General features: G+C 38.6%; 3 non-coding genes across 3 annotated transcripts; all 3 read right to left on the bottom strand.

Moving 5' to 3' along the window:
• Positions 1-5940: 5940 nt before the first annotated feature.
• LOC112724928 (small nucleolar RNA R71) lies at positions 5941-6044 on the bottom strand. The gene has a single exon (XR_003164067.1). It is a non-coding gene; the product is annotated as a small nucleolar RNA R71 (small nucleolar RNA).
• An 8216-nt stretch (positions 6045-14260) lies between these two features.
• LOC112725595 (small nucleolar RNA R71) lies at positions 14261-14364 on the bottom strand. Its single transcript, XR_003164693.1, has one exon. It is a non-coding gene; the product is annotated as a small nucleolar RNA R71 (small nucleolar RNA).
• Positions 14365-57862: 43498 nt separating this feature from the next.
• LOC112725751 (small nucleolar RNA R71) lies at positions 57863-57966 on the bottom strand. Its single transcript, XR_003164837.1, has one exon. It is a non-coding gene; the product is annotated as a small nucleolar RNA R71 (small nucleolar RNA).
• Between the last annotated feature and the right edge of the window lie 14123 nt (positions 57967-72089).

Genomic DNA, 72089 nt, shown 5'->3' with positions numbered 1-72089 from the left:
AGCAGGGCTCCTCCCCTCAACCTAGGAGGTTTAGAAACTCATACTGAAAGGAAATACAATGTAAAATGTGTATGATGTGTGTTTCGAATGGAGAATGCTTGATAAAACGTGTAAAAAGTCTTTAAATACTAAACATATGATTAGTAAGGGTAAAATAGTATATCTAGTGCTAAAATCCACTTCTGGGGCCTACTTGGTGAGTGTTTGGGTTGAGCTTTGATGAGATCCACGTGCTATGAGGCTCTTAGGGCATTGAACGCTGGCTAGGGGGTCCTCTTTGGGCGTTTGGACGCTGGTCTCTGCTCTGTGGGCGCTGGACACATGGAAGGGGGCAGGTAGCTGGCATTGGACACAAGTTTTGGGCCTTCAAATCCGAAACAAAGTATAAACTATTATATATTGATGGAAAGCTCTGAAAGTCAGCTTTCCATAGCTATTAAGAACGCTCCATTTGGACTTCTGTAGCTCTAGAAAAGCGCTTCCGAATGCAAGGAGGTCAGATCCGGACAGCATCTGTAGTGCTTTCTCTGTCTCTGAATCAGACTTTCGCTCCAGCTCCTCAATTTCAGCCAGAAATTACCTGAAATTCCACAAAAACACAAAAACTCATAGTAGAATCCAAAAATTTAATTTTAACACTAAAACCTATAAAAACTTAATAAAAACTAAACAAAACATACTAAAAACTATATGAAAATGATGCCAAAAAGCGTATAAAAATATCCGCTCATCACAATACCAAATTTAAACTGTTGCTTGTCCCCAAGAAAATGAAACACAGTAGGATAAAAAAGAAAATTTAGATACAATAAATTTCAAAGTTTCCAATGAAGCTCAGTTATAATTTGATGAGCGGGACTTAGTAGCTTTTTGCTTCTAAATAGTTTTGGCATCTCACTATCCATTAAAATTCAGAATGGTTGGCATCTTTAGGAACTTAGAATCCAGATGATATTATTGACTCTCCTAGTTCAATTCTTTTTTATTCTTGAATACAGCTTTCAGAGTCTTGGCCGTGACCCTAAGCACTTTGTTTTCCAGTATTACCACTTTGCTTTCAGAGTCTATGCCACAGACACTTTAACTGGGTGAACCATTTCAGATTGTGACTCAGCTTTGCTAGAGTCCCCAGATGGAGGTGTCCAGAGTTCTTAAGCATACTCTTTTTGCTTTGGACCACGACTTTAACCACTCAGTCTCAAGCTTTTCACTTGACACCTTCATGCCACAAGCACATGGTTAGGGACTGCTTGGTTGAGCTGCTTAGGCCAGGATTTTATTCCTTTAGGCCCTCCTATCCATTAATGCTCAAAGCCTTGGATCCTTTTACCCTTGCGTTTTGGTTTAAAGGGTTACTGGCTTTTTGCTCTTGCCTTTTGGTTTAAAAAGCTACTAGCTTTTTCTGCTTGCTTTTTCTTTTTTTTTTTTCCTTTTTTCTCATTTTTTGCCACTTTTTTTTTCGCATGCAAGCTTTTTCTTTTTCTTTTTGCTACTTTTTCTTGCATCAAGAATCATTTTTATTGATTTTTCAGATCACCAATAACAGTTTTCCTTTTTCCTTATTCTTTCAAGAGCCAACATTCTAAAATTCCAACTTCAAATATGCACTGTTTAATCATACATTCAGAAAAGAAAAGCAATGCCACCACATCAATATAATTAAACTATTCTTATTTTAAACTTGAAATTCATGCATCTCTCAATTCTTTTCAAATAAATTTTTTTTAGCAAGGTGAGAGATATATGGAATATTTTACAACTTTAAGACATCAATGCAAATGATCATGCAACTAGAACAGGAAAACAAACAAAACATAACAGAAAATAGAAAAGGAAAGGAAGTAAAGGAGAACGAGTCCACCTTTAATAGTGGCGGCTAGTGCTCCTCTTTGACGATCCAATGTGATGCTTGATCTCTTCAATATCATTCCTTCGCCTTTGTTGCTCTTCCCTTATAGCCCTTTGGTCTTCCCATATGGCTCTTTGATCTTCTCTTATTTCATTGAGAGTGATGGAGTGCTCATGATGCTCCACCCTCAATTCCTCCATGTTAGTGCTCAGTTCTCAAAGAGAAGTTTGCCATTGACCCAAGTAGCTTTGGGGAGGAAAATACATCCCTTGAGGCATCTCAGGGATCTCATAATGAGGCGGCTACATGTGCTCTTGTGCATGGTCTTTGGTTTGCTCTATCCTCTTCTTAATGAGGGGCTTATCCTCCCTAATGAAGATATCTCCTTCTATGACAATTCCAGCTGAATTGCATAGATGACAGATGAGGTGTAGGAATGCCAACCTTGCATTGGTGTGATGCTTCTCAGCTACCTTGTACAGTTCTTGAGGAATCACCTCATGTACTTCCACCTCACTACTAATCATGATGCAATGGATCACGATGGCTCTATCAACAGTCACTTCTGACCGATTACTAGTCGGGATGATGGATCTTTGGATGAATTCCAACTATCCTCTAGCTATGGGCTTTAGGTCAACCCTTCTTAGTTGAATGGACTTGCCTTGGGAATCCCTTTTCCACTGTGCTCCTTCCACACAGATGTTTGAGAGCATTTGATCCAATCTCTGATCAAAGTTGACTCTCCTAGTGTAAGGATGAGGATCTCCTTGCATTAGAGGCAAGTTGAATGCCAATCTCACACTTTCAGGGTTGAAATCTAAGATATACTCTCGTACTTAATTCACGCCTACTTCTTTCAGGGTTGTACTATTTTTTCATTCAATTCACGACTACTTCTTCTCCAAGATATACTCTCGTACTTAATTCAGTTAAGTCAGAATGAAGGGGTGACCCGTGACAATCACCCAATCTTTGTTACTCGCTTAGCCAAGGTCGCGTGCCTGACAACCACAAAGCGATCTACATGATGTTCAACGTAGTCATTAGATGACAGCTGGAGTATATTCTCTTGGGTTTCTAATCTAAGATTAGAACCTTCGTGGCATAGGCTAGAATCATTGGCAGCCATTCCTGGGATTCGGAAAGTCTAAACCTTGTCTGTGGTATTCCAGTAGGATCTGGGAAGGAATGACTGTGACGAGCTTCAAACCTGCGAATGTAGGGGAAAACTGATAGTGTGCAAAAGGACAATGGTCCTATTCCGATGCTAGCGGGAACCGACAGATGATTAGCCCTGCGGTGACAGCGCAGATGGATTTGTTTTCATCCGAGAGGATCATACAGCTTGCCATGGAAGGAGTTAATGCATGGTTGGAAGAAGGCAATAGGAAAGCAGAGGTTCTGAAGCAATAAAGCATCTCCAGACGCTTATCTGAAATTCCCACCAATGAATTACATAAGTATCTCTATCCTATTTTATATTTTATTTATATTTTAATTATCAAAACCTCATAACCATTTGAATCTGCCTGACTAAGATTGACAAGGATGACCATAGCTTGCTTCAAGCCGACAATCTCTGTGGGATCGACCCTTACTCACATAAGGTTTATTACCTGGACGACCCAGTGCACTTGCTGGTTAGTTGTGCGGAGTTGTGAAGAATAATTGAGATTACAATCGTGCGTACTAAGATGTTGGCGCAGTTGAGATCATAATTTCGTGCACCAAGTTTTTGGCACCGTTGCTGGGGATTGTTCGAGTTTGGACAACTGACGGTTCATCTTGTTGCTCAGATTAGGTACTTTTATTTTATGTTTAAGCTTTTTTTTTATTTTTAATTATTTTCGAAAAAAATTTCAAAAAAAAATTTAATAATAATAAAAATATATGTTCTTCAGAATTCTTAAGAATGAATTCTAGAGTTTCATGAGATATGTTGAATCCTGGCTGGCTGTTAAGCCATGTCTAATCTTTTGGACCGAGGTTTCACTTATCCTTAGAAGAGCTTCTTTGTCTTTCTCATCAATTTAGCTGTTGTATGTAATGTCCTGCTGAAGCTTGGCAAGCCATGTCTAATCTTTTTAAACTGAAGCTTTAGACTAACATTGCATGATTCCTGGAATTCCTATTAAAAATTTTGAATTTATTTTTTTCCAATTAATTTTCAAAAAATTACAAAGAAAAAAATAAAATCATAAAATCAAAAATATTTTGTGTTTCTTGTTTGAGTCTAGTGTCAAATTTTAAGTTTGGTGTCAATTGCATGTGTCATTTATGATCTTCAGGTTGTTCTTGATGATTTTCTTTGTTTGATATTTAAATTTGTCTTGTTGGTGTCTTTTCTTGTTTTTCATATGCATTTTTTAATTATTGGTGTCTATAGAATGAAAGTTTTTAAGTTTGGTGTCTTGCATATCTTTCTTTTTTTAAAAATTTTCAAAAATATGTTCTTGATGTTCATCTTGATCTTCAAAGTGTTTTGGTGTTCATCTTGACATTCAAAGTGTTCTTGCATGCATTATTAGTTTTGATCTTAATTTCTTGTGTTTTGCATCATTTTTATGTTTTTCTCTTTCTTCATTAAAATTAAAAAATAAAAAAAAATATTTCCCTTATTTCACTCATAAATTTTGAAATTTGAATTGATTTAATCATAAAGTTTTAAAATTTAGTTGTTTCTTATTAATCAAGTCAAATTTTCAATTTAAAAATTCTATCTTTTCAATTCTTTTTCAAAAATCAAATCTTTTTCAATTTCCTTCTTAATATTTTCGAAAATTTTAAAGTTCGATTTTCAAAATCTTTTTCTTATTTTTATTTCATATTTTCAAAATTAATGCTAACAATTAATATTTTGATTGAAAAATTTTAAGTTGTTACTTGCCTATTAAGAAAGGATCAATCTTTAAATTCTAGAATCATATCTTTTAGTTTCTTGTTAGTCAAGTAATCAACTTTAATTTTCAAAATCAAGTCTTTTTAATTTCCTTTTCAAATCTTTTTCAAAATAAAATTCAAATCATATCCTTTCAAAATCATTTCTAAATTCTTATCTTTTCAAAATTGTTTTTCAAATCTTTTTCAATTAACCACTTAACTTTTTGTTTGATTTTAAAAGTTTACTATTTCAATCATATCTTTTTCAAAACTACCTAACTACTTTTCTCTCTCCAATTTTCGAAAATCACTAACCACTTTTTCAAAAATCTTTTTAATTAAGTAATTTATTTAATTTTCAAATTTTATTTTATTTCTCTTTTTAATTTTCGATACTAACCAATAATTAAAATAAAAACAAAAATATTTTCCTTTTATTTTAATTTGAAATTCGAATTCTCTCTCTCTCTCTCATCTCTTTCTATTTATTTATTTATTTACTAACACTTCTCTTCTTCTTATAATTCGAACCCATTCTCCCTCTCTGTGTTCGAATTCTTCATCTTCTCTCTTATTCATTCTACTCTTCTATTCTTCTACTCACAGAAAGGAATCTCTATACTGTGACATAGAGGATTCCTATTCTTTTCTGTTCTCTTCTTTTTCATATGAGCAGGAGCAAGGATAAGAACATTCTTGTTGAGGCTGATCCGAAACTTGAAAGGACTCTAAAGAGGAAGCTAAGAGAAGCTAAAGCACAACACTCTGGAGAGGACCTGACAGAATTTTTCGAAAGAGAAGAAGAGATGGCCGAACCCAACAACAATGGTGGAGATGCAAGGAAGATGCTTGGTGACTTTATTGCACCCTCTTCTGACTTCTGTGGAAGGAGCATCTCAATTCCTACAATTGGAGAAAACAACTTTGAGCTTAAGCCTCAATTAATTTCTCTAATGCAGCAGAATTGCAAGTTTCATGGACTTCCATTGGAAGATCCTCATCAGTTTTTAGTTGAATTCTTGCAAATCTGTGACACTGTTAAGACCAATGGGGTTAATCCTGAGGTCTACAGACTTATGCTTTTTCCCTTTGCTGTAAGAGACAGAGCTAGGACATGGTTGGACTCACAACCTAAAGATAGCCTGAACTCTTGGGAAAAGTTAGTCAATACTTTCTTGGCCAAATTCTTTCCACCTAAAAAATTGAGCATGCTTAGAGTGTAAGTCCAAACCTTCAGACAGAAGGAAGGTGAATCCCTCTATGAAGCTTGGGAAAGATACAAGTAATTGATCAGAAGGTGTCCTTTTGGCATGCTTTCAGAATGGAGCATCATATGCATATTCTCTGATGGTCTGTCTGAATTGTCCAAGATGTCATTGGACAACTCTGCTGGTGGATCTCTTCATCTGAAGAAGCCCAAGAACTCATTGAAATGGTTGTAAATAACCAATTCATGTATACTTCTGAAAGAAATCCTGTGAATAATGTGACAACTCAGAAGAAAGGAGTTCTTGAGATTGATACTTTGAATGCAATATTGGCTCAGAATAAAATATTGACTCAGCAAGTCAATATGATTTCTCAGAAGAAACAGGTTTGGCAATAGTAAACCCTTTCTATCATCTTCTCAGCAACAGACAGAGAATTCTAAGCAGAGCCACTCTGACTTAGCAACTATAGTCTTTAATCTATCTAAGACCTTTCATGACTGAAGCAAGGTCCTCCATTAGAAATTTGGAGTCACAAGTGGGTCAGCTCAGTAAAAAAGTTAATAAACTCCCCCTAGTACTCTCCCAAGCAATATAGAAGAGAATCCAAAAAGAGAGTGCAAGGCCATCAACATACCCCACACGGCTGAACCTATAGAGGAGGGAGAGGCAGTGAATTCCATTGAGGAAGACCTCAATGGACGTCCACTGGCCACTCAGGAGATCCCTAATGAGGAACCAAAGGAATCTAAGGCTCATACAGAGACCATAGAGATTCCACTGAACTTACTATCGCCATTTATGAGCTCTGATGAGTATTCTTCCTCTGAAGAAGATGAAGATATTATTGAAGAGCAAGTTGCTCAATATCTAGGAGCAATCATGAAGCTGAATGCCAAGTTATTTGGTAATAAGACTTGGGAGGATGAACCTCAATTGCTCATCAAAGAACTAAATGATCTGGTTCAACTGAAATTACCTCAGAAGAAACAGGATCCTGGAAAGTTCTTAATACCTTGTACCATAGGCACCATGACCTTTAAGAAGGCTCTGTGTGACCTGGGGTCAGGTATAAACCTCATGCCCCTCTTTGTAATGGAGAAACTAGGGATCTTTGAGGTGCAAGCTGCAAGAATCTCACTAGAGATGGCAGACAATTCAAGGAAACAGGCTTATGGACTTGTAGAGGATGTCTTAGTGAAGGTTGAAGGCCTATACATCCCTGCTGATTTCATAATCCTAGATACTGGGAAGGAAGAGGATAAATCCATCATCTTTGGAAGACCCTTCCTAGCAACAGCAAGAGCTGTGATTGATGTGGACAGAGGAGAGTTAGTCCTTCAATTGAATGAGGACTACCTTGTGTTTAAGGCTCAAGAATCCTCTTCTATAACCATGGAGAGGAAGCATGAAAAGCTTCTCTCAATACAGAGTCAAACAGAGCCCTCACACTCAACTTCTAAGTTTGGTGTTGGGAGGCCAACATGAAGCTCTGAGTATCTGTGAAGCTCTCTAAGAGCTTCACTATCAAGCTACTGACATTAAAGAAGTGCTTGTTGGGAGGCAACACAATGTTATTTAGTTATATTTATTTATTTTCCATTGCTATTTTAAGTTTTCTTTAGGTTGATGATCATGTGAAGTCACAAAAACAAATAAAAATCAAAAACAGAATGAAAAACAGCATTAAAAATAGCACACCCTGGAGGACAGGCTTACTGGCGTTTAAACGCCAGTAAGGATAGCAGAATGGGCATTTAACGCCCAGCCTGGCAGCATTCTGGGCGTTAAACGCCAAAATAGGTAGCACTCTGGGAGTTTAACGCCAAAAAGGGCTGTCTGGCACAGGATGGCATTAAACGCCAAAAATGGGCATCTGGCTGGTGTTTAACGCCAGAAATTGGCAGCAGAGTGGCGTTTAACGCCAGAAGAGGTAGCAGGACTGGCGTTTAACGCCAGGAAAGGTAGCAGAGCTGGTGTTAAACCCCAAATTTGGCATAGAATGGGCGTTTGAATGCCAGATTGGTGCAGGGACTCAAATTCCTTGACACCTCAGGATCTGTGGACCCCATAGGATCCCCACCTACCCCACTTCTTCTTCTCTCCTCTTCACACCTTTCCATAACACTCTTTCCCAAACACTATTGACCAATCACCTTAATACCTCTTCCCCGAATACCCTTCACCTATCAAATCCTACCCTTTTCCCTATAACCTCTTCACCACTCACATCCATCCATCATTAAACCCCACCTACCTCACCATTCAAATTCAAACTATTTCCCTCCCAAACCCACCCACACATGGCCGAATACCCTCTCTCTCTTACCCTATAAATACCCCTCCTCACTACCTTCATTTTCACACAACATACACACTTCTCTCCGTCTTGGCCAAAACACATACCCCCCTCCATCTCCTCTATTTCTTCTTCTTCTACTCCTTTCTTTCTCCTTTTGCTCGAGGACGAGCAAATCTTCTAAATTTGGTTTGGGAAAGTTAAAGCTTTTTGTTTTTCCATAACCACTAATGGCACCTAAGGCCGGAGAAACCTCTAGAAAGAGGAAAGGGAAGGCAATCGCTTCCACCTCCAAGTCATGGGAGATGGAGAGATTCATCTCGAAAGTCCATCAAGACCACTTCTATGAAGTTATGGCCAAGAAAAAGGTGATCCCCGAGGTCCCCTTCAAGCTCAAAAAGAGTGAATATCCGGAGATCCGACATGAAGTTCGAAGAAGAGGTTGGGAAATCCTCACGAACCCCATTCAACAAGTCAGGATCTTAATGGTTCACGAGTTTTATGCCAATGCAGGGATCACTAAGAACCATAACCAAAGTGTGAACCCGAACCCAAAGAATTGGCTTACAATGGTTCGGGGGAAATACTTGGATTTCAGTCCGGAAAATGTGAGGTTAGCATTCAACTTGCCAATAATGCAAGGAGAACCTCACCCTTTGACTAGAAGGGTCAACTTTGATCAAAGGTTGGACCAAGTCCTTAGGGACATTTGTGTGGAAAGCACTCAATGGAAGAGAGATTCAAGAGGCAAGCCGGTTCAACTAAGAAGGCTTGACCTTAAACCCGTGGCTAGGGGATGGTTGGAGTTCATCCAACGCTCAATCATTCCTACTAGCAACCGGTCTGAAGTTACTATAGACCGGGTTATCACGATCCATAGTATCATGAATGGAGAGAAAGTAGAAGTTCATGAGATCATATCCCTAGAACTCTACAAGGTGGCGGACAAGTCCTCTACTTTGGCAAGGTTAGCCTTCCCTTATCTCATTTGTCACCTCTGCAATTCAGCTGGAATTGTCATAGAGGAAATCGCAGTGACGCGCTCGCGTGCCTGACGCGAACGCATGGATTGTAAGTTGCACACATGACATGAATGCGTGGACGACGTGCACGCGTGGCAAGGCAAACGCTGGATGACGCGAACGCGTGGATGACGTGATCGCGTGACGTGCACGATCTGCAAAATCTGCAAAATTCGCTGGGGGCGATTTTGGGCCCTGTTTTGACCCAGTTTTCGGCCCAGAAAAGCAGACTAGAGCCAGGGAACATGCAGAGACCTGAGGACAACATTCATTCCGCATAATTTTAGTTTTAGATCTGATTTTACTCCTCCTCTAGGTTTTCTCTCTACACATTCATAGTTCTTAGGATTTTGATTTTATTGCTTTCTGGACTGGATGTTGAGAAGAGTTATTACCTCCGTCAAGACTTTGTCATTCTAGTTTGTTTTCCTTACTTGTCACTTACTCTTTTATATCCTTAATTTCTTCAGAGTTACTATTGGATTATTTTTAGAATTTATTAATGCAAGAACTATTTTTATTTTAATTGATTCTTTTGATTATTATTTATCATGTATTTCTTTACTTCCCTTTCTTATTTTGCGAAGTTTATATTCATAATGAGCGAGTAGTTCCATAACTTGATTGGGAGTTGATTGAAAGGAGGACCTTGAGCTGGATGCCCAAGAGTAAAATTATAGTTGGTTTTAGCATTGGGTCATCCTCTAATCACTGACACTAGTCCTTCCCAAGGGAGAGGATTAGAACTTGTGAATAGAAACTGACTTCCAACTTGCTTAACTTTCCTTTATCTGGTAAAGGATAACTAAACAGGCAAGCTTCAATTATCACTTTTATCTTGGGAGAACTCCATCAAGGATAGGTGATGAGCGGATAATTTATTTAGCGGATAATTGCGTTGGAAAATAGACATCCAGGGCGTTCCAGCAATATATAATAGTCCATACTTTGTCTGAGTTTAGATGACGCAAAAGGGCGTTGAATGCCAGTTCTACGCTGCAGTCTGGAGTTAAACGCCAGAAACACGTCACGAACCATAGTTGAACGCCAAAAACACGTTACAACTTGGCGTTCAACTCCAAAAGAAGCCTCTGCACGTGTAAACTTCAAGCTCAGCCCAAGCACACACCAAGTGGGCCCCGGAAGTGGATTTATGCATCAATTACTTACTTCTGTAAACCCTAGTAGCTAGTTTAGTATAAATAGAACTTTTTACTATTGTATTTACATCATCTTATGATTTTTAGTTCAACTTTGGATCATATTGATCACGTTGGGGGCTGGCCATTCGGCCATGCCTGAACCTTCATCACTTATGTATTTTCAACGGTAGAGTTTCTGCACTCCATAGATTAAGGTGTGGAGCTCTGCTGTTCCTCAAGATTTAATGCAAAGTACTACTGTTTTTCTATTCAATTCAACTTATTCCGCTTCTAAGATATTCATTCGCACCCAAGAACATGATGAATGTGATGGTTATGTGACGCTCATCATCATTCTCACTTATGAACGCGTGCCTGACAAACACTTCCGTTCTACATGCAAACAAGCTAGAATGAGTATCTTTTAGATATCTAATACAAAGGACCGAGTCTGAGATATTAGAATCTTCGTGGTATAAGTTAGAACCCATGGATGGCCATTCTTGAGATCCAGAAAGTCTAAACCTTGTCTGTGGTATTCCGAGTAGGATCTGGGAAGGGATGGCTGTGACGAACTTCAAACTCGCGAGTGCTGATGCCAAGGCATCATAGGCTAGTTTCACTAGCATTTTTCTGTTAGTTTTAGTTGTTTTATGCATTTTCTTGAGCTTAAAGTAACCAAAAATGGTTAAATGAAGAACAAAGCAATGAACCATCCAAACAATATGATTTTGATGCAAATTCCATGAGTTTTAGTTATATTACTTAAATGCTATGAATGAAAGATTTCTCATGAAATTTTGCAAGACTTTGATGCAATTGTTTGGATGATTTCAGGGAAGAAGAGGCTAAGCAAGGAAGCAACAAAATCAATAAAGGAAGCTTGAATATCACATGTGGAGTTTAAGTTCCAGTTTAAGCCTAAACTGGAGCTTAAATGCCAAAATCATGAAGGATAAGAAATGCTGGAATTGAAGTTTAACCTCCAGTTTGACCTTAAACTGGAGGTTAAACGCCAGAATGAAAAGCCTCACTAAAGAAGCATTCCACGTTTAACCTCCAGTTTGACCTCAAACTGGAGGTTAAACGCCAGAATGATAATGTCACTCAGGGGGGAGTTCCACGTTTAACCTCCAGTTTGACCTCAAACTGGAGGTTAAACGCCAGAAGGAGGAAGAGTACCAGGGAGCCATTCCACGTTTAAGCTCCAGTTTGACCTCAAACTGGAGCTTAAACGTGTTCGACAGCTTTTCTCCTCCAGGGTTGCTCTCTCCATTTCCACGTTTAACCTCCAGTTTGACCTCAAACTGGAGGTTAAACGTGTTCGACACCTCCAGGGCTACCATTCTAAGCTTCCACGTTTAACCTCCAGTTTGACCTCAAACTGGAGGTTAAACGTGTTCGACCTCCAGTATGCCTCCACCCTTTTCCACGTTTAACCTCCAGTTTAACCTTAAACTGGAGGTTAAACGTGTTCGACCTCCAGGGCTGCCCTTCCTATTTCCACGTTTAAGCTTCAGTTTAACCTTAAACTGAAGCTTAAACGTGTTCGACTACATGACTCTCCAGGGCTGCCTTCTTCCATTTCCACGTTTAAGCTTCAGTTTAACCTTAAACTGAAGCTTAAACGTGCTTCTACAAAAGGCCTCACTGGAAGTGTCTGGCGTTTAAGCTGCAGTTTAAGCTTAAACTACAACTTAAACGCCACTCTTGGAAAAGGTTTCTGGGCCAAAAATATTGTGATTTAAGTTAGTCTTTGAGCACAAATATTAACGTAAACTTACTTTGGTATGAAACCCAATTGAATATCATGGTTTATGGGATTGGGCCTGAAGGATTGATGAGTTTGAAATCTCAATTTATTGAGTCATGTGTCATTATTTGATTATCACTAAGTTGGCTCAATAAATGTTACAGGATTTGGATCAACAACCTCATCAAGATTATGGATCATAAACCCAAGGCAAAAGGAAAGCAAGGAGAGGCCTCAAAGCCCAAGAAGCACAACTGAAGCTCAATATAGAAAGTGTATAAATAGGATAGAAGTTAAGTTAGAAGGAACTTTTACCTTCACTTTTAGAGTTTTCCTTTTCTTTGTAATTGAATTCAGAGCTATGATTCACTAAACCCCCTTTCATTGGGTTAGGGAGCTCTATTGTAATTCAATGAATCAATAATAGTTTACCTTCTTCTTCAATCTTTTCTCTTGAATTTTGTTAGAAAGCTTCTCGATCTAATTCCATTGAGTAGTTGTCTTGGGAAAGAAACTACCCATACTTGGAATCCTTCGGAGCCTTGGGAAAGGAATGGAGGATTCATGCTAGAGAAGCTTTCTCACAGTGAATTGGATTGGGGTTTGGATGGATATTGTGACATGTAATCCTACCAAATTGTGGTTCATGAAATTGTGTGGTATAATCAGTGATCAAGCATCATCTCTTCTTATGAACATTTAAACCAAGGGATTGGGAATTTGTTTGTTTTTAGAGAGAATTGGTGAGCCAAGGGATTGGTATCCAATCATATAAGATTGCCAAGCAAAATTCAATGAACGCATTGGTTGAGGAAGAGATAAACATGTTTTGATTCGGAGATCTCAATATCTCCTATAACCCAATGAATTCCCCATTTCTGATTTCCATTTTCTCTTTACATTCTGCAACTCAATTCATGCAACACCCCCATTCCCTTTTAATTTCAGCAATTTAGTTTCTGCTCTTTAATTCATTGCAATTTAAGATTCCGCCATTTCAATTTCTTGTCATTTACTTTTACCGCCAATTTTACATTCCGCAATTCTCATCTCAATCTTGATTCCGCTCAACTAGAACACACTTCTAATCTGAATTGCTCACTCAACCAATCCTTGTGGGATTCGACCTCACTCTATTGTGAGTTTTTACTTGACGATAACCGGTGCACTTGCCGGAAGGAATTTTGCCGATCGTGCAATTTCCTAAATCGTAGCATAACTAGTTTATGTGCATCAAGTTTATGGCGCCGTTGCCGGGGATTGGTTTTCGATTGACAATTCTCAAATTGGAAGCTAACTAGATTGAGCAATTTTCTCTTGCTTTGTTAATTCTGTTCAAGATACTTGTTGAATTTTAATTTTTGCACTCGGTTACATGCTTTCCTTCTTTATGCCTTTAAATTCATGCAACTAACTCACTGACGCACTAACTGTTTGAATTAATTCCTCAATTGATCTAACCATACTCTTCCATTAACCAAGAGTACTTCACTTGTTTGTGTTTGAGCTGTGTTCTTGTATGACAGGTAGGAGAGGAGAGACATCAACTCCTCCATATACCGAACCAGAGAGGACCCTTCATAGACTTAGAAGGGAAGCAAGAGGGAAGAGAGTAGTGGGAGAAGAGGAATCTGAAGGAGAATCTGAGGACAATTTTGAGGAAGCTTTAGATCTCAACATGGATAGAGAAGTTCACAACCATGAGAGAGCTGATGGAAACGATGCCATTCCTGAGTGGAGGGTTCTTAGTTCATACATAAACCCAACCTCTGGGAATTGTGGTAGTAGCATCCAGAAACCACCCATTCAGGCCAACAATTTTGAGCTCAAGCCACAGATAATATCACTTGTGGAGAATCATTGTTCCTTTGGAGGAAGTGCTAATGAAGACCCAAACCAACATCTCACAAAATTCCTGAGAATTTGTGACACTGTGAAGTCCAATGGAGTCCAGGAAGATGCCTATAAACTGCTTTTGTTCCCATTTTCACTTAGGGACAAAGCAGCTAAGTGGCTGGAATCATTCCCAAGGGGGAGTCTAACAACATGGGATGAGGTGGAAAGCAAGTTTCTGGCACGTTTCTACCCTCCACAAAAGGTCAATAGGCTTCGATCTGAGGTTCAGACTTTTAGACAACAAGATGGTGAAACTCTCTACGAGGCATGGGAGAGATTCAAGGACTTGACAAGGAAATGCCCACCAAACATGTTCCATGATTGGGTGCAATTGCACATCTTTTATGATGGGCTCTCTTATGAATCAAGGAAGGCTGTAGACCATTCATCAGGAGGTTCATTGAACAGGAAAAAGACTGTGGAAGAAGCCATTGAAGTGATCGAGACAGTGGCTGAGAATGAGTACTACTATGCATCAGAGAGGCACAACACTAAGGGAGTCATGGAGCTGAACCATGTTGATACAATTCTAGCCCAAAACAAGGTGTTTGCCAAGCAACTAGCAGAGCTTACCAGGCAATTAGAAACAAAGCAAGTGGCTGCAATACACACACAAGATCAAGAGGAAGTAAGCATTGAAGGAGGTGATTGGGATGAGGCTAACTATGTGGGAAACCAACAAAGGCAATCATATGATCCACATTCCAACACTTACAACCCAGGCTGGAGAAACCACCCAAACTTTGGGTGGGGAAACCAACAAACCCAACCACAAAACCACAAACCTTACAACCACAACCAACATAACAATTCCACATACCAAAACTCCAACCAAAGATCATACCAAGCCACACAAAACACTTACCCCCAACCATCATATCATGGCCAAAATAATCAACATACCCAACCTAATCCGAACCAACAATTTCAAGATCAATTAAACCGGATAGAAGGAATGATGGCAACCATGAGCCAAGACATAATTGAATTGAAAGCTTTTAAGGAAGAAGTAAATTCTAACTTGCAAAACCAAGGAGCTGCCATCCAGAAGCTAGAAAATCAAATTTTGTATTTGACTAAGCAAGCCCCTGGGACAAGCGGTTCGCATGCTGCCAAGGCTATTGCAAGGGAAGAATGTAAGGCCATAACCCTCAGAAGTGGAAAGAATCTAAAGGAGATCTCAAGGGAAACCACAGAGGATGAAGCAAAGGAAAATGTGAAAGACAAAGAACAAGGACAATCTTTTACACCGTCTGCAACAAAAGAAAAAGAAAAAGAGGTCCTGAAGCCTTACACACCTAAAGCACCTTATCCTCAACGTTTGATGAAAAGTGAAAAGGATGGCCAATTCTCCAGGTTCTTGGAGATTTTCAAGAAGCTTCAAATCAACATTCCCTTTGCTGAGGCAATAGAGCAAATGCCACTCTATGCAAAATTCTTAAAAGAATTAATGACCAAGAAGAGAAGCTGGAGAAATGAGGAAACTGTGTTGTTAACTGAAGAATGCAGTGCCATCATTCAGCACAAATTGCCTCAGAAATTGAAGGACCCAGGCAGTTTCCAAATCCCCTGCATCATAGGAGAAGTCATGGTGGAGAAGGCCTTGTGTGACTTAGGGGCCAGCATCAATTTGATGTCGCTAACAATGATGAGAAGAATGAAGATTGAGGAAGCCAAACCAACAAGAATGGCCCTCCAATTGGCAGATCGAACTTTTAAATTCCCTCATGGGATAGTTGAGGACTTGTTGGTGAAAGTGGGAGAATTTATATTTCCTGCTGATTTTGTGGTGTTAGATATGGAGGAAGAAGCCAAAGCTTCAATAATTCTGGGAAGACCCTTCCTAGCCACTGCTGGAGCCATCATAGATGTACAAAAGGGTGAACTCACTCTTAGACTACATGATGAGAAATTGGTGTTTAATGTATTCAAGGCAATGAGCTATCCATCAGAATCACTAAGGGAATGCATGAGGGTTGATGTAGTGGACATTGCAGTACAAGAAACTTTTGAGGAAACAATAAAGGAATTGGCAGAGGAGGAGTTCACCAAGGATATTGAAGTTAGTGATATCAAGGGTGCTGACACAACCATGCTAAGCATGCCAGAGAGAGTGAAAGAAGAAAAGGAAGCACCAAAACCTGAGCTCAAAGCCTTGCCCCCTAATCTCAAGTATGCATACTTGGGTAGTGATGAGAGTCACCCTGTTATCATTAGCTCTGCCCTGAGCCAAGAACAGGAAGAAGAATTGATCAAGGTGCTGCAAACTCATCAAGATGCCATTGGATGGACCCTAGCTGATTTGAAGGGGATAAGTTCATCCATATGCATGCATAAAATCTTGTTAGAAGAGGATGCTAGACCCTCCATTCAAGCTCAGAGGAGATTGAATCCCGTCATGAAAGAAGTGGTACAAAAGGAAGTCAGGAAGTTATGGCAGGCAGGGGTAATCTACCCCATTTCTGATAGCCCATGGGTTAGTCCCATCCATGTAGTTCCTAAGAAAGGTGGCATAACTGTGGTACCAAATGAGAAGAACGAACTCATACCCACAAGAACCGTCACTGGGTGGAGGATGTGCATAGACTACAGGAAGCTCAATGAAGCCACCAGAAAGGATCATTTCCCACTCCCATTCATGGATCAGATGCTTGAAAGGCTTGCCGGACATGCTTACTATTGCTTCTTGGATGGATATTCAGGATACAACCAAATAGTAGTTGATCCGAGTGATCAAGAGAAAACATCATTTGTTTGTCCATATGGAGTTTTTGCTTATAGACGCATGCCCTTTGGATTGTGCAATGCACCTGCCACTTTCCAAAGATGCATGCTGTCCATCTTTTCAGACATGATTGAAAAATTTATTGAGGTCTTCATGGACGATTTTTCTGTGTTTGGGGATTCTTTTCCCAGCTGCCTACACCACCTTGCCTTGGTGCTTAAGAGGTGCCAAGAGACTAACCTAGTATTAAACTGGGAAAAGTGTCATTTCATGGTCACAGAAGGAATAGTCCTTGGCCACAAAATCTCTAATAGAGGCATGGAGGTGGACAGAGCTAAGGTGGAAATCATTGAAAAACTACCTCCACCAAGTAATGTCAAGGCAGTTAGAAGTTTTTTGGGACACGCTGGTTTTTACAGAAGGTTTATTAGAGACTTTTCTAAAATAGCCAAACCTTTGAGTAACTTGCTTGTCTCTGATACACCCTTTGTATTTGATAAAAATTGCATGCTAGCCTATGAACTTTTGAAGCAAAAACTTTCCTCTGCACCTATCATTGCCCCACCTGATTGGAACTTACCTTTTGAACTGATGTGTGATGCATCAGACCTTGCTATTGGGGCAGTGTTAGGACAAAGGAAAGACAATTTGGTACATGTGATTTATTATGCCAGTAAAGTCTTGAATGCTAACCAAAGGAATTACACAACCACTGAAAAAGAACTCTTGGCAATAGTCTTTGCATTTGACAAATTTAGATCTTATCTCATTGGATCTAAAGTCATTGTCTTCACTGATCATTCAGCTTTAAAATATTTACTTGCTAAACAAGAATCTAAACCAAGACTTATTAGATGGGTTCTTTTGTTGCAGGAATTTGACATTGAAATCAAAGACAAGAAGGGTGTAGAGAACAAGGTGGCAGATCATTTATCAAGGATACCATGTGAAGAAGGAAGCACACAAAGCACACATATAAATGAGTGCTTTCCTGATGAACAACTCATGGTAATTCACAAAGCACCCTGGTTTGCAGACATAGCAAACTTCAAGGCCACTGGGAGTTTACCTTTGGAATTTAACAAACATCAAAGGAAGAAATTGGTAAATGATGCCAAATACTTCATCTGGGACGAACCATACTTGTTCAAAAAATGTTCCGATGGCATACTCAGAAGATGCATATCCGAGGAAGAAGGAAGGGAAGTTTTATGGGACTGCCATGGCTCCACTTATGGAGGGCACTTTGCAGGAGAAAGAACAGCAGCTAAGGTGTTGCAGTGTGGTTTTTATTGGCCCACTATCTTCAAAGATGCAAAAGAATTAGTGAAGCACTGCCATGAATACCAGAAAGCTGGGAACCTGCCAAGAAGAAATGAAATGCCACAACAATTCATTCTGGAACTTGAATTGTTTGTTGTATGGGGGATAGATTTCATGGGACCATTTCCCTCCTCATACTCAAATAATTACATTCTTGTGGCAGTAGACTATGTCTCCAAATGGGTTGAAGCAATAGCAACTCCAACCAATGATAATAAGGTAGTCATGAACTTCCTCAGAAAACACATTTTTTGCCGTTTTGGGGTTCCAAGAGCAATCATCAGTGATGGAGGAAGCCACTTCTGCAACAAACCATTAGAGGCATTGCTTCTAAAATATGGAGTCAAACACAGGGTAGCCACACCATACCATCCACAGACAAGTGGGCAAGCCGAAATATCTAACAGAGAACTCAAAAGGATCCTGGAAAAGACTGTGGGAACTTCAAGGAAGGACTGGTCGATTAAGCTAGATGATGCTCTTTGGGCATATAGGACAGCTTTCAAAACACCAATTGGAATGTCTCCTTACCAACTAGTATATGGAAAAGCTTGCCATCTGCCACTGGAGTTGGAGCACAAGGCATACTGGGCCTTGAAACTTCTGAACTTGGACAACAAAGCTGCTGGAGAAAGAAGGATGTTGCAAATTCAAGAGTTGGAAGAATTCAGAGCAGAAGCTTATGAGAATGCCAAAATTTACAAAGAAAGAGCAAAGAAGAAGCATGACAGCAACATAGCCCCAAGGAAATTTGAAGAAGGGCAAAAAGTATTGCTCTACAATTCTAGGCTGAAGCTATTTCCAGGGAAGCTAAAATCAAGGTGGTCTGGACCATTCCTTGTCACCAAGGTCTCCAATTATGGACAAGTAGAAATCATGGAAGAAAAGTCACAACGAACCTTCATTGTTAACGGTCAAAGACTCAAACATTACTTGGGAGATGTGGAGGAGAAGGACAAAGTTAAATATCACCTCAACTGAGGAAGCTGACCGTCAAGCTAATGACGTTAAAGAAGCGCTTGTTGGGAGGCAACCCAACCTGAGGTAATACCTTGTTGCTGTTTCTTTTATTTGTTTCAATAAAAAGGGTGAAGTAGTTTCTGTGCATTGCAAAGAATTAAGTTTGGTGTTTCACACCAAACAATGAATTCATGGATCAATAATTCAAAGGGGAATGTGTGACTCTAAGTTTGGTGTTCCACCATAAAGATCAACTGAACACAACAACCTTTGAATTATATGAAAGGAACAACTATTCTAAGCAGTCACAGAAATGCTTAAAACCCTTAGTAGCAACATCATTCCAAGAGAACTCAAGGATTCAAAGAACAGAGAAGTAAGTGGGAGACTAAGTTTGGTGTTCACACACCAACCTAAGACTCCGATACTTACCCACACATAGTTGAGCTAACCACTCAAGTGCTTGAGAAGCAAGCAACTTCATCACTCTTTGCAGGAAAGGAAACAAGAATCTTAAAGCATGAAGCAACATTTAGGAGAAGAAGGAGAAATCAAATTGTTTCCTGACAACAAAGAGAAAACAAGGAATTTCACAAGGTGGTATTATTCCTTGATAATTCTTTAAAAAGGGCAAACAAAAGCATGCGTGTTCTGGTTTAAACTGTAAATGTTGAATCTTTCTGGAATGTAGAGTTTTTCTAGTATGTGTGTTTGTTATTTGCTTTGAATAAAGTGAATGCCTAGATGTTTGGATATAACTTCACCTTCTTAAACGAGTGCTTTCCATGCTTGTTCTGTTTCCAAAAATAAAAGAAAAGTTTGAACAAAAGTAACTTGGCTAAATTAGTGACAAATCAAGTAGAATTAAGTGGTGGTATGCATGCTTGATTGTTTAGTCAGATCACTGGAATTAGAGTGTAGAATTATCATTCTTTGTGTAGAAATTGAAAACTGTCTATGGATCTTGATGAATAAATGTCTTTGGCCATGAAAAAGAAAGAAAAAGAAGAAGAAAAAGCCTCTGAAAAAGGGCAACCAAAAAGCAAGAAAATTGAGAAAATAAGCTAGGCACCAATGGTTTGATCTTCTAAGACAAATGCCTGTGGTGTTTATGTATTAAGGATATGCTTGGATGAATAGGTTCTGAGGAGTGTTTCAACACTTGGTAACTTGGGTTAACTAACCCGGGATTATCAACCAAAAGTCCATTATCAAGAGCAACCTAAATACAAAACATTTAGTCACACAAAGAGGTGCTGGGCACCAATGTCTCAAGAAGAAATGTGAACTAAAATGCCTAAAGTGGATATGTGTAGTGCACTGATAAGAAAAAGAAAATGCCAAAGGCTTGTGCAACACATGACACTAAGCAAACAAGGAGCAAAAGAAGCTCTAAGAAAAGAAAAGAAAAACAAAGAAGAGAAAAGTGCCAAAGACATAAAAATAACAAGAGGCCATAGCAGTGTTTGATGGATGCAATGAAAAAGTGATAATCTTACCTGATAAGTATGAAAAAGTGATGCTGCAACTTTCTGCATAAAACCCTTCTGAGGAACTTCAAATGCTTGCTAATATAGCCAATGTAATTGCTTTTTGTTTCATACTTTCTTCTCAAATAACTCAGGACTTGCTTAGGGACAAGCAAGTATTAAGTTTGGTGTTGTGATGCCAAGGCATCATAGGCTAGTTTCACTAGCATTTTTCTGTTAGTTTTAGTTGTTTTATGCATTTTCTTGAGCTTAAAGTAACCAAAAATGGTTAAATGAAGAACAAAGCAATGAACCATCCAAACAATATGATTTTGATGCAAATTCCATGAGTTTTAGTTATATTACTTAAATGCTATGAATGAAAGATTTCTCATGAAATTTTGCAAGACTTTGATGCAATTGTTTGGATGATTTCAGGGAAGAAGAGGCTAAGCAAGGAAGCAACAAAATCAATAAAGGAAGCTTGAATATCACATGTGGAGTTTAAGTTCCAGTTTAAGCCTAAACTGGAGCTTAAACGCCAAAATCATGAAGGATAAGAAATGCTGGAATTGAAGTTTAACCTCCAGTTTGACCTTAAACTGGAGGTTAAACGCCAGAATGAAAAGCCTCACTAAAGAAGCATTCCACGTTTAACCTCCAGTTTGACCTCAAACTGGAGGTTAAACGCCAGAATGATAATGTCACTCAGGGGGGAGTTCCACGTTTAACCTCCAGTTTGACCTCAAACTGGAGGTTAAACGCCAGAAGGAGGAAGAGTACCAGGGAGCCATTCCACGTTTAAGCTCCAGTTTGACCTCAAACTGGAGCTTAAACGTGTTCGACAGCTTTTCTCCTCCAGGGTTGCTCTCTCCATTTCCACGTTTAACCTCCAGTTTGACCTCAAACTGGAGGTTAAACGTGTTCGACACCTCCAGGGCTACCATTCTAAGCTTCCACGTTTAACCTCCAGTTTGACCTCAAACTGGAGGTTAAACGTGTTCGACCTCCAGTATGCCTCCACCCTTTTCCACGTTTAACCTCCAGTTTAACCTTAAACTGGAGGTTAAACGTGTTCGACCTCCAGGGCTGCCCTTCCTATTTCCACGTTTAAGCTTCAGTTTAACCTTAAACTGAAGCTTAAACGTGTTCGACTACATGACTCTCCAGGGCTGCCTTCTTCCATTTCCACGTTTAAGCTTCAGTTTAACCATAAACTGAAGCTTAAACGTGCTTCTACAAAAGGCCTCACTGGAAGTGTCTGGCGTTTAAGCTGCAGTTTAAGCTTAAACTACAACTTAAACGCCACTCTTGGAAAAGGTTTCTGGGCCAAAAATATTGTGATTTAAGTTAGTCTTTGAGCACAAATATTAACGTAAACTTACTTTGGTATGAAACCCAATTGAATATCATGGTTTATGGGATTGGGCCTGAAGGATTGATGAGTTTGAAATCTCAATTTATTGAGTCATGTGTCATTATTTGATTATCACTAAGTTGGCTCAATAAATGTTACAGGATTTGGATCAACAACCTCATCAAGATTATGGATCATAAACCCAAGGCAAAAGGAAAGCAAGGAGAGGCCTCAAAGCCCAAGAAGCACAACTGAAGCTCAATATAGAAAGTGTATAAATAGGATAGAAGTTAAGTTAGAAGGAACTTTTACCTTCACTTTTAGAGTTTTCCTTTTCTTTGTAATTGAATTCAGAGCTATGATTCACTAAACCCCCTTTCATTGGGTTAGGGAGCTCTATTGTAATTCAATGAATCAATAATAGTTTACCTTCTTCTTCAATCTTTTCTCTTGAATTTTGTTAGAAAGCTTCTCGATCTAATTCCATTGAGTAGTTGTCTTGGGAAAGAAACTACCCATACTTGGAATCCTTCGGAGCCTTGGGAAAGGAATGGAGGATTCATGCTAGAGAAGCTTTCTCACAGTGAATTGGATTGGGGTTTGGATGGATATTGTGACATGTAATCCTACCAAATTGTGGTTCATGAAATTGTGTGGTATAATCAGTGATCAAGCATCATCTCTTCTTATGAACATTTAAACCAAGGGATTGGGAATTTGTTTGTTTTTAGAGAGAATTGGTGAGCCAAGGGATTGGTATCCAATCATATAAGATTGCCAAGCAAAATTCAATGAACGCATTGGTTGAGGAAGAGATAAACATGTTTTGATTCGGAGATCTCAATATCTCCTATAACCCAATGAATTCCCCATTTCTGATTTCCATTTTCTCTTTACATTCTGCAACTCAATTCATGCAACACCCCCATTCCCTTTTAATTTCAGCAATTTAGTTTCTGCTCTTTAATTCATTGCAATTTAAGATTCCGCCATTTCAATTTCTTGTCATTTACTTTTACCGCCAATTTTACATTCCGCAATTCTCATCTCAATCTTGATTCCGCTCAACTAGAACACACTTCTAATCTGAATTGCTCACTCAACCAATCCTTGTGGGATTCGACCTCACTCTATTGTGAGTTTTTACTTGACGATAACCGGTGCACTTGCCGGAAGGAATTTTGCCGATCGTGCAATTTCCTAAATCGTAGCATAACTAGTTTATGTGCATCAAGTGCTGGGTGTAGTGACAGACGCAAAAGGAGGGTGAATCCTATTCCAGTATGATCGAGAACCTCCAGATGATTAGTCGTGCCATGACAGAGTATTTGGACCTTTTTCACAGAGAGGATGGGATGTAGCCATTGACAATGGTGATGCCTTACAGAAAGCTTGCCATGGAAAGGAGTAGGACTGGTTGGATGAAGACAGTAGGAAAGCAGAGGATCAGAGGAACGAAAGCATCTCTATACGCTTATCTGAAATTCTCACCAATAAATTACATAAGTATTTCTATCTTTATTTTCTGTTCATTTATTATTATTATTTGAAAACTCCATAACCATTTGATATCTGCCTGACTGAGATTTACAAGATGACCATAGCTTGCTGCATACCAACAATCTCCATGGGATCGACCCTTACTCACGTAAGGTTTATTACTTGGATGACCCAGTGCACTTGTTGGTTAGTTGTACGAAGTTGTGAAATAGATATAAGATCATGAACGTGCGTATTGAGTTTTTAGCGCCGTTACCAAGGAATGGAATGATCACGATTTCGCACACAAATAAGGCTTCCAACTAATCTACTCCCGGTCAAGGCTTTTATTTAAATTACATAAATTCTCTGATTTAATTTCCTGTTTATCAACTCAACCCATTTTAGAAAACATCTGATTAATAAAATAGCACATCTTTCTGCAACTCGTTGGGAGACGACCTAGGATTCATACTCCCAGTATTTTAATTCTAATTTTGTGACAACCCTTCTAAATTGATAAGCAGATTTTTGGTTGGTTATGAATTATACTTGCAGCGGATCTCTTATAACAATTTCTTAACTCGTCAATTTCCGCCACGTCACTTAGCACCCAAATGGAATAATGATGATCAACTTGAAGACGGGTGTCAAAACAAAGTGTGGGATCCTGGATCTCACAAGGAGAATCAATTTTGGGAGCTCATGGTTTGTGAAGAACTCCATCTAAGCTTGGTAACATTAATTTTGATGAATGGAGCTTATTGGAAATCCAAGCATTGGTGGATGTTCAAGGATAGCTTCAAGCACAAGCCACCTTAATGAGGAGCTCCCGATAAGTCCAACTTAAGGACAATAAATAAAAGTGCTAGGTGGGAGACACCCTACCATGGTAACATCTTTTCATTTTTCTCTTTTGTAAATATTGGTAGAATTAGTTTAATTCCATGTTTTGATTGATTTGTTGAGTTTACTTGGTAGTTTGGTATGTTAAATAAGGCATTATTGTGTTTTGGTAGCTGTTTGGAGGTTTGGAATGCTTGGTTTGGTGCAAAAACATGAAAAATTTTGAAAAACAGAGCACCAACCTACGCATACGTGTGCCTCACGCATACGCATAACCCAAGTTTTTTCGACCATCCACGCGCACGCGTCACCCACGTGTACGCCTGGATCCAAAAAAATCCCACCTCCATACAAATTCCAAAGAGTTGCGCCCATACAACGCTAACTTTGTGCGCGAGGCACAAGCCTTCCCACGCGTATGCATGACTCACGCGTACGCGTCGCTCTCTGAATAAGACAACCCACGCGTACGCGTGACACACGCATACACGTCGAGTCCATTTCACCTCACCACGCGCACGCGTCACCCGACACGTACGCGTGGATGCATTTTCTCATCACTCTTGTTTTCTTCTCTTCTTTCCATTTCTTTCCTTCTGCTCTCTTCTATTCTCTTCTTCCCTTCTCTTACCCATCATCCAACACTACCAAACACCATTTATAACCATTCCTTTTAGTTAATTAGTTGTTTAGTTAGTTAAATTTTCATTTAAGTTTTTGTTTTTCATGATAAGTGTTGGATTATTAATTTTGTTTATATTACTAACTGAATGCTATTGTAGCATAATCATTGTTGTTATTCGTTGTTGGATTCATTGTTGAGGTTACAAATTGTTACTTGGTTTGAATTTTTCATGCTTAACTTTGTGAACACCAAGTGAATGACATTGCCTTAGAGCTTTTAATTCTTTTTGAATTGCATGATTTGGCCACCATGTGATTCGAACTCTTGTCTTTGATTGGGTAATTTCTTGATGGAAGTTGTGCATTATATGTTTTTGGCTTGAATGCTTCATGCTTCTTTATTGCTTGTTTGGTTGTTTTGACCCACAAGTTTAGAGCACCTCAAGCACACTAGGATGAGTGAAGTGCATGTTCCTTTTTGTGTAACTGTGACATAGTTCTTTTTATGCTAGTGTGTATTCTAGACCGCATCATCTTAGAACTCACGCACCTGTTTCATTAATGTTGCACATTGGGTCACTCACTTCATTCTAGTGATTATCACCTCATTCCAACAATGTATGCTTCCTTGCTTTTGCATCTACTTTTCTTACTATCCTGCCTTCTATTTTCAAGATGAGTCATTATAAGCTTAAAAGGAAGCAGGACAAAGAATACGCAGCAACCAGTTGACCTACCAGCTGAAGATAGCAACCCGTGTAGTCGTCATACCCTTTGCTCATCTTTGAATGCACCGAGGACGGTGCAAACTTTTAAGTGTGGGGAGGTCGTCTGACCAGTCGGTGTTTTTGGGTGACAAATTTCTAATCCCAATACTTTCGCATTTCATTTTTTAGGTCTTTTAGGATTTTTTGTTGTACTTGATTATTTTTGCATATAATAATAAGCTTAGTCAAAATAATGAAATTTTTCAAGAAATTTATCTATAGGGCATACCAATTGATTTAAGTGAAAATTTTTCATTGAACTTGCTTGAACTATATATTGTGGATCATGTTTTTTGAACTAAGAACACTAACAAGTGAGTTTTGAGGCTAATTGTGTGGTTACATCTTATAACCACTTATTTTTCTTCTTGTGTGCATTATTCACTTTCTATGATTGTGATCTTTGATTTGTTTGATTCTTTATGTCCATTATTTTGTGTAGACATGCATTTATATGATTGAGGCCATTGTTTCATTAGCCCACTTACCCAAATAGCCTTACATTTCATCAACCATTGTTAGCCAACTTTGAGCCTACAATTAACCTGCCTGTTCTTAATATAGGCACATTACAAGCCTTGAAGTGATTAGGTGGGACGTTTAAGCTTATCAAAGATAGGCACATTACAAACTCACTTTTTTCATAGCTTATCAAAGTAATATAGGCACATTACAAGCCTTGAAGTGATTAGGTGGGACGTTTAAGCTTATCAAAGATTCAAATTTCAAACTCACTTGACCATATGAATCCTACTTTGACCCTAGCCCCATTACAACCTATGAAAAAGACCTCATGATATTTATATGCATGAATGAAATAATTGTTGATTGTTAGATGAAAAACAAATCTTGGAAAGCATGATTAGGGGAAAATTGAGTGAATAAACCCCATACACTTGAGTGATTAGAGTTGATACACATCCGGTGAGGGTTCGATTGCTCAATTACATGTTTTCACCATGATCATCGCTTTTCTTGCAAGTTTATAAAATCTTTCAATAACTAAATTCAATTGTGGATTTGGCTTGGTTGTTAATACCCTTAGCCCTTATGCTTATATTGGTTTTCTTGGGAATTGATTTATTTTGACCAAGCGATTGCATTCATTTTGATAGTTGCATATAGATAGATTGCATTTAGTTAGTTTACATTTTAATAAATGATGATAACCTTTGTCTCTTTCTTGGTTTAAGCATGAGGACATGCTTGGTTTAAGTGTGGGGAGATTTGATGCACCACTATTTCGTGGTGCATTCTATGCTGAATTTAGGGGATTTTATCGCCCTTTTTCCACATTTATTCCATGAAATGGCATGGTTTCATGTATTTCTCCTAATTAGTGCTTAAATGTGAAAACATGCATTTTAGGCCCTTAATTTGTTAATTTTAATTCACCTTTGATTCCAATAGATGCCTTGATGTGTGTGTTAGTGATTTCAGGTTGAAAAGGCTAGGAATGGATCAAAGGAATGAAGAGAAAAGCATGCAAAGTGGAGAAATAATGGGAAATCAAGGATTTGGGATGCATTCATCGACGCCCACGCGCAGCAGACGCGCGCGCGAAAAATTGTAGTCGCATGGCGACGCGTACGCGTACATGATGCGTATGCGTGGAAAGCAAATTTTCCAAGCGACGCGTACGCATCAATGCTCGCACGTGACTTCATTAAAGTGAAAACGCTGGGGGCAATTTCTGGGCTTTCTAGGCCCAAATTCAACTCATTTCTGAGCCTATTACATGCAAAAATCAAGAGGAGTCAAGGGGGGAGAACACATAGTTTAGTTTACATCATGCTTTAGTTAGTTTCTAGAGAGAGAATCTCTCTCTTCTCTCTAGAATTAGGTTAGATGTAGATTAGGATTTCTTAGATCTAGGTTTAATTCATGCTTTGAATTACTTTTCTTCTTCAAATTCTTGTTCTTCTACCCTTGATTTCTTAGTTTTGCATTTTAATTCTTGTAATTGTTTACTTTGTTGTTGATGCACTCTTGTTTCTTCTATTTTCCTTTGTATGCAATTGAGGTTTGATTTCTCTTATTGTTGATTTGAATTGTTGTTGTTAATTTCCTTGCATTTAGTAGTTGTAGATTTAAATTCCATGCAATTTTATCTTGCTTTCATTTTGTTCCTTCAAAGTGTTTGATAACATGCTTCGAAGGATGTTAGAGTAGATTCTTCTCCTCTTGGCTTTGGTTGAGTAACTAGAGACTCTTGAGTTATCAAACTCTTTTGTTGATTGATAATTGGAAGTTGCTAATTGACTTGAATGACACTAACTCTAGTCTTTCCTTAGGATTTGACTAGGACTTGTGAACTCAAGTTGATTTATCTACTTGACTTTCCTTCATAGCTAGAGGTTGACTAAGTGGGAGCAATGGACAATTCTCATCACAATTAATGATGATAACGAGGATAGGACTTCTGATTCTCATGCCTTGCCAAGAGCTTTCTTAGTTGTTAGTTTACTTCTTTTGCAATTCATCTTTCATGTCTCTTATCAAAATCCCAAAATATACATCCCATAACCAATAATAAGAACACTTCCCTGCAATTCCTTTGAGAGACGACTCGAGGTTTAAATACTTCGGTTATTTTTATTGGGGTTTGTACTTGTGACAAATAATTTTTTGCATGAGAGGATTATTTGTTGGTTTAGAAGCTATACTTGCAACGAGATTTCATTTGTGAAATTCTATACCATCAAAAATCCTTTCATCATTGAGCTAAGCTTCCCATGCCTATTAGTTGCATGCTTTTAACCCTCTTGTATTTAATTGTTATGATATGCCTTCATAATATTAATTAATGTCTTCCATGCATGTTGTAGCTACCATGTATAAGACATTCTTTTTCCTTGGTATTCATTATCACTTAAACTTTCTCCCTTCCGATTGTTAGCTATCTATACTTGACATTAATTCTCTTTCTCCCTTCTTTAGGATGGCCACTAAAAAAGGAAAGGAGAAGGCTTCTGAAAAGCCACCGGCAAGGAAAGGAACCAAGAGAGCACCGGCTAAGGCGCCACCATCTACAAGCGTCAAGCCACAAACAAAGCGGGTGAAGAGGATCATCAAAGTTGATGAAGCAGAAAAAGCCTTTCCCGCACGGGACTCCACATGGTTCACTAACCGTTACTATGAGCAGATGTTCTCCATCCTAGCAGAGAAGAACTACAATAATGAGGCCCGGTTAATAAATCACATTATTGATTATTTGATTTCAAATTTTCGTTATTGGTATATCTATATGAATCATCAACAACTTGATTTCCTTGCTTGAATATGAGTTGTTTGTTGCTTCAAATTGTGAAATTCTTGTTTCTTCGAAACAATCATCATGCCACTTACTCTGACTTTCTTTTTACTAACTCACTGATTTTTGCTTCCTAACCTCTTTTTCAATTTAAAACCACTTTTAACTTTCTAACAACCCCCTCTGCTTTTTGACTAACTCCTTATTTTTACTTTTTTAACTCAAGGCATGCTTATGGTTTTTCCTAATTAACATGAATTCGATTTATATTACATTTTGGATTGAACTTTCTCATCTCAGCTTTTTAAACTCCAAAACACTCCAAAATGCATAATTATTCAACTCATTTCATTATTCTACTGCTCCTTTGCCACTTTGTGCTTATCTTGTTATTTGCCTACTTGTTTGCTGCTTTTATTATATCCTAGATTTCTATTTTTTAGGATGTCTGACCCTCAAAGAAAGGGAAAAGAAAAGGCAACAACTGGCAAACGGAAAAGAGGTGAATCCTCTATGTCTCTCCTGGAGCTTATGCATGATGACTCCTGGCGGGAAAAGCATTTTACCCCGCAGGAGAAGGCTGACCAGCTCCTCCTTGCCACTGATCCAATTAAATTTGCAAACCGATACTGTGAGTTGAAGTATCCAGTGTTTGCTACCTCCAGAAATCTGTACCTGGAGAGGACTTTGAAAATTCCAGAAGAACTACAGTAGTACACCTCCGATTAGATCAAACAAAGAGGTTGGTTCTTCTTGGAGAGAAATTTGACTGAGGTCAATGCTTCCTAGCTAAGAGAGTTTTACTGTAATTATTTCAAGACTTCCCTGGATGCAGTGCACCTCAGAGGGAAACAGATACTGTTCACTGAAGAGGTGATTGAGGATATTCTGCGCCTTCAGCCTAAGTCAGATCAGCCTGACGGTTACCAAAAGGCTGAAGAGGACATGCGCTTTCTGAGATTTGACTGGGACGCTGTCAAGGAGAGGATAGCCCTTGACCCTACTATCCCACGGGTCATGGGTAAGAACACCACCATGCCTAAAGGAATCAAGCGGATATACTTGAATGATGAGGCTCGGCTCTGGCACCAGATCCTGAGTAACTTTATTATGTCGAGCACTCATGAGACGGAGCTACCTACTGCTATGAGTGCCCTCGTCTGGGGTGTGATGGAGGGTAAGGACCTGTATCTGCCATGTTTCATCCGGCACTATATGGCCAGGGTCCGTGTCAGAGGCACCCTCCCTTTCCCTTACTTGGTAACCCAGCTAGGTCGTCGAGCTGACGTGCTTTGGAAAGATGCTGATGAGAAGCCACCTGCTGCGGACTGCAAGAGGATCATTCCTTACAGCAGGAACTTTCTGGCTTTAGGCTATAGACCTGCATTCTTTACTGCTTCCGATGAGACAGCCACACCTTCAGCTGCCCCCTCTTCTTCCACTGCTGCACCTGCCCCACCGACTGCACCTCCAGCTGCTCTTGAGCCTATTTACCATTTAGTGCAGCGACTCTTCACCCACTTAGATCGTATGGAGCGTCGCAACAAGCGATGCTTTGAGCTCGTCAAGTTAATGATCCGTTCCGGCGGTGACATCCCCTCCGAGCCTGACACCCCTTCTGATACATCTGAGGTGGAGGAGGACGATCACAAGGAGGAGACACCCACCCAGGCTGCACAGATAGGACCAGAGCAGGCTGCACCACAGCAGGAGGAGCCACACCAGATTCAGGCCGCAGATCCAGAGATTCTTATCCAGTCAAAGCCTCCTCTCCAGCAGACAGATCCACCTACCCTCATCTAGTCTGCAGATCCTCAGGCCACTACCGAGACTCCAGCAGCCCATCCTTCCAGTGATGACACTCCTTCACACCCAGCTTGAGTGAGCATCGAGGACGATGCTTTACTTTTAGTGTGGGGAGGTCGCCATCTCTGGCGCATTTTTTGGTGAACCACTATAGACTCTTTTATTTTATTTTGGTTATTTTTCTGTATTTTTATTTTTATCTTTCAGTACTTATACATTGTTCTTTTTATGTGTTTTTACTTTATTTTTTGCATTTTGCACTTTATTTCATATTTTAGCCATTTAGTTTAGTTTGCAATTCTAAACTTATTAGTTATAGAATATGTGGATTAATTAGTATAGTTTACCCCTTTTAGCATATGATAGTTTGGTTTAAATTGAAAATACAAAGGAAGTAAACTAGAGACTTTAACAGAATAAAAAAATCCACACACCTTGTATATAGAACATAACATGTTAGTTAGTTAACAACATTTCATCAAGGAGGAACACTAAAACTTTAAAGCCACCCAAGAAATTTTACATTGAGAATAATGGGAACTCTTAAATTTTACTTGCATGACATATATAACTGATATATGATTTTTGAGCTAGAGAACACACAGCCTGTGAGTTTTGAGCTTAATTGTATGGTTACATTCAAACCATAATTTTTATTCCTCTGTGTTTCGCCCTTCTTTTTATTCTGATGTTCTTTGCTTTGTTTTAATCTATATGTCCAATTATAGAGTATAGATGCATACTAAGAGATGATTGAGGCCATTACTTGTTTAAGCTCACTTATCCCAAATAAGCCTACCTTTTACATCACCCTTGTTAGCCCCCTTGAGCTTTTTAATCTCCTCTTGTTCTATAAACCACATTACTAGCCTTAAGCAGAAAAACAAAATAAAAATCCCAAGTTGAATCCTTGGTTAGCTTAAGATAGAAATTGTGTATTGTTTAAGTGTGCGAAACTTTATGGGAACATGGATGATAGAAACAAAGGTGGAAAGTTAAAAAAGAATAAAAATACTCAAAATAAAAATTTTGGGAAGCATGATCATGTGAAATCAATTGAATTACCATGTGCATTAAAAAAAAATTTTAAAAGGGATACAAAAATTCCCCAATTGCAAAATAAAAAGAATCAATGCACATGGGATAAAATTTAAGTTAATGAGCTTGCAGTACAAAGTGAGAAAAATCTGGGCAAATAGATTGAGAAGCTTTGAATTACAAAATATGTATGTTAGGTGAGATCTTAGACTAATCAAGGATTCACTTATTAGCTCACTTAGCCTTATACATATACCCTTACATTTACCTTGGCCCCATTACAACCTTGAAAAAGACCTCATGATTTTTGTATGTCTGTATTCTATAATTGTTGATTGATTAGATGAAGAACAAAGCTATAGAAAGCAAGGATAAAAAGAAGAATAGAGTGATTAACCCAATAAACACTGAGTGACTAGAGAGTAAACACAAAATCCAGTGAGGGTTCAATAGCTCATCATCATATATCTCTGCTTAAATTATTAATTGTCTTGCAAGTTTGAAAAAAAAAATTTTTTTACCCATCTCAATTGTAAAAGTGCTTTAACATTATCCAGGGTTTGGATATGCATATATAATTCCTTGAGAATGTGAATTAATTTAACTGCATGTAAGTTTTATATACAAGTGAATAAAAATCAGAATTGCATGATTCATTTAGGTAGTTGCATTTAGAATAGATTGCATTGCATGAGATTCCACCACCTTAACCTTACCTTATTCTTTATCTTGGACTTAGCATGAGGACATGCTATTGTTTAAGTGTGGGGAGGCTGATAAACCCATATTTTATGATATGTATTGTGCTCAATTTAGGTGATTTATTCAATCCTTCGCTTACTTATTCTTGTAAATTGCATGGTTTTACTTTCCCTTCCTTATTATGTGATATATGTGAAATACATGTTTCATATGCTTTAAAATTATTTATTTTAATTACCCTTTATTACCATTCAATGCCGTGATTTGTGTGTTGAGAAGTTTTAGATCTTCTAAGGCAGGAATGACTTAAAGGATGGAAAAGAAACATACAAAAATGGAAGGAAAGCACAAAATGGAGTTTTTGAAGAAACTGGCAGCGACGCGAACGCATGGACGATGCGGCCGCATGCCTAGTGCGAAAAGACAGCGACGCAAATGCGTGACTGACGCGGACGTGCGCCTTAAGCAAAACACAGATGACGCGGACGCATGACCGAAGCGAACGCGTGATAAGGAAAACACCAGATGACGCGACCGCGTGACCCACGCGGACGTGTGACAGACGCCACGCACCAAAAATTAGAGAAAATGCCCCCAGCGATTTCTGAAGTCCTTTTTGGCCCAGATCCAAGTCCAGAAGGCACAGATTGGAGGTTATAAAGTGGGGGAATGTATCCATTCAGAGAGAGCTCCAATTATTCACTTTTCATAGTTTAGATGTAGTTTTTAGAGGGAGAGGTTCTCTCCTCTCTCTTAGGTTTTAGGATTAGGATTTCTGATTATTTCAATTTAGTATTCCAACTCCTTATCAGGTTCAACATTCCTTTACTTTATATTTCCCTTTTGCTTTCAGATATTTTAATGCTTTCCTTTAATTACTTTTGTTGCCCAATTGGCTTATGAACCATTCATGTTTAGATTTGATTTTCTATTTAATATAATTTGAGGTATTTCAAAATTATGATTGCTTTCCTTTATTTACATTAATAATTTGCAATTTCTTCCTTTTGGCTTTGGTTGATTAATTGGCAACTCTTGAGTTATCAAACTCATCGTGACTGATGATTGTTATTTTTGCCAATTGAATTAAACTCCAATAACTCTAGTCCTTTCTTAGGAATTGACTAGGACCTGAGGATCAAACTAATTGGTTCACTTGACCTTCCTTTGCTTTAGCAAGGGCTAACTAAGTGGGATTAAATTTCAATTCTCATCACCATTGATAAGGATAACTAGGATAGGACTTCCAAATTCTCATACCTTGCCAAGAGTTTATTTTATAGTTATTTATTTATTTTATTTGTTATTTAAATTATTTGTTCCTTACCTTCAAAACCCCAATTTAGAAAGCTCATAACCAATAATAAGAACATACCTCCCTATAGTTCCTTGAGAATACGACCCGAGGTTCAAATACTTCGGTTATCAATTTTAAAGGGGTTTGTTACTTGTGACAACCAAAACATTTGTAAGAAAGGTTGATTGCTTGGTTTAGAAACTATACTTGTAGCGAGAATTTATTCTGAATTCTAAACCGTTAACCTTCCTCTCTTTAGTCGCTATTCTGAAACTTTTTTGTAGTGTTAGAGTTTTGACAAGAGTTCTGATTAAGATTTGTGCCTGCCTCCTTTCATAGGATTTAAACCTACAACCTATAGACTACATAAAGGTGACTTTTTATTAGGTTCCTATACTTTTTTTCTTTTCAATTGGATTTCGATACCTTATTTTTTTTTTAATTTAGTCCCTGTTAACGTTAAACGTAAAAAAATGTTAGTGAATTGTGAAATTACTTGTATACCCTTAGGAACCCAATTAAAAAGAAAAAAATATAGGGACCTAATTGAAAATTCGATGAAACTATAAATATTCAATGAAAGATATTCCTATAATCCCTATTCAGTAATTCTACAACATGAAAGATATTCCTATAATCTCTTTTATTTTGTCACTATCATTCTTTTGCCTATTTATATACAAATTTTACCAAAAATTTCTTTTCTTTTTTTTTTTTAACTTTCAAAATATCTTATCTTAAGAACATACAGAAAGAAAAAAGGAATGAATAAAATAAAATAGAAATAGTAATAATAAGTATATATTAAATTTAGTTTCCATTATTCAAGTATTCATTATGATCATGTAACATTTTACGTCTATGTGGATTCATGGAATATAGTTTGTGACTTTATTATATCATAGTACACCATAGAAAATCACAAGGCTATATAATTCGTGTTATTGAAAATTGAAATCTAATAACGTAGTTTCAATGTAATAGAGATAATCTAGAAATAAATTCTTATGCAATACAGATAATCTAGAAATCAGTTCTTGTATTGCAGCCTCCCACTCTCTGAACTAGCATAGGAATCAACAATAACATTGATAATGGCTGATTTTCGAGCTGAGAAGGATTCTGAAAGAGGAGACTTGAGTCCATCAGGTGTCCCAATAAGATATCCCTTTCCACTAAAAGCTTTAATCAAAGCATGGTAGCCTAGTTTCTGAACAAAAGAAGTCAGAGTAGGATCATCTTTATGAGGTCCATTCATCTCTTCGGGTTTTTTCGGTCACGTCCATATACACCTCCATTGCATATGGCATATAGTAACAAGAATCATTAATAGAGTAATAACTAAAATTATTTACAAAAATTGATAGTAAGAACCATATATATACACATCGATTAACAAAATCTGCTACAATAAAGATGCAGCAAGTTGCAGAGAAAATTGATTATACAATAGCAATATCACAAGACAAATAACGACTTAATTATTATATCAAAGTTTATTTATTTGTATATCATTAGGCTCTTCCAAAGTTAATAAATAGAAAAAAAGTGGTGAAAATGGTTGTCCCTGCTTTTCGAGTATAGTACTCAAAGAAGGATCTAATTCAGTTAGGCACATATATAAGGTCAAGCTTCATTTCAGTCAATAATTATGATATGCTAATTAATTAGTTAATTAGAACAATGTACAGTTTATACATATAGCTGATAGAAGCAATGTGAACCTGGAAGTCCTCAAGAAAAATATCATCCATGAAATTAATGCACTTTCTTACTTTAAATAGTTGATGCAATTATGGTTAGAATGAGAAGCTGACAATGACAAATTATGGTTTGAAAGTTGAACCAACTTGTTTCCAAAATTTTGAATAAAAACTTTTATATATAGTGCAGAGATCTCAACTTAAGAGGAAAGAACTCAACTAACCAAATGATTATATGCGCACTTGTGCAAGTGAATGGATGACTAGTGTTATTGCTACTCTTATATACACGATAGCTGTTTGGGACAATGGTGTGCAACAATGCTGTGATTTACAAACTTAGTAAAAAAGACACCCTTAAGCTATGACACCTTGGGCAGTTGGACATGAAGCTAAAGGGAAATCCCATATGACAGATGCATTATAGAATACATGATTAGTGGGGCAAAGATAAATGCAAACAGCATAGCAATTTAAGCAACTACAACTATTCTAGGAATGAATTGATGGAAACTAAATGCAATGTACATTGAAAGTTATATGTAACCACCCAATTCCCAATATGTCATGATCATACTGGAAATCAAGTGTCACCAATTTGCTCACCTAAAATATTAGCTATTTATTATTAAGCCTGTAATCGTATTAGCGCACTATCGAATTTTTGGAGAAAACTTTTATTTTATAAAAAGATTTGCGAGGACAGCTAATTAAACATACACAAGGCCAACATTATATGTATATAACATATAGCATAGATCATACATACATATAAAGGTACTGTCATATATATATATATATATATATATATATATATATATATATATCGTAAGTTAGCATACAACCCTTCGTATCCTGCTACTATGTACAAATCAACACTCCTGGCCCTGGTCCATATAAGAAATCCCTAAGCTGGTGCCCGAAACTAGCCTAGTCAACTATGTACACCCTATTCTCTCAGTGAATCTAATCAAAAGTGAGAGACTAACACAAAATCTAGGCTAACACAAAATATCAAAAGGCTCAAACTCAGCTCCCAGGCATTAGCTATCATCGTCAGAGGAAGTCACAATCACGTTAGAACACTCCTTAGGATCCTCGTCCTCATCATTAGAAATCTTGATAATTTCTGGAGGGGCACTGGCACTCGTGCTATTGGTTGACCAACACTCATCGATCTGTTAATAGAGGCAGAGAGTGGCTCCTCAGAAGATGGCTCGGATGAAGATACTGAGATCTGCTCTACTGGAATATCCTCCTCTGGTACAGGCTCTGGAATATGCTCCTCTATGGGCTCATGCGCAGGGTCCACCTGATCAACAGGCTGATCAGGATGCTGATGAGGCTCTGGCCCGTCATGGAATAGGTGAAATGGAGCATCCGGGTGAAGCCACTACAACAGAAACTCGTAGGGCATATCAGGGTTAAACTGTGGAGTGTTAATCAGATGACTGAAGGGGTGATCATGTAGAATGTACATACGAGTCTTAATCTCTGCACCTACTACATAAAACCAATGCTGTACAATATCCTCATATATATAGGGAGGGTCCATCTTGTAAACAAGACTCTGGTCTCCATCTGAAGGGGAGGAAGAAAAGGGGTAAGAACTGGGGGTTTCTTAGCAGGGTCAGGGGTAGTTAGTCAAGTCAGGATTATTGGTGCATGGAATTGTGATCACACTTTTCACAACTCCGGTACAACTAACCAGCAAGTGCATTGGGTCGTCCAAGTAATAAAACCTTGCGTGAGTAAGGGTCGATCCCACGGAGATTGCCGGCTTGAAGCAAGCTATGGTCATCCTATAAATATTAGTCAGGCGGATTCAATTGGTTATGAGTTTTGATAATTGAAAGATAAATAAAACGTAAATTAAAATAAAGATACTTATGTAATTCATTGGTGGAAATTTCAGATAAGCATTTGGAGATTCTTTGTTGCTTCTGAACCTCTGCTTTCCTATTGTCTTTATTAAATCATGCGTGCTCCCTTCCATGGCAAGCTGTATGTTGGTGGATCACCATTGTCAATGGCTACCATCCGTCCTCTCAGTAAAAATTGTCCAAGCACGGCTTCTGTACGGCTAATCATATGTCATATCTCTCGTCTCGGGTGAAGAATACAAGGAACAGCTCCCGCACGGCTAATCATCTGTCGGTTCTGACTTGTGTCAGAATAGGATCTCTCTATCCTTTTCCACACTGTCACTGCGCCCAACATTCGTGAGTTTGAAGCTCGTTTGTTCTAGCCTTTACCACGAAGGTTATGATTTCTGTGAGTTCGACTGCAAGTCAAAGTCACGAACCAAAGGCCTAAGAGATTATACTCCAGCTGTCGTCCAATGACTACATTGAACATCATGTAGACCGCTTGATAAACCACTATTTTATGGTTTATATTGTGTTTAATTGTGCGATTTTATCAAATCTTTACCCACTTATTCATATGATTAGCATGCATTTATAATTCCTTCCTAAAAATACTTCATGGTTGAAAACTTGCTTCCTAGAGACTTTTAATTATGTATTTTAATTCTACTCTATTCAATTCGATGCCATGATCTGTGTGTTAAGTGTTTCAGGCTTTATAGGGCATGAATGACTTGGAGATTGGAAAGGAGGCTTGCAAAAATGGAAGGAACACAAGAAATTGAGGAGATGACCAGCGAAAAGTGGCGGACGCATAACTCACGCGACCGCGTGACATAGAGAAAATTGCAGTGACGCGGACGCATGGCTCACGCGACCGCGCGGATTGGAAACTGCACAAGTGACGCGAAGGCGTGGACGACGCGCACGCGTGGCAAGGCAAAACGCCGGATGACGCGAACGCGTGAATGACGTGATCGCGTGACATCCGCAATCTGCAGAATCTGTAGAATTCGCTGGGGGCGATTTTGGGCCCTGGTTTGACCCAGTATTTGGCCCAGAAAAGCAGATTAGAGCCAGGGAACATGTAGAGACCAGAACACAACATTTATTCCGCATAATTTTAGTTTTAGATCTGATTTTACTCCTCTTTAGGTTTTCTCTCTACACGTTTATAGTTCTTAGGATTTTTGGACTGGGATATTGAGAAGAGTTATTACCTCCGTCAAGACTTCGTCATTCTAGTTTGTTTTCTTACTTGTTACTTACTCTTCCATGTCCTTTATTTACTCAGAATTATTATTGGATTAATTTTAGAATTTATTAATACAGGAACTATTCCTATTTTTAATTGATCCTTTTGATTATTATTATTCATGTCTTTCAATATTTCCCTTTCTTATTTCGTGGATTTTATAATCATAATGAGCGAGTAGTTCCATAACTTGATTGGGAGTTGATTGACAGGAAGACCTTGAGTTGGATGTTCAAGAGTAAAATTATAGTTGGGTTTCGCGTTGGGTCGCCCTCTAATCACTGACACTAGTCCTTCCCAAGGGAGAGGATTAGAACCTGTGAATAGAAACTGATTTCCAACTTGCTTAACTTTCTTTTATCTGGTAAAGGATAACTGAGCAGGCAACCTTTAATTATCACTTTTATCTTGAGAGAACTCCATCAAGGATAGGGCTTCCAACTAATCTACTCCCGGTCAAGATTTTTATTTAAATTACATAAATTCCCTGATTTAATTTCCTGTTTACCAACTCAACCATTTTTAGAAAACATCTGATTAATAAAATAGCACATCTTCCTGCAACTCGTTGGGAGACGACCTGGGATTCATACTCCCAGTATTTTAATTCTAATTTTGTGACAACCCTTCTAAATTGATAAGTGGATTTTTGGTTGGTTAAGAACTGTACTTGCAACGTATCTCTTATAACAATTTCTTAACTCGCAAATTTCCGCCACGTCAATTTTTGGCGCTGTTGCCGGGGAGTTAAAATAGAGTGCTAAGTTATTGATTGCAATTTATTTATTTGCATTTTATTTTATTTTGCTACTATGAGCTGCGTGTTTCTTTCGTTAAATGACGCGTTTACTTCTTGATCCAAGCTTGCCAGTATTTGTTCCTGAGATTGAAAGAACTATTTCACGTATAAGGCAACCTCGGCGTCGATTAGTCCTCTCCGAGGGGGAATTTAAAACGTCACTTGAGAAAGAAACAAGCTCCCTTTCTACTGATTCGGTTGATTTACGTGCAGGTGACATGGCAGAACCTAGGAGAGTTACTATCCAGGAGGCTGGAGCCACTGATTTCACACTGCAACCATTTCAAGTGCATCACCCAATGGTGGCTACAGATTTTGAAATAAAGATTGCACTGCTCAACTTGATGCCTAAGTTTCATGGCTTACCTGCTCAAGAGCCTATCAAGCACCTGAGGGATTTCCAAGCAGCCTATTCTACTATCAGGCGCGATGGTGCAGATGAAACTTCTATTTTGTTAAAAGCCTTCCCATTCTCTCTTGAGGGAAAGGTGAGAGAGTGGTACTACACTCAACCCGCAGCAACTGTTTCTGACTGGGATACGCTTAGAAGAGAATTTTTGAAAAAAATATTTCTAGCTGAAGTTACTGACAAACTGAGGAAAGACATTTCCATGATTGTTTAGGACGAGTCTGAGACTCTCTACGAATACTGGGAGTGCTTCAACAACCTTCTGGAAGCATGCCCCCACCATATGATTGACAAGATAGTGTTGCTCGGCTACGTCACACAGGGCATGAGGCCCCAAGATAAGACCACATTGGAAAGGTCTATGAAAAGTACAAGACCACTGATGAGGCATGGCAATTGATCAGCGACTTAGCTGAATCTACTAGGAATCACAGGCAGAAACAAAGCCGGTCAAAAGCTGTTGCAGAAGTATCCTCTAGCAGAGAGACTGCTGCTCTAACTCAGAGTATCTGTGAAATGACCAACTTACTAAAGCAGATGCAGTTGAGTCAACAACAAGCTCAGCAAGCTCAGCCTTCTCCAACACAGCAAAGCCAACAGTTGGTTCCACAGAGAGTGTGCGGGATCTGTGCTGATTATAGCTATTATACTGATGAATGTCCGCAGCACCAGCAGGAAGACAACACTATAGCAACCACTCATAACTTTTATGACCGCCCCAATCAAGGATACAATCTAGGTAGCAGCTACAACCATGGATGGCAGGATAATTCAAACCAAGGTTGAAGAGATAATTCTAACCAGGGCTGGAGGGACAACAATAACAGAGGAGGTAGAGACAATCTGGGAAATCAGAGGTGGAATAATAATAATAACAGGCAGCAGAACCAGCCTTACAGAGCACCTCACCTGAGGCAATTCCAAGGACCACAACACAATCAACAGCAGACCTCTCAGATCACTTATCCCTCTTCATCTTCTAATGATGAGTTACTACAATCTATTGATCGGAGACAGCAGGCTATGCAAAACAACCTTACTTCTACTCTAAATGGTTTGAACTCTACCTTACAAGCTCTCGTATCACAGATTGGATCACTAAATAATTCCAACAACCAGCCTATGAGCTCCAGCGAAATTCCCTCTCAACCATTGCCCAATCCAAAGGGTGGCATCAATGCCATCACCCTAAGGTCCAGAACCACACTGGAAGAGAGGAATCGGGAGGAGCCAATCCCATCAGAACATGCCTCAGCTGAAGAGGTAGTGGAAGTAGAGGATGCTGAAGAGGAAGAGGACATACAATACATGGTTGAAGAAGAAGAAGCTCAACCACAGAAGGAAGCACCAAAGGAGGCAGACCCTGTAGGAAACGCCCTCCCTATTCCATTTTCACAAATTGCAAGGAAGCCCAGGAAGCAGATGGAACTTGATCTTAAAATAGTAGAAATATTCAAAAATGTTGAGGTAACTGTTCCCTTTTTTGATGTTATTCAGCAGGTACCTAAATATGCAAAGTTTCTAAAAGATTTATGTATACATAAAGACAAAATTAATGAATTAGAAACTATTCCTTTAGGTAGTTCTATATCTGCTTTAATGGGAGGTATACCTGAAAAATGTAATGAACCAGGCCCATGTATGGTTAATTGTACTATTAGTGGTGTGATATTTTCTGACTGCATGTGTGATCTAGGAGCATGTGTTAGTATAATGCCTTTGTCTATATATGATACTTTGAGGCTCCCTCCCTTAAAAAAGTCGACAGCTCGTTTTATGTTAGCAGATAAAAGCATAATTACAGTGGTTGGAATTGCTGAAGACGTATTAATGAGAATTAAGGGGCTCACATTTTCCATTGACTTCTATATCCTGTAAATGCCCCCTAATGACTCAGGAAAGCCATCATCAATCCTGCTTGGAAGACCATTCCTGAAGACTTCAAAGTTCAAGCTGGACGCATTTTCCGGAACTTATTCTTTTGAGATAGATGGCAGAATATTGAAATTCAGTTTAAATAGAGCTATGGAGCACCCTCTGGATGACCTTTCTATCTCCTAGTGTGACATCATAGATGAAACCGTGGCTGAAGTTCACCAGGAGGAGTTAGAAGAAAAATACACAGGACAAAGTCCAAGTATGGGGACACTCTTGGAGGACAATGAGGGCACTTTTCCATTATCACCAACCCCAGATAATCCAGAGACTGACCATGAGCAGAAATTATAATTAAAGCCCCTCCCTCCACACCTCAAGTATGCTTACTTTGAGGACAAGTAGAAGTTTCCAGTTATCATTGCAAGGGAACTCACTTCCCAACAAGAAGAACAGCTACTCAGTGTGCTGAGGAAACACAAAAGAGCAATTGGATGGAGCTTGGCAGACATAGAAAGCATCAACCCTCAAGTTTGTGAGCACAGAATATTTTTAGAAGAGGGAGCTAAGCCTGTTCGTCAACCCCAGAGAACACTGAATCCCATTATCTTGGAGGTTGTCAAAAAGGAAGTGACCAGACTACTTGAGGCATATATCATCTACCCCATCTCAGACAGTGAATGGGTCAGCCCAGTACAAGTGGTACGCATGAAGTCTGGAGTCACTACAGTGAAGAATGAGCATGGAGAGCTCATAGCAACCAGAGTACAGAACGCCTGGAGAGTCTGCATTGATTACAGGCGCCTCAACCAGGCCACTCGTAAGGATCACTACCCCCTTCCATTTATTGATCAAATGTTGGATCGCCTATCAGGTAAATCACATTATTGCTTTTTAGATGGTTACACAGGCTATTTCCAGATTCATATAGCTCCTGAAGATTAGGAAAAGACTACTTTTACATGTCCTTTTGGGACTTATGCTTATAAGAGAATGCCCTTTGGCTTGTGCAATGCACCAGCTACTTTCCAAAGGTGCATGATGGGTCTTTTCTCTGGCCTTATTGAGGACTGTATGGACGTTTTTATGGATGATTTTAGCGTTTATGGTGATTCCTTTAGCCTTTGCTTAGATAGTTTATCTAGAGTATTAGATAGATGTGTCAGTACAAACCTTATATTGAATTTTGAAAAATGTCACTTTATGGTAAAACAAGGGATTGTACTAGGACATGTTGTGTCTAATACTGGCATTTCTATAGATCCAGCAAAGGTGGATGTTATTTCTAGTTTACCTTACCCCTCCTCTGTGAGGGAAGTTCGTTCGTTCCTTGGCCATGCAGGTTTTTACCGGAGATTCATTAAGGACTTCAGTAAGGTAGCACTTCCCTTATCCAGATTACTGCAGAAAGATATTGAGTTCGAGTTTAGTGAGGACTACAAACAAGTGTTTGATAAGCTGAAGACTGCCCTGACTCAAGCTCCAATTGTGAGAGCACTTGACTGGAGCCAGCCATTTGAAATCATATGCGATACTTCCAACCATGCAGTAGGAGCAGCGCTAGCTCAGCGTGAAGGTAAGGATCCTTTTGTAATTGCTTATGCATCTAAGACTTTAGACACAGCTCAGTCTAATTACACTACTACTGAGAAAGAGCTTCTTGCTATTGTTTTTACTCAAGATAAATTCCGAGCTTATTTACTTGGTACTAAAGTAGTAGTGTACTCAGACCATGCAGCTCTAAAGTATTTATTAGCTAAAAAGCAGTCCAAACCAAGGCTTATACGTTGGATACTGCTACTACAAGAATTTGATTTAGAAATTAAGGATAGGAGTGGTAACCAAAATCTAGTGGCAGACCATTTGAGTAGCTTTGAGCATATTAAGGATACCGCCACTCCTATAAATGATAATTTCCTGTTTGATGACTTACAAGCAGTATCTGAAGTAATCCCTTGGTATGCACCTGTAGCTAATTATCTAGTTAGCCGCACCTTTCCTCAAAACTTTACTAAGAATCAAAGAGACAAGCTGAAAAGCGAGTCCAAATATTATATATGGGATGACCCATATTTATGGAGATGTGGCACTGACTAGGTAATTAGGCACTGTGTGCCTCAATCAGAATTCCAGTCTATTTTAGAGGCCTGTCACTCATCTGAGAGTGGAGGAAATTTTGGCCCTCAAAGAACAGCTAGAAAAATTTTAGATTGTGGATTCTGGTGGCCTACCCTTTTTAAAGACGCCGCTGAATTTTGTAAATCTTGTTCCCCATTCCAAAGGTTTGGTAATATTTCCAAGAGGGATGAGATGCCTCAAGAGACTATGCTTTTCTATGAAATTTTTTATGTTTGGGGCATTGACTTCATGGGTCCATTTCCAAATTCTAATGGTTATTTTTATATACTGTTAGCTGTAGATTACATTTCTAAATGGGTGGAAGCAATTCCTACCCGCACTGATGATGCTAACACTGTTGTTTCCTTTGTGAGAAACCACATTATTTGTCACTTTGGATCACCATGAGCAATCGTGAGCGATCAAGGCACCCATTTTTGTAACAGGAGACTAACAGGATTACTGAAGAAGCGTGTGATAGTTCATAAAGTGGCAACAACCTACCATCCCCAGACTAATGGGCAAGCCGAGGTGTCCAATAGAGAGATAAAAAGTATATTGCAGAAGATAGTCAAACCTAATAGAAGAGACTAGAGCACCAGGCTACAAGATGCACTCTGGCCATACAGAACTGCATACAAGACACCCATTGGGATGAGTTCCTTCCGCTTAGTTTATGGAAAGGCCTGTCACCTCCCAGTAGAGGTAGAGCACAAAGCCTTTTGGGCAGTGAAGGAGTGCAATATGGAATTTGAGAAGGCCGAAACTGAGAGAAAGTTGCAACTGCAGGAATTAGAGAGCCTACGCCTAGAAGCTTATGAGAACTCAAGACTGTACAAGGAAAAGATGAAGGCTGTGTATGAGAAGCACATCAAGAGAAGAGAGTTCCAAACTGGGGACTTTATCCTCCTTTACAACTCTAGACTGAGACTCATGCCAGGCAAGTTAAGATCAAGATGGGAAGGTCCATATAGAGTGGAGAATGTTGATCCATGCGGAGTTTTCCACCTGAGTCATCCTTCAAGCTCTGAATTCATCAAAGTTAATGGACATCGCCTGAAGCTATATCATGGGGAGAAGGCGAAACCCAGGGAGCTAAAGATCTTCCTCTTGGAGGATCCACCCACAACAGAAGACTGAGCTAGTGGAGCGTCCAACTTAAGGACGTTAAAGCAAAGTGCTGGGTGGGAGACAACCCACCATGGTATGATCGTTCCTTTCTTTATTCTTAGTTTTCTTTTTCAATAACTCTTCTCTTTATTAGCACATTTAGTTTGCATCTGCATTTGCATATTTTTATATAGAAAAAAAAGAAGGCGAGCACGCGACGCGACAGCGCCACCGACGCGTCCGCGTCGCAGGTGGCTTAGAAAGAATAAGAAATCGAACAGAAAGTCACGCGAGAGTGTGGCTGGAGGTGTGCCTTTGGCATAAATCACCCCATACAACCGCGTCGCTGACGCGCCTGCGTCATATGGGAATCATGCCTCCCACGTGTCTGCATCACTCACGCGGACGCGTGACCTGAAAATCGACGTAAGAAAGGGTGCACGACCGAAAGTTGTGCTATAGTGGTGCTGGACTGGTGCTGAACGCACAAGCCTTACCATGCGGACACATGGCTCACGCGTCCGCGTCATCTCCCAATATTGGCCACCGACGCGATCGCGTCAATCACGCGACCGTGTCACCCTAGAATTTGGCAATAATGCATTTTGAACAGAAAGTTGTGCGAGCGCGAGGCTGCCCTCGCGCCAGTAGCACAAAACGAGTCACGCGTCCGCGTGACCGACGCGACCGAAACGATTCATATGAGCATAAGTCGCACGAACGCGTCCTCCACGCATCCGCGTCGCTTGCGCCGCACAGCTTAACCTAATCTGCCAAAATATCTTATCTTTCTCTTCCCCAAATCCTACTTTTTCTTTTCCCTCCTTATTTCTTCCTTTTTCCTTCTTCCTTCTTTCTCACTCTCTACTTTTTCTCTCTCTCACCACCATTATCAAGGTTTTTCTTTTCTTCTTCCCTCCTTACTTTTCTATTCTTCTTCTTTTTATGTTATTTTTTTCTTTTCTTTTTTTTTACTTTCATTATTCATGTCTTCTTTTCCTTTCTTTCTCTTTTATTTGGTGTTGGAAATTTATTTGGGTCATTATTTCTTATGATATGCTTGTGGATTGTTGCAAAATTGTTTGGCAATTATATATCAATTTTTAAAGGATTGCTTGCATGTTCAATTTATTATTTTCAATAGCTTACCTATCATGCATGCTATGTGTTTGTGAAAACGCCCGTATGGCATTATGCACTATTTTTGGATTTCTTTTAATCTACAATACTATATGCCTATTTTTCACAAAACCCTTTTTTCTATTTTATTATTTAAATATAATTGTCATTACAATCAAATTATCAGTTTGAAAGACTTGGTAATCTAACTTGGACATTGAATGCTTGTTCTATGCTACTCATGCCTTTGCCTGCATGCCAATAAACACCTAGCATTTAATTGTCCCTATATGCACTTGCTATATTTCCATTGATGATTTTCCACATGTAGTCATGACCATGTGTTAATTTCATTCATCTTTTAATGTGCATTGATTACCATTTTTTCCGCCATCTTCCTTGCTCCAACCCTTGACATTTTAACATACTTTTTCTTTTCTTTCTTTTAGGATGGCCACCAACAAAGGCAAGGAGAAAACTGCTCCCAAATCAACAGCAAGTAGAGGAACCAAACAAGCATTAGTGGCAGGGCCATCTTCAACTACAGTTAAGCCCTCAACAAAAAGAATCAAAAGGATTATAAAGGTTGATGAAAAAGAGAAAGCCTTCCCAGCAAAGGACACTGCGAGATTTACCAATTGCTACTGTGAGCAGATGTTCTCCATCCTGGCAGAAAGGAGTTACAACAACGAATACCTTCTTATCCTCCCAACCCATATCACTGAATTTGTTGAGCTGCAAATTGCACGAAGACAATGGGGTTTCCTACAGAGACAGCCATGGCATGTTAATCTTTCTTGGGTAGTCGAATTCTACTCCAATTTTCACCTGCCAACCCTGCAGTCTGGCTATGTCCATCAGAAGCAAGTCCCTATTACAGAAGAGGCCATTCAACGAGCTTTAGATCTTCCCCCTACTCCTGAAGGACCGGACGCATTTCAAGAAGCCGCACTCAAGCACCAGATGTACCAATTTGACTGGGATGTTGTTCTCAGAGTTATCGCCCTACCTGGTAGCAGATGGATCTACGGATACCATCGTTCCAATCCTAAGGGAATATTGGCTTCCGCACTTACCTTGGAGGCTCACGTTTGGGCATAGATTATGCCCCATTACGTCTTTCCGAGCACCCACGAGTCCTCCTTCACTGCAGACATGGTCGTTCTACTATGGTGCATCCTTACAGACCAGCCTCTGAACCTACCAAGACACATCCAGAATGCTATGGGACACGTACAAATTGCGGGCAACTTACCTTTTTCCGCTTAGGTCTCAGATCTTGTCTCAGCAGCCGGAGTCTCCTACAAAATTGGGGACACCAAAGCCATGCTTCCACGAGATGATCAGTATGTGCCTAACGGGAAATATATCAGGCCTCCAGCAGCCACTACAAGCCAGCCTACTAAACCGGCTGAAGACATTCCGCCTTCAACACCACAAGCACCTACAACCAATCAACTGCTCCATCAGATACTTGAAAGGTTGGATCGACAGGAACACAAAGCAAAGATAAGAGAGCGCCGTAACATGCGCCAATTCACACACCTCAAGGAGCTACTTAAGGGAAAATACAGAGACTCAGACACCCCGGACTCTACTTCTTTTACCAGCACAGGGAGCCATGACGGTCCCGACTGTGGAAATACTGCTACCAGCCCACCTTTGTTCCTAACAGATGGCACCGAGGACGGTGCAAAGCCTTAAGTGTGGGGAGGTCGGTCAGTACATGACTCCTGGAGGTAAATTCTCTTCCCTAACACCAATAAAATAGGATATTTAGTTAGTTTTTCTTTTGTAGAACAGGATAAATTGCACAATAATAGATTAGTTGCATGCATGTTCTACTTGATTGAAAAGACAATAAGTTTCTTCTAAGACCCTATTTTTAGAACAAAATTTCACTAATTTTAATCTAAACTTTTATGTTAAATCTGCTTGAAGTTATATTTGGAACATGGTTTTTGAGCTAAAGAACACACAACCTGTGAGACTTTGAGCTTAAATACATGGTTACATTATTTAACCATAATTATTTTGTTCTTGTGTGTTTACTTCTCTATGATTGTAATCTATATTTTGTTTCATCCTATATGTCCAGTGTTTAATATATCTATATGCTTGCATATGATTGAGGCCATTATTTGTTTAGCTCACCTATCCAAATTAAGCCTACCCTTTCAATTACCTTTGTTAGCCACTTTGAGCTTTTAAATCCCATTTGTTCTGTATTTTACCACATCACTAGCCTTAAGCGGAAAAACAACTATATATCCCAATTGAATCTTTGGTTAGCTTAAGATAGAATTATGTGTTAATTAATTATGGGAAAATTGTGGGAACAAAAGATAATAAGGGAATGTGTCATGATAATATAATGGGAATTTGGGTGCCTACTCATGTAAAACTATAAAAATTAAAAATCTATGCTCATTGATAAGCTACGTTTATATTCATGTTCAAAAAAAAATCCAAAAAATATTCAATAATCAAATAAGGGGACAAAATTACCCCAGTGTTAAGTTAAGAATTCAAAGATCAATGCATATATGATAAAATCAAAATAAAGTTGATGCATGAGTAAGGAATATGAAAGGGAAATTGTGGGTATCTAGGTGTGAAATTTAAGCTATAAAGAATATATATGTGTGTTGGGTGAAAGCTTAGGTTAATTAAAGATTCAATTTATAAGCTTACTTAGCCATATATGTACCCTTACCCATACCTTGGCCCCATTACAACCTTGAAAAGACCTCATGATGTTTGCATTGGTATATTAATTGTTGTTGATTGGTTAGGTGAAGAACAAAAATTAGAAAGCATGATTAGAGAAGGATAGAGTGATTGCCCTATACACTAGAGAGATTAGAGTATACATACATCATCAGTGAGGGTTCAATGTTTAAGTTCTATGTTCCCTGCTTTCATGAGCTACCTTCTTGCATTTTTATCTGTTCTTACTGTATAAGAATTGAATTAGTGGAATTTGATTTGTGATTGTCTTGAAGAGCTTATTTACTTTTGACCAAGTGGACAAGAATCATATAGTTGCATTCACATATATAGGTTGCATTGCATTGCATGAGTTTTACATGTTCCTACTCATTTATTTTATCTCCTTCAACTAAGCATGAGGACATGCTAATGACTAAGTGTGGGGAGGTTGATAAACCACTATGTTATGGTTTATATTGTGTTTAATTGTGCGGTTTTATCAAATCTTTACCCACTTATTCATATGATTAGCATGCATTTATAATTCCTTCCTAAAAATACTTCATGGTTGAAAACTTGCTTCCTAGAGACTTTTAATTATGTATTTTAATTCTCCTTTATTCCATTCGATGCTGTGATCTGTGTGTTAAGTATTTCAGGCTTTATAGGGCATGAATGACTTGGAGATTGGAAAGGAGGCTTACAAAAATGGAAGGAACACAAGAAATTAAGGAGATGACCAGCGAGAAGTGACGCGGATGCATGGCTCACGCGACCGCGTGACATAGAGAAAATTGCAGTGACGCGGACGCATGGCTCACGCGACCGCGTGGATTGGAAACTGCACAAGTGACGCGAAGGCGTGGACGACGCGCACGTGTGGCAAGGCAAAACGCCGGATAACAAAAACGTGTGAATGACGCGATTGCGTGACATGCGCGATCTGAAGAATCTGTAGAATTTGCTGGGGGCGATTTTGGGCCCTGTTTTGACCTAGTTTTTGGCCCAGAAAAGCAGATTAGAGCCAGGGAACATGCAGAGACCAGAACACAACATTCATTCCGCATAATTTTAGTTTTAGATCTAATTTTACTCCTCCTCTAGGTTTTCTCTCTACACGTTCATAGTTCTTAGGATTTTGATTTTATTGCTTTTTGGAATGGGATATTGAGAAGTGTTATTACCTCCGTCAAGACTTCGTCATTCTAGTTTGTTTCCTTACTTGTTACTTACTCTTCCATGTCCTTTATTTACTCAGAATTATTATTGGATTAATTTTAGAATTTATTAATACAAGAACTATTTCTAATTTTAATTGATCCTTTTGATTATTATTATTCATGTCTTTCAATATTTCCCTTTCTTATTTCGTGGATTTTATAGTCAGAATGAGCTAGTAGTTCCATAACTTGATTGGGAGTTGATTGACAGGAAAACCTTGAGTTGAATGTTCAAGAGTAAAATTATAGTTGGGTTTCGCGTTGGGTCGCCCTCTAATCACTGACACTAGTCCTTCTCAAGGGAGAGGATTAGAACTTGTGAATAGAAACTGATTTCCAACTTGCTTAACTTTCCTTTATCTGGTAAATGATAACTGAGCAGGCAACCTTTAATTTTCACTTTTATCTTGAGAAAACTCCATCAAGGATAGGGCTTCCAACTAATCTACTCCCGGTCAAGATTTTTATTTAAATTACATAAATTCTCTGATTTAATTTCCTGTTTATCAACTCAACCATTTTTAGAAAACATCTGATTAATAAAATAGCACATCTTCCTGCAACTCATTAGGAGACGACCTGGGATTCATACTCCCAGTATGTTAATACTAATTTTGTGACAACCCTTCTAAATTGATAAGTGGACTTTTGGTTGGTTAAGAACTGTACTTGCAACGTATCTCTTATAACAATTTCTTAACTCGCCAATTTCTGCCACGTCACCGCTTGTGGTTGTCAGGCCCGCGGATCTTGGCTAGGCGAGTAATGAAGATAGTGGGTGATTGTCACGGGTCACCCCTTCATTCTGACTTAACTAAATTAAGAACGAGAGTATATCTTGGAGAAGAGACATGCGTGAATTGAAAGAGAAATAATAGTACTTTCATTAATTCATGAAGAACAGTAGAGCTCCACACCTTAATCTATCAGGTGTAGAAACTCTACCGTAGAAAATACATAAGAGAAAAATGTCTTGGCATGGCCGTGTGGCCAGCCTTCGAATGTGAAAAATGGCATAAGATCCAAATTCCAAAGATAACTAAAACAATAGGAAAGACTAGTATTTATACTAAACTAATTACTAAGGATTACAGAAATTGAGTAACTAAGTGCAGAGAGTGCAGAAATCCACCTTCGGGGCCCACTTGGTGTGTGCTTGGGCTGAGCATTGAGCTTTACACATGCATAGGCCTTTTCTAGAGTTAAATGCCAGCTTGGATGGCAGTTTGGGCGTTTAACTCCAGTTCTGGTGCCAGTTTCGGCATTTTACGCCAGAAAAGGGTCTCTAGCTGGCGTTTAAATGCCAGTATGGGCCATCAAATCTCGGGCAAAGTATGGACTATTAAACATTGCTGGAAGGCTCAAGATGTCTACTTTCCAACGCAATTGAGAGCATGCCAATTTGGCTTCTGTAGCTCCAGAAAATCCACTTCGAGTGCAGGAGGGTCAGAATCCAACAACATCTGCAGTCCTTTCTCAACCTCTGAATCAGACTTTTGCTCAGGTCCCTCAATTTTAGCCAGAAAATACCTGAAATTACAGAAAAACACACAAACTTATAATAAAGTCCAAAAATGTGATTTTTGCATAAAAACTAATAAAAATATAATAAAAAGTAACTAAAACATATTAAAAACTATGTAAAAACAATGCCAAAAAGCGTATAAATTATCCGCTCATCACAACACCAAAATTAAATTGTTGCTTGTCCCTAAGTAACTAAAAACAAAATAGGATTAAAAGAAGAGAAAATACAATAAATTTAAAAAATATCAAAGAAAATTAGTTTTAATTAGATGAGCGGGACTAGTAGCTTTTTGCCTCTGAACGGTTTTGGCATTTCGCTTTATCCTTTGAAGTTCAGAATGATTGGCATCCATAGGAACTCGAAATTCAGATAGTGTTATTAATTCTCCAAGTTTAGTATGTTGATTCTTGAACACAGCTACTTTATGAGTCTTGGCCGTGACCCTAAGCATTTTATTTTCCAGTATTACCACCGGATACATAAATGCCACGGACACATAACTGGGTGAACCTTTTCAGAATGTGACTCAGCTTTGCTAGAGTCCCCTGTTAGAGGTGCCCAGAGTTCTTAAGCATACTCTTTTTGCTTTGGATCACGACTTTAACCACTCAGTCTCAAGCTTTTCACTTGGACCTTCATGACAGAAGCACATGGTTAGGGACAGCTTGATTTAGCCGCTTAGGCCAGGATTTTATTCCTTTGGGCCCTCCTACCCATTAATGCTCAAAGCCTTGGATCCTTTTTACCCTTGCCTTTTAGTTTAAAGAGTTATTGACTTTTTATGCTTGCTTTTTCTTTTTCTTTCTTTTTCTTTCTTTTTCGCAACATATTTTTTTTTTCATATTTCGCAAGCTTTGTGTTTTTCACTTCTTTTTCTTGCTTCAAGAATCAATTTTATGATTTTTCAGATTATCAATAACATTTCTATTTTTTCATTATTCTTTCAAGAGCCAACAATTTTAACATTCATAAACTTCACTATAAAAAATATGCACTATTCAAGTATTCATTCAGAAAATAATAAGTATTGCCACCACATCAAAATAATTAAACTATTTTCAAGATAGAATTCAAAATTCACGTACTTCTTTTTCTTTATCAGAAAACATTTTTCATTTAAGAAAGGTGAAAGATTCATGGAACATTCATAGCTTTAAGACATAGACACTAAATACTAATTATCATGTAATAAAGACAAAAATATAGTCAAAACATAAAGCATAAAAACTGAAAGCAGAAAAGAAAATAAACAAGGAGATTAAAGAACGGGTCCACCTTAGTGATGGTGGCTTCTTCATCCTCTTGAATAAGCAATGGAGTTCTTGAGGTCCTCTATATCTCTTCCTTGCCCTTGTTGCTCCTCTCTGATTTCTTGGAGGATGATGGAGTGCTCTTGGTGCTCCACTCTTAGTTGCTCCATGTTGGAACTCAATTCTCCTAAAGAGGTGTTGAGTTGCTCCCAATAGTTGTGTGGAGGGAAATGCATCCCTTGAGGCATCTTAGGGATTTCTTGATGAGGGACTTCCTCATGCTCTTGTTGAGGTCCATGAGTGGGCTCTCTTGTTTACTCCATCCTCTTTCTAGTGATGGGCTTTTGAGATGAATCTCTACATCTCCCATGACTCGGAGTTGGAAGCAACTGCCTTCCTTTTCCTCTTCCTAGAGGTTTCTCCGGCCTTAGGTGCCATTAATGGTTATGGAAAAACAAAAAGCAGAGCTTTTTTCCACACAAAACTTAAAGGGTTTGCTCATCCTTGAGCAAAAGAAGAAAGAAAGGATTAGAGGAAGAAGGGATGGAGGAGATGGAGGTGTGTGAATAGTTCGGCCAAGAGGGGTATTAGGTGGTTATGATGTGTGAAAATAAAAGAGTGATGAGGGGCTTATATAGGAGTGGAGTGGAGAGGGAATTCTTGTAATAGAGGTTGGGTTTGGGAGGGAGATGGTTTGAATTTGAATGGGTGGGGGTAGGTGGGTTGTATGATGGTTTTGGAGGAAAAATGGAGGTGATTGGTGAAGGTTATTTTGGGGAAGAGTGTTATAGAAAGGTGTGAAAAGGAGAGAGAGTGAGTTGGGGTAGGTGGGGATCTTGTGGGGTTCACAGATCCTGAGGTGTCAAGGAATTCTGGTCCCTGCACCTTTCTAGCGTTTAAACGCCCTCTGTGTGCCATTTCTTGCATTTAACGCTAGCTCTGCTGCCTTTCCTGGTGTTAAACGCCAGGCTGATGCCCCTTTTTAGCGTTTAATGCCAGTCTGTCTGCCAATTCTGGCATTTAACGCCTAGAATGCTGCCAGACTGGGCGTTAAATGCCCATTCTGCTATCTTTACTGGCGTTTAAACACCAGTAAGCCTGTCCTCCAGGGTGTGCTATTTTTGATGCTATTTTTGATTTTGCTTTAATTTTGCAGCTATTTTTGTGACTCCACATGATCATCAACCTAAAAAAAACATAACATGGCAATGGAAAACAAATGTCTATAAAAAATAAATATAATTAAATAACATTGGTGGATCACCGTTGTCAACCTATCCAATCATGCGTGCTCCCTTCCATGGCAAGTTGTATGTTGGTGGATCACCGTTGTCAATGGCTACCATCCGTCCTCTCAGGGAAAATGGTCCAGGCACGGTTTCTGTACAGTTAATCATCTGTCGGTTCTCACTTGTGTCGGAGTAGGATCTCTCTATCCTTTTGCCTAACATTCGTGAGTTTGAAGCTCGTTTGTTCTAGCCTTTACCACGAAGGTTCTGATTTCTATGAGTTCGACTGCTCTGTTGTCAGGAGATGCAAGTCAAAGTCACAAACCAAAGGCCTAAGAGATTATACTTTAACTGTCGTCCAATGACTACGTTGAACATCATGTAGACCGCTTGTGGTTGTCAGGCACACGGATCTTGGCTAAGCGAGTAATGAAGATAGTGGGTGATTGTCAAGGGTCACCCCTTCATTCTGATTTAACTGAATTAAGAACGAGAGTATATCTTGGAGAAGAGACATGCGTGAATTGAAAGAGAAACAATAGTACTTTCATTAATTCATGAAGAACAGTAGAGCTCCGCACCTTAATCTATGAGATGTAGAAACTCCACCGTAGAAAATACATAATAGAAAAATGTCTTGGCATGGCCATGTGGCCAGCCTCCAAATGTGAAAAATGGCATAAGATCCAAAGTCCAAAGATAACTAAAACAATAGAAAAGACTAGTATTTATACTAAACTAGTTACTAAGGATTATAGAAATTGAGTAACTAAGTGCAGTGATGCCAAGGCATCTTAGGCTAGTTTCACTAGTATTTTTCTGTTAGTTTTAGTGGTTTTATGCATTTTCTTGAGCTTAAAGTAACCAAGAATGGTTAAAAGAATAACAAAGCAATGAACCATCCAAACAATATGATTTTGATGCAAATTCCATGAGTTTTAGTTATATTACTTGAATGCTATGAATGGAAGATTTCTCATGAAATTTTGCAAGACTTTGATGCATTTGTTTGGATGATTTCAGGGAAGAAGAGGCTAAGCAAGGAAGCAACAAAATCAATAAAGGAAGCTTGAATATCACATGTGGAGTTTAAGTTCCAGTTTAAGCCTAAACTGGAGCTTAAACGCCAGAATCATGAAGGCTAAGAAATGCTAGAATTGAAGTTTAACCTCCAGTTTAACCTTAAACTGGAGGTTAAACGCCAGAATGATAATGCCACTCAGGAAGGAGTTCCACGTTTAACCTCCAGTTTAACCTTAAACTGGAGGTTAAACGCCAGAATGGGAAAAGCACCAGGGAGCCATTTCCACGTTTAAGCTCCAGTTTGACCTCAAACTGGAGCTTAAACGTGTTCGACCAAGTTTTCTCCTCCAGGGTTGCTCTCTCCATTTCCACGTTTAAGCTCCAGTTTGACCTCAAACTGGAGCTTAAACGTGTTCGACACCTCCAGGGCTACCCTTCTAAGCTTCCACGTTTAACCTCCAGTTTAACCTTAAACTGGAGGTTAAACGTGTTCGACCTCCAGGATGCCTCCTTCCATTTCCACGTTTAACCTCCAGTTTAACCTTAAACTGGAGGTTAAACGTGTTCGACCTCCAGGGCTGCCCTTCCTATATCCACGTTTAAGCTTCAGTTTAACCTTAAACTGAAGCTTAAACGTGTTCGACTACATGACTCTCCAGGGCTGCCTTCTTCCATTTCCACGTTTAAGCTTTAGTTTAACCTTAAACTGAAGCTTAAACGTGCTTCTACAAAAGGCCTCACTGGAAGTGTCTGGCGTTTAAGCTGCAGTTTAAGCTTGAACTGCAACTTAAACGCCACTCTTGGAAAAGGTTTCTGGACCAAAAATATTGTGGTTTAAGTTAGTATTTGAGCACAAACATTAACTTAAACTTATTCTGGTATGAAACCCAATTGAATATCATGGTTTATGGGATTGGGCCTGAAGGATTGATGAGTCTGAAATTTCAATTTATTGAGTCATGTGCCATTATTTGATTATCACTAAGTTGGCTCAATGAATGTTACAGAATTTGGATCAGCAGCCTCATCAAGATTATGGATCATAAACCCAAGGCAAAAGGAAAGCAGGGAGAGGCCTCAAAGCCCAAGAAACACAACAGAAGCTCAATATAGAAAGTGTATAAATAGGATAGAATTTAAGTTAGAAAGGACTTTTACCTTCACTTTTAGCTAGTTTTCATATCTTTGTAATTGAATTCAGAGCTATGACTCACTAAACCCCCTTTCATTGGGTTAGGGAGCTCTATTGTAATTCAATGAATCAATAATAGTTTATCTTCTTCTTCAATCTTTTCTCTTGAATTTTGTTAGAAAGCTTCTCGATCTAATTCCATTGGGTAGTTGTCTTGGGAAAGAAACTACCCATAATTGGAATCCTTCAGAACCTTGGGAAAGGAATGGAGGATTCATGCTAGAGAAGCTTTCTCACAGTGAATTGGATTGGGGTTTGGATGGATATTGTGACATGTAATCCTACCAAATTGTGGTTCATGAAACTGTGTGGTATAATCAGTGATCGAGCATCATCTCTTCTTATGAACATTTAAACCAAGGGATTGGGAATTTGTTCATTTTTAGAGAGAATTGGTGAACCAAGGGATTGGGATCCAATCATATAAGATTGCCAAGCAAAATTCAATGAACGCATTGCTTGAGGAAGAGATAAACATGTTTTGATTCGGAGATCTCAATATCTCCTATAACCCAATGAATCCCCCAATTCTGATTTCCATCTTCTCTTTACATTCTGCAACTCAATTCATGCAATCACCCCATTCCCTTTTAATTTCAGCAATTTAGTTTCTGCTCTTTAATTCATGCAATTTAAGATTCCGCCATTTCAATTTCTTGTCATTTACTTTTCCCGCCAATTTTACATTCCGCAATTCTCATCTCAATCTTGATTCCGCTCAACTAGAACACACTTCTAATCCGAATTGCTCACTCAACCAATCCTTGTGGGATTCGACCTCACTCTATTGTGAGTTTTTACTTGACGATAACCGGTGCACTTGCCGGAAGGAATTTTGCCGATCGTGCAATTTCCTAAATCGTAGCATAACTAGTTTATGCGCATCAAGTTTATGGCGCCGTTGCCGGGGATTGGTTTTCGATTGACAATTCTCCAATTGGAAGCTAACTAGATTGAGCAATTTCTCTTGCTTTGTTAATTCTGTTCAAGTTACTTGTTGAATTTTAATTTCTGCACTCGGTTACATGCTTTCTTTCTTTATGCCTTTAAATTCAAGCAACTAACTCACTGACTCACTAACTGTTTGAATTAATTCCTCAATTGCTTTAACCATACTCTTCCATTAACCAAGAGTATTTCACTTGTTTGTGCCTGTGCTGTGTTCTTGTATGACAGGTAGGAGAGGAGAGACATCAACTCCTCCATATACCGAACCAGAGAGGACCCTTCATAGACTGAGAAGGGAAGCAAGAGGGAAGAGAGTAGTGGGAGAAGAGGAATCTGAAGGAGAATCTGAGGACAATTTTGAGGAAGCTTTAGATCTTAACATGGATAGAGAAGTTCACAACCATGAGAGAGCTGATGGAAACAATGCCATTCCTGAGAGGAGGGTTCTTAGTTCATACATAAACCCAACCTCTGGGAATTGTGGTAGCAGCATTCAGAAACCACCCATTCAGGCCAACAATTTTGAACTCAAACCACAGCTAATATCACTTGTGGAGAATCATTGTTCATTTGGTGGGAGTGCTAATGAAGATCCCAACCAACATCTCACAAAATTCCTGAGAATTTGTGACACTGTGAAGTCCAATGGAGTCCAGGAAGATGCCTATAAACTGCTTTTGTTCCCATTTTCACTTAGGGACAAAGCAGCTAAGTGGCTGGAATCATTCCCAAGGGGGAGTCTAACAACATGGGATGAGGTGGAAAGCAAGTTTCTGGCACGTTTCTACCCCCCACAAAAGGTCAATAGGCTTCGATCTGAGGTTCAGACTTTTAGACAACAAGATGGTGAAACTCTCTACGAGGCATGGGAGAGATTCAAGGACTTGACAAGGAAATGCCCACCAGACATGTTCCATGATTGGGTGCAATTGCATATTTTCTATGATGGACTCTCTTATGAATCAAGGAAGGCTGTAGACCATTCATCAGGAGGTTCATTGAACAGGAAAAAGACTGTGGAAGAGGCCATTGAGGTGATTGAGACAGTGGCTGAGAATGAGTACTACTATGCATCAGAAAGGCACAACACTAAGGGAGTCATGGAGCTGAACCATGTTGATACAATTCTAGCCCAAAACAAGGTGTTTGCCAAGCAACTAGCAGAGCTTACCAGGCAATTAGAAACAAAGCAAGTGGCTGCAATACACACACAAGATCAAGAGGAAGTAAGCATTGAAGGAGGTGATTGGGAAGAGGCCAACTATGTGGGAAACCAACAAAGGCAATCATATGATCCACACTCCAACACTTACAACCCAGGATGGAAAAATCACCCAAACTTTGGGTGGGGGAACCAACAAACCCAACCACAAAACCACAAACCTTACAACCACAACCAACATAACAATTCCACATACCAAAACTCCAACCAAAGATCATACCAAGCCACACAAAACACTTACCCCCAACCATCATATCATGGCCAAAATAATCAACCTACCCAACTTAATCCGAACCAACAATTTCAAGATCAACTAAACCGGATAGAAGGAATGATGGCAACCATGAGTCAAGACATAACCGAATTGAAAAGCTTCAGGGATGATGTGAGAGCTACCTTAAGAAACCATGGTGAAAAACTCAAGAGGATGGAGTCTCAAGTAGGAGAGCTATCTCAACAGGCCGTCAAATCAACTGCAGTGTTCCCTAGTGACACAGAAAAGAATCCTAAAGGGGAACAAAAGAGAGTGAGATGGGAAGAATGCAAGGCCATCACCATATTGAAGGAAGTTTCAGAAGAAGAAGGAATCAGGCCCTCAGAGCAGGAGCCAGAAATCTTGAAGGAAGGTGTGGAAGAAGTTAAGCAGGAAAGTGGAACTGAGCAAGCCAAGGAACTGCAAAAAGGCATGCTGGAAATATACCAACCAAAAGCACCATTTCCTCAGAGGTTAGGAGGAGGTGAAAAAGGGAAAACCTATTCAAGGTTTTTAGAGACATTTAACTCTCTCCATGTCAATATTCCCTTTCTTGAGATTCTCCATCAAATGCCTACACACATCAAGTATTTAAAGGAATTGTTAAGCAAGAAAAGAGTTTTGAAGGGAGGACAAACGGTAACAATGAACAAAGAATGCAGTGCTCTCATCAAGAAGGACACACTCTCTAAGAAAACGGACCCAGGAAGTTTTCATATCCCTTGCATCATAGGGGAAACAAAAATTGACAGAGGATTCTGTGATCTAGGAGCTAGCATAAATGTGATGCCTCTAACTCTTATGAAGAGGCTACAACTGAATGAGGTGAGATCCACTGATGTAATCATACAACTGGCTGACAAAACTCAGAAGCAAGCTGAAGGGGTAGTTGAAAATGTGCTGGTGAAAGTGGGGGATTATTACTTCCCCACAGACTTTGTCATTGTGGACATGGAGGAAAGCTACTTACACCCTATCATTCTGGGCAGACCATTTCTAGCCACTACTAGAGCGCTCATAGATGTAGAACAAGGAGAGCTAATTCTGAGAATACATGATGAACAGCTCATTTTCAAAGTTTTCAAACCTGCATCTGAGCCTGAACCAGAACCTGAAAAGCCTAAGGATGATAGTAGCCATCTGTGTTTGGAGGAAAGTAATCCAGCAGCTGAAACTCTAAAACAGTCCTTGGAAGGCAAACAAGAGTTGCAAGAGTTAAAGCCACAAGAATCAGTGGAAACAGATCAGAAGGATCCTCCTGACATAAGGGTCAATGAAGAAATCCTCAAGAGAAAGGGAAGAGTGATAGGGAGATTGCCAAGAGGGTGGAGAAACAAGAAAATTCCCACTGAAGGTTTTTCTCCGGGAGATAACGTGATATCAAGTCATTATCTGCCAATCCCACCTGGCCTCAAAACCATTCCTTCCCAGCTCCCTCAAGTGTTCACAATCAGGAAAGTTCTTTCTATGGAACATTTAGAGGTCATGAATGAATCAAGTGGGGACGTTTTCATAGTGAGAGGAGAAGACGTCAAGCACTACAATCCACCCTAACAAGGGACAACCGTCAAGCTAGTGACGTGAAAGAAGCGCTTCATGGGAGGCAACCCATGTTTTAATACCCTTACTTTTTTTGTTTTGTTGTGCATCTAATAAAGCATGGTTTCTTATGCATGAACTTGAATCCTCAGGACAACTGCTGAAAGAGTGCACTAAACATCGCATGTAAAATGCAATTTGCCTCTAAGTTTGGTGTGCCTGAAGGCACCCCAAATTTTATTCAAAATGCATTCAATTTTTAGTGCACAACCAAAGATTAAGTTTGGTGTTCCTCTTTGAACACGGTTCATGAAAAGCACGAAGTTCCTCTGGATTTCGAAATTCATGACAAGTATACCATTCGCATGTTTTAATGCTTTGGTTTCAATTACTTAGGGTAGTAAATTTGTTTAGAATCAAAGAGCCAAGGTGACTATGATTTATTAGAATTAAGCACATTCATTAAGGACAACCAATATGGATTTCATGTCATCAGGAGACTTGACCAAACACTAAGTTTGGTGTCCAAATAATAAGTGTGCATACATGTAGAAGTCACGGCTATAAGCTCATAAAGACAATCATTGATTTACATGTGCAAGTACTATTCATAATTCACATGGACCGAAAAATGATAGCAAACTTGTTTGTTTGTGCAGGTACAAAAGAAAAGACAAAAATGGAGGAAAAAGACAAAGGGAGGTACGATGCTTGGTCAAAAAGAAAATTCACAAGTCTTTGAAACTAACACATGGGAAAAGGAAGTTCTGCAAGAAAAGATAGCTACATGTACAACCTAATGCACCCAGAATACTTCCAAGAAAATGAAAAGCAATTCGTCCTTCTCCCTAATTCATATATTTACCATCAAGCCACCCTGCACAAATCACCCTAGCCGTCCATTTTGCACTTACGGGCACTATAAAGAACCACTTGGGGAACAAGTTCAACACCACCAAATCTCCTTCATGCACATTTCCTTCATCATAGCATAAACTATCTCTTGCCGAAAACAACCTCCCCACACTTCCAACAACACTTCTTGCTTCACCTTGTCAACTTTAGCTTGTCACTTACCAAAACTAAAGAACCAATGGCAGCTTCATCTAGCCACAAAAGGAGAAAAGACAAGCAGCCAATGGAGGAAAACAGGGAATTCGATGCATGGAGATACAGATCAGTTTTCCATGAGATTCAAGCCGAATGGATGAGACCTAAAACGGTACTAGCTGAGGTTCCCTTTGACCTTGAAAAGGATGAGTTCCCAGGTGTTTGGGAAAAGATCAAAAAGAGGAAGTGGGAGCTCCTGACTAAGCCAATCACTAAAATCAACATCAACTTGGTGAAAGAGTTTTATGCAAATGCAGTAAGGGAGGATCCAACCAAGAAACCCACATACAAAAGCTATGTGAGAGGGGTGGAAGTTGACTTCAGTCCCAAAGCAATCATGAAAACCCTTGGCCTGAAAAACATACATTTCAGCCAAGCAAGTTATGAAGAAAGGATGATCGGAGAACCTGACTATGCAACTATTGCTGAAGACCTTTGTGCCATCAGAGCTGAATGGGTGAGAAAAACAAGAGGGGCTCCAAGAGTCTTGAGAAGGGGAGACCTAACACCTGAAGCTAAAGGGTGGTATGCAATAGTTAGGAGATCCATCCTACCCACTGCAAACTCTTCAGAAATAGTCCCTAAAAGAGCCATCTTGCTACATTGCATTATGGTGGGAGGGGAGATCAAAGTTTATAAACTCATTGCTGAACAGATACAAGAGTTTAGTGAGAAAAGTGACCCTGAATCCTGGCTCCACTTCCCTAGCACTATCATTAGACTATGCATCGATGCCCAAGTACCACTTGAGGATGAAAGACCTAATTGGCTATATCCTGGATTGGCCATAACTGCGTACAGAATGACTCTTGGCCCAACTCCTCCAAGACATACAAGAAGAAGAAATGAAGAAGGGCAACAAGTGGAAGCAGAGCAAGAAGCAGAACAAGAAAGACAGGAAGGAGAAGACAGAGAAGAAGAGCAAGAAGAGCAAGCAATTCCAGAAAGAAGACAACGAATTCCCAGAGACCCCATGGATATGAGCAGAATGCAGGAAATCATGGAAGGAATGTCTCAACAATACATGAGGTCTCAGGAGAGACAAGAGGACTTTCACCTAAAAATGATGGATATGCAAAGGAACTTTGAATCAAGATTCTTCGATCTGCAAAGGGAACAGAATTTACACTTACAGGAATCCTTCAGCCACATATGCCAACACCAAGATGCCAATGTCTTGGCAATCAAGGAAGCCACCACTTTACAGAATGCAAGATACTCAGTCCAAGCTGATTACAACATCAGTTCGCAAATCAAGCTTAACTACATAGGGGAACATCTACACAAGATGGACCCAGCATTCCCAGCTTTTGATGAGTATTTCAAAGGGAGGAAAGAAGGAGAAATAAACAAGGCAATGATCCTTGAAAAAGGAGTGGAAGAAACGATGAAAAAGGCTGGATTCTGGAAAAAGCTCATAAGAAAAGACAAAGGAAGCACAAGTGGTCAAAAAGAGGCAGGAAGTAAGAAGAAGCAGGATCCCAAGAATTAAGAATAACCAAGCAATAAATAAGAGGTGGTCTCGTTCCTTAATAATCAAATGATCATTGGTGGATTGTCTTTATGAGCTTTCTTTCATCATAAGTCATTTAAGTGTTATGTGGAGTTTTTTTTTTTTTAGTATGAGTGTCTGTTTATTGCTTTGAATAAAGTAAATGCCTAGATGTTTGGATATAACTTCACCTTCTTAAACAAGTGCTTGCCATGCTTGTTCTGTTTCCAAAAATAAAAGAAAAGTTTGAAGAAAAATAACTTGGCTAAATTAGTGACAAATCAAGTAGAATTAAGTGGTGGTATGCATGCTTGATTGTTTAGTCAGATCACTGGAATTAGAGTGTAGAATTATCATTCTTTGTGTAGAAATTGAAACCTGTCTATGGATCTTGATGAATAAATGTCTTTGGCCATGAAAAAGAAAGAAAAAGAAGAAGAAAAAGCCACTGAAAAAGGGCAACCAAAAAGCAAAAAAAAAAAATTGAGAAAATAAGCTAGGTACCAATGGTTTGAACTTCTGAGACAAATGCCTGTGGTGTTTATGTATTAAGGATATGCTTGGATGAATAGGTTCTGAGGAGTGTTTCAACACTTGGTAACTTGGGTTAACTAACCCGGGATTATCAACCAAAAGTCCATTATCAAGAGCAACCTAAATACAAAACATTTAGTCACACAAAGAGGTGCTGGGCACCAATGTCTCAAGAAGAAATGTGAACTAAAATGCCTAAAGTGGATATGTGTAGTGCACTGATAAGAAAAAGAAAATGCCAAAGGCTTGTGCAACACATGACACTAAGCAAACAAGGAGCAAAAGAAGCTCTAAGAAAAAGAAAAGAAAAACAAAGAAGAGAAAAGTGCCAAGGACATAAGAATAACAAGAGGCCATAGCAGTGTTTGATGGATGCAATGAAAAAGTGATAATCTTACCTGATAAGAATGAAAAAAAGTGATGCTGCAACTTTCTGCATAAAACCCTTCTGAGGAACTTCAAATGCTTGCTAATATAGCCAATGTAATTGCTTTCTGTTTCATACTTTCTTCTTAAATAACTCAGGACTTGCTTAGGGACAAGCAAGTATTAAGTTTGGTGTTGTGATGCCAAGGCATCTTAGGCTAGTTTCACTAGTATTTTTCTGTTAGTTTTAGTGGTTTTATGCATTTTCTTGAGCTTAAAGTAACCAAGAATGGTTAAAAGAATAACAAAGCAATGAACCATCCAAACAATATGATTTTGATGCAAATTCCATGAGTTTTAGTTATATTACTTGAATGCTATGAATGGAAGATTTCTCATGAAATTTTGCAAGACTTTGATGCATTTGTTTGGATGATTTCAGGGAAGAAGAGGCTAAGCAAGGAAGCAACAAAATCAATAAAGGAAGCTTGAATATCACATGTGGAGTTTAAGTTCCAATTTAAGCCTAAACTGGAGCTTAAACGCCAGAATCATGAAGGCTAAGAAATGCTGGAATTGAAGTTTAACCTCCAGTTTAACCTTAAACTGGAGGTTAAACGCCAGAATGATAATGCCACTCAGGAAGGAGTTCCACGTTTAACCTCCAGTTTAACCTTAAACTGGAGGTTAAACGCCAGAATGGGAAAAGCACCAGGGAGCCATTTCCACGTTTAAGCTCCAGTTTGACCTCAAACTGGAGCTTAAACGTGTTCGACCAAGTTTTCTCCTCCAGGGTTGCTCTCTCCATTTCCACGTTTAAGCTCCAGTTTGACCTCAAACTGGAGCTTAAACGTGTTCGACACCTCCAGGGCTACCCTTCTAAGCTTCCACGTTTAACCTCCAGTTTAACCTTAAACTGGAGGTTAAACGTGTTCGACCTCCAGGATGCCTCCTTCCATTTCCACGTTTAACCTCCAGTTTAACCTTAAACTGGAGGTTAAACGTGTTCGACCTCCAGGGCTGCCCTTCCTATATCCACGTTTAAGCTTCAGTTTAACCTTAAACTGAAGCTTAAACGTGCTTCTACAAAAGGCCTCACTGGAAGTGTCTGGCGTTTAAGCTGCAGTTTAAGCTTGAACTGCAACTTAAACGCCACTCTTGGAAAAGGTTTCTGGACCAAAAATATTGTGGTTTAAGTTAGTATTTGAGCACAAACATTAACTTAAACTTATTCTAGTATGAAACCCAATTGAATATCATGGTTTATGGGATTGGGCCTGAAGGATTGATGAGTCTGAAATTTCAATTTATTGAGTCATGTGCCATTATTTGATTATCACTAAGTTGGCTCAATGAATGTTACAGAATTTGGATCAGCAGCCTCATCAAGATTATGGATCATAAACCCAAGGCAAAAGGAAAGCAGGGAGAGGCCTCAAAGCCCAAGAAACACAACAGAAGCTCAATATAGAAAGTGTATAAATAGGATAGAATTTAAGTTAGAAAGGACTTTTACCTTCACTTTTAGCTAGTTTTCATATCTTTGTAATTGAATTCAGAGCTATGACTCACTAAACCCTCTTTCATTGGGTTAGGGAGCTCTATTGTAATTCAATGAATCAATAATAGTTTATCTTCTTCTTCAATCTTTTCTCTTGAATTTTGTTAGAAAGCTTCTCGATCTAATTCCATTGGGTAGTTGTCTTGGGAAAGAAACTACCCATAATTGGAATCCTTCGGAACCTTGGGAAAGGAATGGAGGATTCATGCTAGAGAAGCTTTCTCACAGTGAATTGGATTGGGGTTTGGATGGATATTGTAACATGTAATCCTACCAAATTGTGGTTCATGAAACTGTGTGGTATAATCAGTGATCGAGCATCATCTCTTCTTATGAACATTTAAACCAAGGGATTGGGAATTTGTTCATTTTTAGAGAGAATTGGTGAACCAAGGGATTGGGATCCAATCATATAAGATTGCCAAGCAAAATTCAATGAACGCATTGCTTGAGGAAGAGATAAACATGTTTTGATTCGGAGATCTCAATATCTCCTATAACCCAATGAATCCCCCAATTCTGATTTCCATCTTCTCTTTACATTCTGCAACTCAATTCATGCAATCACCCCCATTCCCTTTTAATTTCAGCAATTTAGTTTCTGCTCTTTAATTCATGCAATTTAAGATTCCGCCATTTCAATTTCTTGTCATTTACTTTTCCCGCCAATTTTACATTCCGCAATTCTCATCTCAATCTTGATTCCGCTCAACTAGAACACACTTCTAATCCGAATTGCTCACTCAACCAATCCTTGTGGGATTCGACCTCACTCTATTGTGAGTTTTTACTTGACGATAACCGGTGCACTTGCCGGAAGGAATTTTGCCGATCGTGCAATTTCCTAAATCGTAGCATAACTAGTTTATGCGCATCATGCAGAGAGTGCAGAAATCCACCTCCGGGCCCCACTTGGTGTGTGCTTGGGCTGAGCATTGAGATTTACACGTGCATAGGGCTTTTCTAGAGTTAAAGGCTAGCTTGGATGCCAGTTTGGGCGTTTAACTCCAGTTCTGGTGCCAGTTCCAGCATTTTATGCCAGAAAATGGTCTCTGGCTGGCGTTTAAACGCCATTTTGGGCCATCAAATCTCGGGCCAAGTATGGACTATTAAACATTTCTGGAAAGTCCAAGATGTCTACTTTCCAACGCAGTCAAGAGCGCGCCAATTGGGCTTTTGTAGCTCCAGAAAATCCACTTTGAGTGCAGGATGGTCAGAATCCAACAGCATCTGCAGTCCTTTCTCAGTCCCTGAATCAGACTTTTGCTCAGGTCCCTCAATTTCAGCCAGAAAACACCTGAAATTACAGAAAAATACAAAAACTCATAGTAAAAGTCCAGAAATGTGATTTTTTCATTAAAACTAATAAAAATATAATAAAAAGTAACTAAAACATATTAAAAACTATGTAAAAATAATGCCAAAAATCGTATAAATTATCCGCTCATCAATTATCACAGTTCAAGTAATTCACAACGAAATATACAAGTGTCACAGAGAAGTATCTAATCACCACAACTCAGAATAACGTTAAAGAATGCATAAACACAAGATGACAATCACAAGCAAAATCACCGTATCAAGTAAAATGCAAATACACAACAAGGATGATACATGTCTAGCCCTATTACAGGTAATGAGATCATTTGTCGGTTTTGACCTGCACCCGACGCAATCCGACTCACAAGTCAGATAAGGCATTTCAACGACATAACCTCTGCAAGTTACTACTTCTTGCAGGCGCTGATTCTCCAGCTGAAGTATGTCGAACATGACCTCTATAAGTACTTGTAGTCACTGATTATCCAGCTGAAGCATGTATCCATTTCTCCTGGAAGCCATTCCATATACACGGGCATCCCCGTACAATCATTCATACATAAAGTCCACGGCTTAACATGTTCGCATCAACACTATAACTATTTACTTTCTGTCACCCTCTCATGACCTTTTAATCATTTCATAATCACATGTGCCAATTTATCTTCTCTTTTTCTTTTAAAACCAAAACCAATTCCCCTTTCATCTTTAAAATTAATTCTTTAACTTTTTCCAAGATATTACAAAATGAAATCATTCAATAAAAAATCAATTACTTTTAAGATTCACTAAAACTCCTCCAAATAAAATTCTTGTGTCAAATTCAAAACATAAGCCCATTTCTTTTTAAATCAAACTTAAACCGAATACTTTTCTTAAATAATTTAAAATCGTAAAATAATTCATTTCTAAATAAATCGAACTCAGAATATATACTTGTCTTAAAAGAATTAAATCTGACAAATAACTATTTTCTGAATAAATCGAAAATCAAATAATACAATTTCTCAAATCCAATATTTTTCTTCTAAATAAAATTTCAAATAAATTCTTAAGGTTTATAACAAAATTTCGGCGGCATTTTTTCTAAAACCCGAACTCTGCCACCCTCCTCGGGTTCCATCCAAACCATTTTTCACACTCTTTTCAAATCATTTTAAATAAATCAAATCAGACAAATTCCAACATTTTCAAATTATCCTATCATAATCCAAAAATCAAACTCATAAGAATAACTCAGTTCCTGGCTTTACTAAAATCCTTTGAACCTAAAACTTATCACAAATATCAATATATCACAAAATTCAATATAAATTCAATCAACAAGTAATCACGACATCAATTCACTTGTCCAATACCAATTTAACCGGTGAGAATTTATCAAAATCCTACCTTCGTACGAAATCAAAATATTCGAAGCTCCGAAGAAACCTTCTGACCGAGCCGTCGAAGAAGAAAACGCCCGGAATTGCATAAGCCTCCTAAAACTCCAGTTGACCGAACTCAAGGGGTAGAGGAGCTACGTCACCGTCGACTTCCACCGACCAAAATTAACGCCAACACGTAGAAGAGGAGGATACAAACACTTTTACTGGATTAGATTTTTTATTGGAGTTATGAATCACAAGAAATCGAAGCCGGAAGTTCAGTAGGGGTTACGATTCTCTCTCTCTCTCGGTCACTCTTTCTCTCTTTCTCACCCAGCATGTAATCAAGTTAAGCTATATGTGATGAATAATGTAATGAAAATGATTATGTGGCTTGCTTTAATATGACCCACGTTTCTTTTCTTTCTTATGGTTCTTTTCTTCCTTGTGGCATTTGGATATATATATATATATATATATATATATATATATATATATATATATATATTTTGCATGTATAAGTTTTATAATATTTTTTTTGGTTTTCTTTGTTCCTTAGGGAAACCGGTCAATGAATAATAATAATAATAATAATAATAATAATAATAATATATAAAGTTGAATGTATATGAGTTAGTAATATAAATGACATTAGTAACTTAGAAATTAAAAGATATTTGATGAAATTTTAGCAACTCTAAACTCATAAAAAAATACCGATAATTACTTATATTGGCAAAAGTCCAATTTGATAATAATAATAACATTATTATCTAGGGTTTATTATAATTAGAACAAGTAAAAGAAATAAATAACATAATAATTAAATTATATTACCATTTATTTTACTTCGGGGTTCAAAGTCGACTCGTCAAAATAAAACTAATCACTTTAAAATATTATTTAAAAAAAAACTCGCATTATTGCAAAAATTAGAGTTGTTACATTATATACTTCCCTATGTAGACATACATGATCTTGGCTATGTAACTTCTCTGATATTATCCAAGTGAGCCATATAGATTTGGAATGAACTAGCATAGCTCAGAGGATTCAATTTTGAGATGCCATAAACTGAAACACACACACATCTTAAAGTGTTTTAACACCAACATCATATGTAGCTGAATGAAAATTGAAAGAAAGAACAAAAATAATTCAAATTCATATTCATAAACCAATTCAGAAACCAAATTCAACATTTAAACAACATCGAAATAAACCAATCAATAATAAAATTCACATAAACAATATCAAAGAATCCATCGTGAGAAAAAAATTAGAAATATTCTAAATTAAATTATCACCTGTTACAGAGGTAGAACCGTGGACAACGAACAACACTTCAGGTAACGAACCAGGTGCAAGAGACGGAGGCACGACGCGGTGAGCGAGGCATGGAAGCACGAAAGCACGTAGGCATGACGCGGCGAGGAACAGAAGCACGGTGATCAGAATATGAGCAGTGGAGCACACTAGGCACGAGAGAACGAGCATAATACAAGGGATGAGGCACGAGAGAGACACCGAGAGGTGGAGGCGCGGCGAGACGGGACCATGTGGTAGATCCGGAGAGAGCTCGGTGAAGAAGCTAGGGCTAGGGATGTTTGAGTGTGGGGGTAAAATGAAAAGGTTTTTTTTTTGGAATTTTTAAAATATAGAAGTGTCCTGAATGAGGTCCCCTACTCCAAAAAAGAGAATATTTGTTTTTTTAACAGAATATTCCGTTATTTCAAACGGTTTTCTTACGGCAGGGATTTAATTGAAAAAAATTATATAGTACAGGGACCCAATTAAAAAGAAAAAAAGTATAAGGACCTAATTGAAAATTTGATAAAACTATAGAAATTTACAGAATAATTAAACCTTTTATATATTAATCATTTTATATATTTCCTTAAACAAGAAATTGTCATCATATTTATTTAATTTTAATTTTATTTTATACTAATTTTTTAAAATTAATTATATTTCTTGATTGTACATGATTATTAAAAAACAAAAATTCTGTTATTAATTATAAAATATTTTTATTATTCATAGTTATATAATATCTATTAATATTATTTTTTGTTAAAAAATTACAAAATATAATAAGTATAAATTGATTAATAAATTATTTAAAAATAAATATAATATCTAAAAGTAATAGTTAAATAAATATGAAAATAAAATAAATAAAATTACTTATTATGAATAGAGAAAGAAAATAAAATTTTATATTGTTATTTAATTATCATCGAATTAAACAGTTTAACCAGTAACTTGTTAACCTAGTACCCTCACCAGATTGATTACCGGTTCGATTCTGATAACTATGATTGGAAGCAAAGAAGATGAGGAGGATTTGATTCAATTGGGGGAAGAAAATTTGTTAAAAGTACTGAAGTTTGCTCAAAAGTCTTTTGGAACAAGTGTTTGCATAAAAGCTTTTTATAGGAGATAATAAAAAGCGCTCTTAGGGCAATTTGTGGGAGGCAATGGGGTTTAGGACAGTGGAGAAGGATAGAAATAAGTTCCAATTCTTCTTTGGATATGAAAATGATGCCATGAGAATTGAGAAGGCTGGTCCTTGAATTTTCAAAGACTATGTTCTTCATGTTCATAGGTAGACTGAGAATGACAATGATGAGGAGGATAACCTTAAGGCTTTTTCGGCGTGGTCTCAATTCTGGAGGGTTCTAGAAAAATTCAAAACATTGGAGGTAGCCCAGAGGTTAAGGGATAAGATTAGAGAGGTGATGGAGGTTGGTTTCTTTAGTGTGAGAGGAAAGGAGTCTAAAATTCTAAAGGCCAAAGTGTGCATAAATAGAGAAAAAACGGTGAAGGATACTCTGTGTTTGACTGATCCAAAGCGAAATATTATGGAGATTGGAGTGAGGTATGAACACCTGAAAACATTCTGCACTTACTGCACCTACCTAGGCCATGAATTGAGGTAATATCAGCAATTTATGGTAGATTTGACAGCAAACCAAACTAACCTGAATCACATTGGTGAATTAATGAAAGCTGATCAAGTTGGAAAAAGAATTGAGACTAGAAATGTATAAAGAATTCAAGAATTGTGGAAGGCAACTCATATCACCAGCCAAAAAAGAAGCCCTCCCCATTGTGGTTGTTAGAAAGTTTTTCAAGCTTAGCATGAATGGAAAGAAACAAAAAGGGAAAGGGAGAATTTGGAATGCACAAGGAGAAAAAAGAGATGGTAATTAGCCATTTGTTGGAGGTAGCTTGGCAATCAATGAAAAGGGAAGGAGATCCTATTATTCTCAAAGATATTAACTCGATGGAAAATAGAATGGAGGCAGAATCGAAGCAGATAAAATTAAAAAAAAATCTGACAATAGGAAGTTGAAAAGTAAACAGATGGCTAGACAAGGAATTAAAAGCTTCAATCTTGTGAATGGGGTTAAGATGAGTTTCGGAGAAAAGGAGAATGATGGAGAAAATAAGAAGATTTATGTGGAAGGAAGTGATGTTGTCCAATGGTGCACGAATTGTGAATCACACTTTTCACAACGCGTACCACTAACCAGCAAGTGCACTGGGTCGTCCAAGTAATACCTTACGTGAGTAAGGGTCGAATCCTATGGCAAGCTGTGTGTTGGTGGATCACCGTTGTCAATGGCTACCATCCATCCTTCCAGTGAAAATGGTCCGGGTGCGCTGTCACCGCACGGCTAACCATCTGCAGGTTCTCAATCGTACCGGAATAGGATTTACTATCCTTTTGCGTCTGTCACTATGCCCAGCACTCACGAGTTTGAAGCACGTCACAGTCATTCAGTCCCAAAGTCCTACTCGGAATACCACAGACAAGGTTTAGACTTTCCGGACTCTCATGAATGCCGCCATCAATCTAGCTTATACCACGAAGATTCTGGTTAAGAGATCTAAGAGATACTCATTCAATCTAAAGTAGCACGGAAGTAGTTGTCAGGCACGCGTTCATAGGGAATGATGATGATTGTCACGTTCATCACATTCAGGTTGAAGTTCGAATGAATATCTTAGATAGGAACACGCATGTTGAATAGAAAACAGAAATACTTGCATTAATTCATCGAGGCACAGCAGAGCTCCTCACCCCCAACAATGGAGTTTAGAGACTCATGTCATCAAAGAGTACAAAGTTCAGATCTAAAATGTCATGAGATACAAAATAAGTCTCTAAAAGTTGTTTAAATACTAAACTAGTAGCCTAGGTTTACAGAAAATGAGTAAACTATAGCAGACGGTATAGAGATCCACTTCTGGGTCCCACTT

Source organism: Arachis hypogaea, chromosome 11, assembly GCF_003086295.3.
Source record: "Arachis hypogaea cultivar Tifrunner chromosome 11, arahy.Tifrunner.gnm2.J5K5, whole genome shotgun sequence".
Taxonomy (NCBI): domain Eukaryota; kingdom Viridiplantae; phylum Streptophyta; class Magnoliopsida; order Fabales; family Fabaceae; genus Arachis; species Arachis hypogaea.
The sequence above is the reverse complement of the archived record's forward strand: the minus strand, read 5'-3'. Positions and strand labels throughout refer to the sequence as shown.